Source organism: Nuphar pumila, chromosome 4, assembly GCF_984573655.1.
Source record: "Nuphar pumila chromosome 4, dmNupPumi1.hap1.1, whole genome shotgun sequence".
In the NCBI taxonomy this organism is placed as follows: Eukaryota; Viridiplantae; Streptophyta; class Magnoliopsida; order Nymphaeales; family Nymphaeaceae; genus Nuphar; species Nuphar pumila.
In genome coordinates, this window is record NC_143252.1 from 126,615,743 (window position 1) to 126,676,690 (window position 60,948).

The 60,948-nt window shown below is 37.4% G+C and overlaps 2 protein-coding genes across 2 annotated transcripts; one reads left to right on the top strand and one right to left on the bottom strand.

Annotated features, from left to right (window-relative positions):
* The first annotated feature begins 8,876 nt into the window (after positions 1-8,876).
* Positions 8,877-44,686, top strand: LOC149840966 (selenoprotein family protein). Its single transcript, XM_090003502.1, has 4 exons — positions 8,877-9,086; positions 9,777-9,835; positions 12,442-12,623; positions 44,329-44,686. Exons 1-4 carry the CDS (start codon positions 8,918-8,920, stop codon positions 44,402-44,404), a joined length of 486 nt encoding a protein of 161 aa, XP_089859628.1. The 5' UTR covers positions 8,877-8,917; the 3' UTR covers positions 44,405-44,686.
* Positions 44,687-45,677: 991 nt separating this feature from the next.
* On the bottom strand, positions 45,678-58,909 carry LOC149840967 (uncharacterized). The gene is made up of 6 exons (XM_090005166.1): positions 58,725-58,909; positions 55,724-55,838; positions 55,302-55,376; positions 52,178-52,852; positions 50,864-51,817; positions 45,678-45,755 (listed from the first exon to the last, which is right to left on the bottom strand). The coding sequence occupies exons 1-6, from the start codon at positions 58,907-58,909 to the stop codon at positions 45,678-45,680; spliced, it is 2,082 nt and encodes a 693-aa protein (XP_089861292.1).
* Between the last annotated feature and the right edge of the window lie 2,039 nt (positions 58,910-60,948).

The following is a 60,948-nucleotide window of genomic DNA, read 5'->3' on the forward strand; positions in this document are numbered from 1 at the left end:
TTGGTAAAACGAATTAGTATAGGAAATCAATCACGAGCTTCACACAATTAGAAAGAGAGAAGTTTCATTAAATATGGGATATACTCAAGGGCCTCTTGAGAAGATGCCCCCACCACCAAGTACTAAAATGACAATTAGTGCAATATTTTTATGATGGTCTTACTAAAAAAAAATATCAAATGGTGGATGTTGCTTGTGGGGGCATATTCATGCTAAAAAATAAAGATGAAGCATGGTCGCTATTTGAAGCATTAAGTAAAAATTCCATACACCATGTCTCGTCTTCAAGGTTTTATAGGACTACCTTAGATCCTAGCGGTCCTAAAAAGAAAGGAATTCTTGAAGTTGGGTCTAATCAAGAACTGTAGATTAAAGTGGATCAGTTGACTAAGAGAGTAGACCAACTGCTAGCCAACCCAACTTCAATGAATCAGGTGAGTAGAGTGTGCGAGCTATGTGCTAGCCCTACACACTATGTTTCTGATTGTTCTGCAACACCACTCTATCCTGAATTTGTTCAGGAACAGGTGACTGTTGCTCAAGGTTTCATTAGACCCACCCATGACCCTTATGCCCCTACCTATAACTCATGTTGGCAAAACCACCCTAACTTTTTGTGAAAGAATTCACAAGACCCACCGCATCTAACTTCCCACCCACAGGTCAGACTAGGTAACTTTCAGCAGAGTTACCAGCTCATATTTCAGCAGACTCCTCAGCTAAGCCTACCTTCTGCTCAAGAACCCACTACAAGCAAATCTTTTGAGGAGAAACTCCTCGAGGCTTTCTCTGATATTAAAGCCAACCTCAACTCTCACACACAATCAATAACCAAATTTAAAACTCGGATGTGACAATGGTTGACGCCTTGAGTAGGCATAGCAAGGGGAGTCTACCAAGTCAACTCATTGTCAATCCGAGGGGTAAGAAACCCATGCACCATGGCCTACACATGACATAGTCTCATCAAGAGCAAACCAATGTTGTTATGACCCTTCGGAGTGGCAAGGAATTTCACCCCATTCAGGAGAGGACTGAAGAAACCAAGGAAAAGAATAAAGATCAGTTGACTTCTCCTTCTAGGCTTAAGGAAAGTGGTCAGAGCCCACGACCTGAGCCTTCTTCTTCCTATATTCCTAAAGCTTCATTTCTTGAGGCTTTACAAAAACCTAGTATTTATACTAAGTAGGGTACCAGAATGCAAGAAATGCTTGAAATCTTCAAACATATTCATATAAACCTCCCCTTGCTTGATGACATCCAACAGGTGCCAGCATATGAAAAGTTTCTTAAAGAACTTTGCACACAGAAAAGAAAATCTAGATCTCTACCCAAGAAGATTTTCCTTACTGAACAAGTGAGTTCAGTGCTTCAGCACAAAGCACCACCTAAACTTAAAGATCCTGTGGCACCGATCATATCATGTGTTATTGGGAACAAGAACATCGAGTGTGTTTTGCTCGATCTCAAAGCTACTGTGAATATATTATCAAGTTTCCTTTATGACATCTTTGACATTGGAGATTTAAAACCCACCACGACCATCCTTCAGTTGGCCGATAGGTCCACCAAGCTTCCTTGAGGAATCTTAAAAGACATTTTAATCAAGGTCAAGGATTTTTATTTCCCCGTAGATTTTTTCATTTTAGATATGAAGGGCACCAACATCACTCAACAGACCCCTATCATTCTGGGCAGACCATTCTCAGCCACTGTCAATACTTGTATTAACTGTCGAACGGGGGACATGGATCTTTCCTTTGGTAATAAGAAATTGAGAATAAACATCTTTGACATTGTCATGGGAACCATAGAAAATAATGAATGCTTCTATGTTGAGCATTATGATCCACAATTGGCAAAGGGCATACTGAAATGCTCAATTTGTGGCTCTTCAGCACATCCACACACACTTCACAATGAATTACAATTAGGTGTGGATGCTAATAGTGTTCAAAGCAAGAAAAAGAGCTATCATAAGGTGAAAAAGGGTTAAGTAAGAGGCAATATAGTGGACAGGGCAAAAGATGAAACCATTTACCTTAGACCTTTTGATTGAGCATAACTTTGAGTCAATTGATCTCATGGACGATGAAGGATAACCAGATATCCATCTGGCTAATGACGTAAAACTTAAAGCGTGTTGGGAGGCAACCCATCTTAGTGTTGTAATTTTAGCAGTTTTTCTGCTTATTTGTTTTTTTCATTATTTTTTCTTGAGCATAAATGACAGATCATGCATACATGTCATAATGAGTTACAAGAATAGGACAGCCTGAAGCTTCACAACATGACACATCTTATTAAGGGAACTCCAATATTTATATTTAGTTGTATCTTTCCTTTGCTCATTGCCCTATGTTCTTTAAGTGCATTTATGCATCCATATAGTTTCATTCAAGCATGGGGGAGTGTTACAGAGGATAGTGACATTCAAGCATGGGGGAAGGTATGATATATCTAAAAATTTATGTTCATGTATATAATGTTTGAAAAACTCATAAAAATTGGGCATTTTTAAAGCAAAAATTTAACAATATATGATGATTTTTGCATATCTTTGACATTTTGAGATGAGTTTTAAGCCTCATGTAGAAATTTTTCCAAATCAATTTGGATGAAAATGTTACTTATGTGGTATTTAAAAAAAATATTTGTTTATAATTGTTAAAGTCTATTATGATTTACATAAATACAAATGCATTGAATTTTTTAAAAATAAGCAAATGTTAGCAAAGAAAAATAAAAGAAAAAGATCATACAAATAGTATTTTGACACTTCTAGCTGTAGCGCATTTAAAAGCAAGGTTCAGGCACAAGTTGAAGTGCTTGCACTCATGTGATTAAATTCCAAATCATTAGAACCAGACACGAGTTGAAGTGTTTGTACTCAAGCGAATAAAGCAGCTAGAAATATCAAAACTCTCTGTGTAATTATCACACGAGGCCTTTTGGATTCGAGTAAGTAAGCCTAAGGGGTGTTCTACACCTGGTGCCCTAAAGCCATCCGGTTTGGGAGCCATCGGCTCAAAGCTTGCTACAAGGATCCATTAGAAAGCCCAGTTAGTAGAGACATTGCTAAAAGCAGAGAAAAAAAACTATATGTAACTATAAAAATTTAAGATGTAGTGACCCGAGTGATTAAGTTTGAGGGACACTCTGTGTCTAGTGCCCTAAGGTTGTCTAGCCTAGGAGTCACTGGCCTAAAACTTGTTACATGACATAGTGCTCAATGAAAGAAAAAGAAAAATAAAAGAGCTTAAAGAAAAAAAAAACATTGCTTTGAAATTTTTTACAAAATATTGCAAAAGCATTTGTGTAAGGATAAATAAAGGATGACATGAGTAAACAAATTTTTTTCTAAAAATAAAACATACATAATTTAAAAGTCTAAAGAGATAGAAAGAAAATTTTCTATTGTGGAGGCATGGATGATTCAATAAATGAAAAATAATGTGAATATTTGAAATATATTTGTTAAAAATAGCTTTTACTTGCCTGATAATTTTGGAAATCGTAAAATTATGCCTGACAGAGATGTTTGTGGGTATCATCACTGGAAACCCTCATGAGACTTTACTTGTCCATTGGGATAACCTAGGGGTTTAAAGGGCTTGTTGCATATGCTAAATCCAACCATGATTTCTATGAAAGTGAGTTAGACATTGTATTTTAATTTTTCATTAATTAAAATAGAGCTTTCATTTCTTGTAGTCTGGGAGTAGTGTTTGCTCGAGGACTAACAAACAGTAAGCATAGGGGAATTTGATAATGCATTCATGATTAGTACACAACTCATGCATTTATGTGTTTTTTATTGGTTTACATTCCATGCTTATGATGTTTCGAGAATAAAAGAGCTATGGTTCGAATCCTACGCAATTTGGAGTTAAAACAAGAAATTTATGGTCATTTTATGGCATTAGAGCGGATTTCAAGGTGATTCAGATCTTGATCCAGTCCAAAACACATTGATTGGATCTTGGATCCAATGCAAATGTGATAATCAAACACTTTTACCCAAATCCAATTTTTAAAATTCATGAAACCCCTTTCTCGAATGGCGCCACCTTGTTTTTATAAATTTTATTTTAGCTAGGTCGTGTTTTGAAATTTCAAAGAATATTTAAACTTAATTTATAAAATCTCTTAAGTAGTTATAAATACTCCACGTGGGGGGGGGGGGCATGAAAGGGGTCTTGAACCCCATTCACATCAGCCCCTTCTCTTTTTTCCCTCTTAATTCCCTCCATGCTCTCTTTCTCTCTTTTTCAAATTTTAGAATTCCTTCTCTTCTCTTCTTCTTCTTCTTCTCTTGCAATTTCTTCTCTAAGGATCTGCATGAAGATCCAATCTGGAGGTGTGCTGCATATTACAAGAAGGTGAAGACCATTCTCTTCTCAACAAAGGTGCCAAATTGACAATTCGGTAAATTCTTCACTCTTCTTCGCTATTTCACGCATTTGCGTGTCCTTTTCTCTTTCCTTTTTTCATTTTGTTTTGTTTCGATTGATTCAATTGCTGAAATTTTCTGTAAATTTTTTGTTTTTGAATTAGTTCTTTTTTCAATTTCAAATTCAAATCAAAATTAAAAAGAATAAGATAGATTGGATTTCGGAATTGGCACAAATTCAATTCCAATCGTCCGATCAATCTTCTCATTAGATCTAGATTTCAATTTCAATTCAAATTTCAGTATTGTTTTCATTTTCATTTTCATTTTCATTTTCTTTTAGATCAGATTAGATCTGATCAAATCAATTGATTCGTATTTGATCTGATTTTTCTTTTCAATTTTAGCAAAAACACAAAAAGTGAATGATGATCCATGCTCAATTGGTGTAAATCCAATTATAGATGTGATCAATCCATTCCACAAATCATAGATCTAATTTTTGTAGTTTAATTCTTGTTTCATTGTTTGATTTCTATAATTAGTTAGATTAAATTTTAGATTTCTTTATTTAAATTTTGATTTATTTATTCTTTGATCCAATCAAATGAATCAAAGTGTGAAAATCGATAATTCTAAAATTCTGTTTTGTTGATTTTCTGTCTGAATTTGATTTTAGTATAGATTGAGTTTTTGGAATCCAAATTGAGTTCCGTTAATTGAATCAGATTTTTGAATGTGTTTAATTTTATTCTAAAAAATTTAAGCAAGATTTGATCCTTTTTCACGAACTGTTATAGAATTTTCCAGTGATCTGTCCAGAAAACTCAGTTTCAGTTGCTCTATCTCATTTTAGAATTTTGCTGCATTTTGTTTTTATGATATCTGAATCTTTTGAACTCTGAATTCAAATTTGTAAATTGGATTAGGTTTCTAGATGAGTCTAGTTTCAATATAAAAATTTTAATCCATTTTCAATTCGTTTTGCTATGCTGACACAACCAGATACGAGAAGCTGTCAAAAAAAGTGCTGATAACAGTAGCATAGCCGGAGTTTCACATAAAAAATTTCAACTCCGCAAATTGGATATGGTTCGTGTATGTGTTAGGAAGTTCTCTACAAAATTTCAACAAGAACTGAATCTGATTCATACACTGTTCTGCTAAATTATAGAAACCTATTTTGATAGGAAATTCTGTAATTGAATAGGACAAAATTATAATTTCGTATGCTAACTTTTTATTGTAGAATTTTGCATTTTTATAGTTTTTTTAGTGTTTTGTAGGTGGACACCATCCGTTGATTATAGTGTGCTAACTTGAAGAAGATTTGGATCTCTAGTGAAGGAGCAAAAGCAAAAGCCTCATTTTACATTTTCTTTTGTTTTTCAATTTCTAGTTAATCAGGGCCTTTGTAGCCACATTCAAGTTTGTAATTAATTTTATTTCAGCTCATTTAGGTTGTAATAAGCCTTTAAACATTTACTTTGTGAAATTTTAATTACTTTTAATATTTCTTTTAAGGCAATAAAGAAATTGCATTGTTTGAAATACGAAGTTTATCAAAACCATTCCTTGAGTTCAACATGGTTCTTATACTAGTGAGAGTTGGTTTTTATGATTTGGTGGTTGACTTTCATAACTAATTTTTATCAAAATACATTTTTAAAATGTATTTCATAAAGAGACCATCACTTAGATTGAGTCAATACAACTTGCACCTATGATTTATAGCTCATTAGTTCCTTACCTTCATTAGTAGCAAATATTTTCTCATATATGGCCATCTAATGTGGGTCGAATGCACCTAACACATCCACGTCTCTCTTTTTTTACTTTTTCGCGACCACCGTTAAGGCATTTTTTTAATGAAAAAAATGTTTTTCCACCGTTGATCTTGCAAACTGATTTTCATGTATTTTTTGTTCATTTTTCTTAAAGCTAAAAATATGGTTGTGATCCACATGCTTGATTTTACAAGGACAAACTCTTGAATCATTAGATTATGACTCATAAACAAGATATTTTAATGCTTTAAAATCATAGGCTCATAATCTTCATAATATTCAAGCATCCAAAAATCAGATTTTTTATTGAAAATTATACAATACAACAGACAATTCTTAGCAAATTCATTATGCCGAGCACATCTGCATGATAGGATTTGCAAAAAAATGTTGAAAATGCTCAGGTTACATGCTAGTTCTAATATTTTAGTGAGATTCTCTCTATATATATGTGTGTGTGTGCGCTGATACTGTATCCGGTAAAAAAAGATAAAAAACAAAGTTTTTGTATGTAAAATGTTCAGGTTAGATCAGAATCCAAATATAGCTCTGGTATCTGAATCTAGAAATGATCTAAATGTGAAAATCTGTATCTAATTTGAATACCATTTTGGATCCTACTTTTAATGATTTGTATCCAGATATAAAGTATTGGATTCGTGTATTTACAGTCGTTGATTTTTTAATCACCCAAAAATCCTGTACACACACCAGATTTTGGTGATTCAAAAGTTGATGTCCACTAAACAGACCATGTAATGTTAGATTCACTTAAAAAACCCAAACAAAAAGAAATTGTGCATTGAACTTATTGATATCGTATGCACATCCGTAGCAGACACGCACGCACACATATATGTATGTGTGCGTGTGTATAGGGATGGTAAACGAACTGAGCAGCTCGTGACTCAGCTTGGTTTTGCTTGTCACGAACTCGTTCAGATCGGTTCGTATAGTTGGCAAGCTGAGACAAGAGCAGCTTGTTTAGCTTAAACGAGTTGAGCCTGAACACGGTGTCCGGCTCGGCTCGGCTCAGCTAAACACAAACACAAGCCGACCCACGAGCTGAATCCTCTGGTAAATGAGCCCAGCTCGAACATGCTCTGTTGGGTTCGTAGTTTACCAGCCCAATGCATGTGTGTGTTCTTGTGCTGTTTTAAAATTTATGCATAGCAAGATTTTTATGAGAAAATGCATTTTTTAATTTGTCACCACATTTTCCTTTGTAAGTAAATTCTGATAATGACCAACTGAGGCTCCACTTGTCTGGCAGGAGCAGTTAGTGCAGGTCACCTTGTGTTGGGACTTTGCAAATTCAAACACCAAATGGTATGGTTGTATAACTGGTAGGGGTCCGCCTAACCCCAGCTTTCTCTGTCGAAAAAAAATCCGGATAATGAGGTTTGTAGCTATGATAAGAACCAAAAAGAGGTTGAGACCCAAGGGGTTTGGCGTAGTGGGATGGGGCCTAGACCGTTTGACGGAAAGTCTAAGTTCAAATCCTATAGGCATCATCCCCCGCATAAGCTGAAGCTTGACCACTCCCAAGGGTAAGCCCTCAGAGTTTTTACGCTGACATGGACAGAGACCGTAAGTATTGCAGGCTGAGCCAGCACGGCTAGGTCTATGCGCCTGAAGCGGTTTCTTCGAGTGAAAACCAAAAAAGAAAAGAAAAGAAAAGAAAAGGTCTCCAACTCCAAACTTAATTGCATGAATGCTCATTTTAATCAGTCCATTGGTTATTCAACCGGGACCTCATTTCCTTGGCAGATGCTCATAAATATTTTAACAAGGAAAATGCTTAAATAACTATCAGATTATGCCAGAAACACAAAAAAAAAAAGAAAAAAAGTTGACATCCTTTCTAGATGGCTTATCAAATTTCCTTTTTTATTTTTCTAGATGACACCTGCACAATGTTTTTTGACATAGCTGCAACAAAGTTGCTTGTTTGGCTTTTTAGCCATGATTGGAGATCAGCTCGTAACTGCTAATTACAATTATAACGAGAAAAATGGCTGCAAAATTGACATAGTTTTTCTTTCCAAAATCTTGTTCACCTTTTCTGTTTTGTTTCAAAGGTATGGTAGGTCAACCTATCAATACTAATGTGTGTCACAGTGATACGGGTACGACTCAACACAGGACTCGAGTTCAATTTCTTTTTGAAAAATTAGGACGCTAGGGCATGGAATTCTTGTAATCAATAAAAAAAATTATTTTTTCATATTTTAATAAATGAAAAACTTCTTACTATAATATTCAAAGTAACCGAAAAATATGAAAATATTATATTAATATCAAGATCCATACGCGTCAATATCCAAAATCAGTGTGTTCAGTCATGTCATCAAGAACACATGGCCCAAATGGCATATACCCCTTTGATACGGATACTAATAATAAGGACATTTTTGTCCAGTTCTGCATCGGGTAAAACCGATCCATTGATAGCTGCCCAATAGCAGCAACATAAGCATAATTAAGGCTGTCAAGGGGTAAGACCGGAGCCTTTGGTCTGCACCTAGGTCCGACCAGGCCTAGCTTAGGTCCTGGTTGGGGTTTGGATAGCAAGAGCATGTAGATTTTTGGATTAAACGAATCTTGAATCAGGTACGGTTTTTAAACTTTCATAGCAGATCGGGTTCCACATACCCATTAAAAGGCCTGGGAAGTGACAATTGAAATTTTTTTGCTTGCATTGAGAGAGAGAGAGAGAGAGAGAGAGAGAGAGAGAATGAAGGTGGCCCTGGTGCTGGTCCTCCTCCAGATTTCCTTTTCTTTCTGTATGATCCACGCAGAGGAACATGGAAAATTGAGCCCCAAAATCTGCGAGGAATTAGGGTTTACAGGCCTCGCCCTCTGTTCTGATTGCAATACCTTGGCCGAATACGTCAAAGACGATGGCAAGTTTCTTCTTCTCTTTGATCCCTTCCTTTTTGCTCGCTCTAATTCCTTATAAATTCTTTGTTGCTGGGTGAGATACTCTAGGGATTTCAATGGATTCTTAGAGAAATTCTATGATTTTTCTTCCTTCCTCTCCTTTCTTTCGATATTTTGATATGGTGATGGTGAAAGTTGGGGGTTTTTCCTGATTTTAGGTATTTTATCGTCTTTTGGTTGTAAAAGTTGCTAGATTTAGTTTTTCTTTTGTTGGTAGATTGATAATTTCTTCAGCGAGGTGGGAAGAGAATATATATATATATATATATATATATATATTAGTTTTTGTCTTGTCAGGGTGTCGCATTTAGTTACAGGAGGTTCTTGGTGGAGTGGGGTGTTGTGGACGGGGAAGGGAAATGGCAGAAATTCTCGAAATTTTAGAAATCAATGTAAATGGTTTCATTAGATTGCAATGGCACAATTTGAAGGAACTCTGATAGATTGTAGTTTTTAAGACACGCTGGTATAAGTTTTGGCGAATTGTTGCTCAACCATGTACTTGGTTTTATTTCGATTCACGTACATATGAGCTTCAAGGGATTTAGTTTGCGTATTTATGTATGTAGAGGCTTGTGCCGTTCTGGGGAATACCTCATTTGTTAGACTGATGATGTAATTGACACTTTCCTTTGTTTGTTTGTTTGTTTCAGCATTGGTATCTGAATGTAAGAAGTGTTGCACAGAGGATTCCGATGATTCAATGAGTAAGGTGTGATCCTTTGTGTATGAAATAACTGACGTTAATCATGTTATTTAGTTGCTCATGGTTTTCATTTTTCACTTGATTTATAGTTTCTGAATTTTGTGAGTTTTGAGCATGCTTTTAGTGCTTTGATGTTATTGTACTTGCTGGTAATATCCCTCTTTGCTTATTAATTGAAGTGGTACTGCGACACTTTTTCCTTCTAGTATTGGAATGACATATTTTCTATATTGTGCTTTCTTATGTGAAGCATGTTACTATCTCCAATCCATCCTTGTCCGATGTGGTATGGAGTGTTATGGACAGGTTAAAATGGTGTGAAAATGACAAAGTTTAGGGGTCTGAAGGTGATTGGAATATAAGCTTTGACCTGGTTCTCATTGCTGGGCATAAATCCAACCACAGTGGGTTGTTAATTGTGGTTTTTGTTGATGGTCAGAATGTTGTGGAGGGCATGAGAAGTGTCGTTGATTAGCATCAGAAGGGACTTCTCGTTGTTCATTGTTTTTGCCATTGATTTGAGTTACGAGGCTACTTATGAGGCCCACCAACTCCATAATTGCATCAAACAGTGGTGTTTATTTCCATCTGTGGATTTTCTTATGCTCACAACTTAATTACAGACCAGATACACTTATTTGAAGTGGGTGGATGTGGTCTTTTGGGGGATCTCAAAATCAGAAGATTTAACCACATGATGAGATCCTTGGGCATTTTTGTAATCTGTGTCAACTCTCCTCAAAAGATTCTTACTGATGGATTGTAGTTTAAGAACTGGCTTAAAGAACTTCAAGTATCTCTAAAAGCCTTGTGTTAAGTGGCAGATCTTAAGGGTATTGCTCCCTCTAGTAGCAGAATAATACGTTGTCTTTTTTTTTAAACCTTCATCTTTTTGAGGCAACGGAAAGTGCATTAGATTAGTGTTTCTTGATAATGAAGTTCTCTGCATGATCGTCAATTTACTGTATTTGATACTGAGGAAGGGGTGCCGAAGTTGTAGTTAATGGTTTTGAATTAGAATACTGTAGGATATCTGGATGTATGATGTCTATGATCTTTGAACCCAGCTCAAATTTTTGGGAAAAACATTCATCTGTGAACTTACAAAACCTACATTTGAAAACTAAACTGAAATGTTGATGAGGTAGTTAAATAATGATTTTTTTATAATACTGTGTATTATGATTTAAAATTGGTGACTACCTGCTAAAATATGTAAATATATACATATGTATGAATGTATGTATGCATATATATGGAGAGAGAGAGAGCTTGTATTTAGGTTTTTTTATATAATTTTTTTTTTATTTTTTACTTTTGGTTTTTGCTTTTTGTAATTTAGTCTGCCCGTTAGGGGCAGTTTGGTTATTAGGCCCAAACTAGCCGTTAGGAGCTCCTAACGGTTAGTAGAATTCTTCCCTTTTGTATATGTATGGGACTTATGTCCCTCTTGAGATAATGTGCTTTCTTAGTGCATTTTGATATTATTAAAGCTATATTTTTTATCTTGACTGTGTGCCTTGGTGCATTTGTATTGTTGCCCTTAGTGGCTTGTGGATTGCCCCTTAGTGGGTTTGTATTCTTTACTCTCTTGAGGTCTACATCATTACACTACCCCAATGAAATAAAATGTAGTAGCAAAAAGGTTTGTCATCTCAAAGAACCCTGAAGTAGGCTTGATAAATATGTTTTTGGCATTTCTTGTTCCAGCATGATATTTTGCAAATCATGCATGCTAGTTCCAACCAGAGGCCTGCCAATGTTCGGTCGTTGGTGGTTTTTTTTTTTCCCTTGGTCTAGCTAAATAATAATAATAATAATAATGATAATAATAATAATAGTAGTAGTAGTACTAATAATCTAAGTTATTGATGCATGCTTTCTTCTTGCTATGTGCACATGCGCAAGCACACACACTTGCAGTGGCCACAAATTTTAATCTGAGATTTGTGGAGGTACCTCTCGTTTATCACTCATACAAATATATTACCATCAGTTGTGGGTATTTTTTGTCTTCTTTCAAGCTGCTTTATCATAAACATTAAAAATCAGCACACCTTTTGTGGCAGAAATTTTCGAATTCAGATATCCCATTCTGCTGATGAAGCTGGAAAACATAAATTTGACATAGGGTTTCAATTGAGGCCTTTTTGTAGTTGGTGCCATGCGCACCCAGCCGTGGACAGGCAGACTTCTAGACTGGTCATGTTTGCTACTTCATTTACTGACCAATCTTCCAACCTTCAAAGGGAAAGAGTTCAAATTCATACTTGCATTTCTTGACGTACGTATATACAAGCATGGAAGCATGTTTTGGAAACTTCAAGTGAAAAGAAAATGTTTGAAGTCCATATGCTCCATTTAGATGATACTTATAATTGCATCTCAGTTTCATAATCTACTCCTCGAGAAAAGTCTGTCGTCACTTTAGATGTTTCAAAACTTGAATTTTTGGACAAGCATTTGAGTCAAAATGCAATGGTGGATTTACCTTGCTATGTATTATCTTGACTTGCTCAGAATTTCTGAACATGGTATTCTTATTATAAATGTTAATCTTGTTGTACCAACTGAAGTTGAATCTAACTCCCTTAATTTTATTTTCTGTTCAGGTTACATACTCTGGTGCGATATTAGAGGTGTGCATGAGGAAACTTGTGTTTTACCCTGAAATTGTTACATTCATTGAGGAAGACAAAGATCAGTTCCCTTTTGTGAAAGTTCAATATCCTTATGCTTCTCCTCCAAAACTCGTTATGCTTGATGAGGATGGTCAGCACAGGGAAACAATAAGGTTAGTTTAGTATCCAAGTAATGTCAATATTTAATGTACTTTCGTTAGATACATATGTATATATATACCTATGTCACATGGGTGCGGGTGTGGGTGCGGGGATGCGGCACTTCCAAAAAACCCGGGTGCGGGGGTGCGGCAAAAATAAATAAAAAAAAAAAAAAATATATATATATATATATATATATATATAATCCAAAAGTTGGACATAAATGACCCTGGGTGCGTTGACTGCACCCAGGGTCAGGTTGACCGCATCGGGTGCGGCACCTAGTTGGAGAATCCCTGTGACATATATTAAAAAAAAATTCTTGGCAATTTTTTTTTAAGTCCAAAAAATTGGACCAAAATGACCCTGGGTGCACTGACCGCACCCAGGGTCGGGTTGACCGCACCTGGTGCTGCACCCGCACTCACACCAGCACCCGCACCCGCGTCGCATCGCGTCGACGGGGGTGCGGCACCCTGCTAGCCGAATCCCTGTGACATAGATATATACTTATTTGTATGCATGGACATATAAGTATATGTATGTATATACATATGTATGTATAGATGTATACATATATGTGTATTTGTATGTATATGTGTATATGTAAAGTCTTTGTAATATATTATATAATATATGTAATGTATATTATATGATATATATTAAACCTTTTTGTAGTTTTTTATTTGTTTGAACCAAGGTTTTAAAACCCAGTGACTCGGGACTTGACTCGTTCTTTATTGACTGGTGACTCAGACTGGGTTTTGTTAACTTTTGATTTTAAAAGAAAAACAATATATAAATTGTCATTTAAACATATAAAGGTTTGTAGAATGACTTAATTACTAGTTTAATTGATTAATAAGTAAAATAACATCAAGTAAAACTATATCTAACTTATAATTACTCATCTAATAGCAAAAAATCGAACAACCAAGCAAAACAATAATTCAATATTTCAATAGAAACAAGCCCTAAAGTAAAGTTAAATTAAAAACTTACAAGAGTAAGAGTAAAAACTAAAGTAAAGATAACCATACTTGAGCAATCTGCAATGCATTTCAATAATCAACTTTTGCTTTTCAGTTTTCACTTCAATTTGTACTCGTATTGTATCATATGTAATCTGCAAATTTAATGAGTGACAATAATTCTAATTTTTTATGTATCAACTCTTAATATTATTGAAAATTTAGAAATCATTACATGATAAGCTAAAGATGTTGAGTAAAGTTGTAAACCATTCAACACAATCTAGTACAACTGTACAAGTAAGAAATATAAAGTATAAAGCATAAGACTCATGGCCATATAACACAATTACAAAGTTCATAAGTATAAAGTTAATAATCATAACACAATGACAAAGTCTATCACCAAATTGATACCCAAAAAATCAAATTTCAAACATTCACAATTCATCCACTTTTGCAAAATATGATGTCAAGAGTAAAATCTCAAATAGAGGCAAAGTGCTATTATTTGGAACTTCATTTGAATCAATTCTTGAGTTGAAAGTAAAAATTAATGGCTGAAGTGGAGTACTAATGGTTGCATTTTTCTTTGCATCTTCATCTTCAACTCCATCACCACCTTCATCATCAATAAGATTAACTTCTTCAATGTTGTTTCATTGATGGAGACCCTGCCTTCACTTAAACAAAAGCATCAAGATTATGCTTTTGGGCATCATTCATCAAGCCCAGAACTCGCCCGAGTCCGGCCGAGTCGCAGCCGAGTCTTCGAAAACCGAGTTTACCTTGCCGGGTTGACTCGCTGGAGGTCCGAGCCGAGCCGAGCCAGCCGAGTCACCGAGTTGACTCGGTGAGTTTTAAAACCTTGGTTTGAACTAGTTGTTGGCTACTAGCCGTTATGCATGCTTAACGGCTAGTCTAACAGTTAGTTTGACTCAGAGTTACCAGTCGAGGAAGCGGGAGCGGGAAGCGAGGCACTTTAAAAAATTTAGGAAGCGGGGAAGCGTGGGACCACTTGGAAGAAAATTCCGAACCGTCTCGAAAGCGACTTAGGAAGCGAACCGGAAGTGAGGGGGAAGCAAAAAAAAAAAGAAAGCGAGGGGGAAGCGAGGGGGAAGCGTGGGGGAAGCGTGGGAGAAGCGCGCTTCCCATAAAAGGGAAACACGCTTCCCAAAAAAGGGGGACACTGCCCCTCACACTTCGGAAGCGCGACGTTTCGCGCTTCCGGTAACTCTGGTTTGACTAGCTGTTGTGCATGTCCAACAACTAGTTTGACTTGTCCTTTGTCCTCTTCTTTATATATATATATATATATATATATATATATATAGGTTTCTTCCCATTGTAAAGTATGCTTTTCTTAAGCATTTTAAGGTGAATAAAATTTATATATATATTTATATTATGTGCTTTCCCATTAGTGGCTATTGCGAGTGTTTTTTGGACTCTTGTATTTGCCCTTAAGTGGCTTGTTTATTGCCCTTTAGTGGGTTAGTGCTTGTGCACATTGTTTTGTCTCTTGATTTCCCTTAGTGGCTGTGTTATTGTATTCTTCTTTGTTTCATTACATGGTATTAGAGTTATAGGCTTTTGCGATCCTATTGTATTTATTCGAGTGCTTGTGGTTGTAGTAAGAGGAGGAGATCTTCAAGTGTAGATAGGGCTTCCATCTCTAAATATGGCCAAAATGGAACCCGTGACGGTGATCTCATTCAAGCTTAATGACTCAAACTACCTTATATGGGCCACCACTATGGAGAATCATCTTAAAATGAAGAAACTTTGGGGGCATGTGAGTGGTACCACTAGAGAGGCACAACTCATATTCACAAAAAAAAGATGGTAATCAAATTAAAACACTTGATGGTGATGAACGAAAGGAAGCTCTTCAAGAATTTCAAATCAAGATGGAGGATTGGGAAGCCAAAAATGCCCAAATCTTGTCTTGGTTTTTAAATAGCATGAAACTTAAGATCGTTGTAATATAGTCAAATTCAAAAAGGCATGTGTTGCTTGGGTGTTTCCCAAAAGTATGTTTGTGCAAAAATATTTAGCACGACAATACTTCATCTAAGACAATGTTCGAACCACGAGATAAGGCGACAAGAGTGTTAGAGATTATGATGGGATCCTCTCTCCCCTATGGGATGACTTAGTTTTGCTCGAACCCAAGTAAAAAGCTTCGTCCATTAAAATGAGGCAAAGACAATTAGAGAAAGAGCCTCTATTCACCTTTCTTTTTTAACTAAGACCCGAATTTGAGCAAGTTTTGTCCCCTATATTACATAGGACCACCACTCCCGCTCTTGATGAAGCTCTAGCCGAGGTGTACCAAGCGGAAACTCAACTTGGCACGACCAAAGGAGGAGAGAAAGTTATTTCCATGTCGACACCCGACAACAATGTTAGAACATATAAACCTCCTCACTATGGAAGAAACAACAATGGTCGAGGGAGAAAAGTTATGTCACTTTTGCAATGAACCGGGGCATATAAAACTAGAATGCCCTAAGCTCAAGAAGAAGGTGGCTACAATTGAAGATCCATCCAAGAAGGGAGATGAGAGTCTGAGACAAACAAAAAAAGAGATCTTAAGGACATGTCCATTAACTAACTTGCAGAGGCTCTTCAGCAATTTCTTAAGTCATCTTCAATATTTACTTCTGATGCCGCGGTGTCCACATCTTCTCTCCTCAGTATGTGTTCTTAGATACTTGATTCTGGCGTTTTCTTTCAGATAACTCCTATTGAGTCTCTTCTATCCGAATGTACTAACATCTCTTATAACTCTTTTGTTTCAACCACGGATGTTACTACTTTAGAAATTAAAAGCATTGGTATTTTAAAAATGTTTCAAAAGAATTTCAAATTCTAAAAGTTAGAGTTGTACCTAAGCTTAATCTAAACTTGTTATTTGTTTTTCAGATTTCGATCTTGGGTATGAGGTCTCCTTCTCATCTAAAAATGTTTGGTGCAGGATCGCCAGTCAAGGAAGCTTATTGTGGAATGCTGTAGGAAGGGAGATATCTACTACATTAGTTTTTTTTCACATTCTCAAGGTGTCTTTTTATAATTTTGCAAAGAAAAAAATATTGATTTATGGCACAAAAGTTTAGGCCATCCGAATGTATCTAAATTGTCTCTTTTTTCCATTTTTGAATGATTCTTGTATTAAAAAAGAATTTGTTTGTAATTATTGTATACTTGAAAAAATAAAATCAATTCCTTTTAGTTATAGAACCAGTCTCCCAAAAACCTTTTGAATTAGTGCATTCGGATGTACGAGGACCCCGTGCCCGTTATATCGAAAGGAGACTTTTCTTATTTTGTTGTGTTTATTGATGACTATACTCGATATATTTGGATTTATTTTCTTAGGCTTAAATTTGAAGTGTCCTCTTGTTTAAAAGAATTCCGTAAGCTTGTCAAAAAACAATTTGAAACCAATATTATTATTTTTCAATTGGACTCGGGAGGAGAATATTTGTCCAATGACATAAAAAATTATTTGAAAGAAAATGGAATTACCCATCAAAGATCTTGTTAAAAAACTCCACAGTAAAATGGCTTGGCTAAAAGAAAACACTGACATATCATTGAAACCACAAACTTTGATAATTTTCAAAGGTGTTCCAAAGCGTTTTTGTTCTGAATAATGTAATTTTTATCTCATGCATAATATGCAAACATGCACGTGATCATGTTAGTGCAACAACAATGTAATTTCAAAATTCATGTAATAAAGTATGCAGAAATGTATTACAAGAATGCTAATGCATTCACAATGTCCAATAATGGACAAGCACAAAGGCACAAGAGAGAGATAAGAGAGAAGTCCACTATAGGACAATACAAAAAGCCTTTAAAAAGGCTACACATAAAAAAAAGTAAAGAACTTTATCGAAGAGGAGCTCACAAGCTTAAGAATACAAGAGGGAAGCCCCTATTTATACACAATGAAAAAAGGAGAAAAAGGGGAACCATTGGGGGCTTCCACATGGTGTCGTTGGGAGCCCCCAATAGTCATATTTATTATCGTTGGGGGTCCCAACGACTCTATGTGGGACCCCCAATGCATATAAAAAAATCATTTAAATAAAAAGAAAAGAAAAAAGTACAAAAGTAAAAATAAACTACCTATTAAAATAGTTGTTTCTAGAAACAACTATGTAAAATAATCAAAATTCCCCTATTGGGTATTGTGTTTATATATATATACACACACACACACACGTGTCAACCACCCTATCCTCCCTCTTCTTACATGTTTGTCGCCGGCAGACCGGACCTCGCTGGGAGGGAGGGTGCCAATCACCCTCCCCTCCACTCCCCCTTTTTTTCCTTCCTCAGCTCTGGCTCGCCAGGAGGGAGGGTGTCGAGCACCCTCCCCTCTTCTTTTCCTCCTTTTCGATTCCAGCAGCAGCCATAGGCTACTGCTGCTGCTATGGTAGGTACAACCGACAAAGGTCACTCCCCTGTCGCCCTTCTGTCAGCCCCCCCCTCCCCCTTGTTGAAGGAGCATGCAAGGCTCAATCCTGTCACAAGGTTGGGACCAGGTCAGGCTCGGCTTGACTACCGAGCCCACCCATCGTCCCATTGCCTTACCCGAGCTGTCTCAAGTCAGGCCATACCAAGCTAGCTTGATTCGGTCCCGCTCACTCGAGTTGAGTCTTACTCGGTTCCTCCAAGCCCAGCTCGATCCGGTCTGTTCGAATTGGGTTCAAGTTCGACCGCTGCGATGCAATCGTCGCCGCTTTCATCAAAATCTAAGAACTTAACACAATGTAATCAATTGCAGCATACCATTTCAGTATAATGGATGAAACACATTTATCGAGGCACGATCCCTTAAGAACCTACGCTCGGAATCGTCTGCGAGTCGGTAATGTGCACAGGCTCTTGCTTACGCAATATATTTAGCCGATGTACGGTTTCGTACATCGTGCATTGCTTACGCAATTTATTTAGCCCGATGTATGGTTTCGTACACCAGATATCGCTTACGCAATATATTTAGCTCGATGTGTGGTTTTGCACATCGGGCTTTGCCTTATGTCATTTACTTTGCCGTCACGCTGCAATGTGCACAGGCTTATGCCTTACTATATATGTATTCTATATACATATATATAACTTTATAAGGTATGCAGTTTCGTGTACTCCTACCTATTTTAGATTACGCGTGCATGTATTTAAAGATGCAGATTTGCGCATCCTCGCCAAGTCTATTTTTTGAAAGGATTTCACATGCAAGATTTGAAGCTCGTATTATTCGCTGGCTCGAAAAGTAAAACAAGTATTTGGCGTTTGCATTTTTGCAACTGAGTTTTTCCCTCAATCTTGCGTAACGGGAAGGCTTCTCTTTGGTATCTGAAATGACTCGGATATTCTCCTGTTTAAAGCATGAAACATTGAAATTTCTAAATAAATGTTGGGGTTTCTTTCTGAGAAACTGATATCTTTCTCATCGTAGTGGTATTATTAGACATGCACGGCATGTTAGTACTACGATGATTGGAATGGAGGTTTATAGTAACTTTGTAGCATGAATATGCACGATGATTAAAAGACAATCACATAAATGATGATTGCCTTCACAGGCAAGATGCTCGATTTGGTTTAAAAGACCAGAGCATGTAAAATGGGTCGTCAGTTAAAATATAACCTGACATACCCATTCGTCTCTTTGGTTCCGTCAAGAGAGAGGATGAGATGGTACAAAAATTTTGATGGACAAGTTGTTAACAACTACGCTCTTCGAGTAGTAATGACTCAGTGTCTCTAGTCATCAGAGTTAAGGGACTGGGCTACCAAAAATTATCCTAGGTGGTAGATCTCAATGACTTCTATAAAAGTTTGGATGCATTCTATTGAACAAGTGGCTTTTGGGGAATTCTTTCTCGGTCATTAGCCATCCCTTTAGGAGCGAACTCAGCTAGTTGTTCGGGGTATCAAAATACATATAATAACAAACCCTCAAGCAGTCTCAGTTGTTTCTACGTTCTTCCTGTGCGTAACCTCAGGATAGGTAATTATCGAAACAAGATTATCATGCTCATTTTACTTATTCGGAACTGCACAACACGAAAGGAACAACACATATGTTAGTCTTGTTCTGAATTTTGATATCTATGCACTTACCAGATTTTTATAAGTCTGACCCATTTTATGACAAGTTGGATACCAAAGAGTGCGAGAATGATATTTATAGGCTTGCAAAGATGAGAGATAGGAAATCGAGGGATCTGGGTATGGTTAGATGCATCAAAGATTAAACACAAAGGGTTTTAGTCAAAGATGAGGAGATTAAGGAGAGATGGAAAGATTATTTTGATAAGCTATTTAATGAAAGTCATGCTCAAGATCTTGGAGACTTCTCCATTCCTTTTCATGAGATGAATCGTGACTTCATGCGCAAGATTCAAAAGAAAGAAATTGCAGAGGCTTTGAAGAAAATGAAATCAAGAAGGGCAGTTGGCCCAGATGGTATACCTATCGAGGCTTGGAAATGCTTGGGAGAGAAAGGTTTAGAATGGTTGACAAATATTTTTAACAAGATTTGACGGATAAATGAGATGCCTAATGAGTGGAGGAAGAGTACTTTGGTGCCTCTATATAAGAATAAGGGTGATATACAAGATTGCATAAACTATCGTGGTATAAAACTCATGAGTCATACTATGAAACTTTGGGAGAGGGTGATTGAGTCTAGGTTGAGGAAGGTTGTCATGATATCGGAGAATCAATTTGGTTTTATGCCTGAAAGATCAACTATGGAAGCTATACATCTTCTTAGACAACTTATTGAGAGAAATAGAGAGATGTACAAAGATTTGCATATGGTTTTTATTGATTTGGAGAAGGCATACGATAGAGTACCTAGGGACGTTATCTGGTGGACAATGATGAAGGAAGGTGTTTCTCTCAAGTACATTAGTATAATTAAGGATATGTATGAAGGAGTAGTAACCAATGTCCGCACTTGTGGAGGGGTGACAACCAATTTTTCTATAACGGTTGGGTTACATCAAGGATCTGCTTTAAGCCCTTTCCTATTTGCTATAGTGATGGATGAGCTCATGAGATCGATTCAAGAAAATGTGTTGTGGTGTATGTTGTTTGTTGATGATATTGTTTTGATTGATGAGTCTAGAGCTGGGGTTAATGCTAAGTTAGAATTATGGAGACAGACATTGGAAGTGTAATGAAGTGCCCAATGAAAAGGGCAAAGTCTTCAAGCGAAAGCACGAAAGCACGCACATACACAAGAGGCCGCAAAGGGGAAAAAATAAACCACAAAAAGTGGTCAAGCACAAGAAGAGGTAAAAAATATTCTTCACTTCATAGAATGCTTCACAAGAAGCTTGGAAAATACATGGGGCTGTGCCCCTTATTTATACACAGCAAGGGACCCAAGGAGGGGCTCCCATAGAGTCGTTGGAGCCCCTCCAACGGTCATATTTATGACCGTTGGAGGGGTCCAACGACTCTATGTGGACCCCTCTCAAATGGTTAAAAAAGAAAAACTGAAAAAGCAAAAAAGGAAAAAGAATAAAGGACAAAGAAAGAAAAAAAAGCATATCAATGATATGCGTGTACAGGTGAAATGACAGAAATACCCCTATCAGGTTTTACAAAAATAAATATATATATATTTATATATATAGATAGACACATAGACATATATATATTATATATATTTATATGAGTCGTAATCTATATATATAGATATGTATATATAAAATATACATCATATTTTAACACCTCCCCTCAAACACATGGTGAGATCACCGAGAGTTTGCTAAGGAGGAAGTAAAAGCGAGGCGAGGGCAAGGCTTTGGTGAAGAAGTCCGCCAACTGATATTCGGTAGGAACATATGGGAGTTGAATGGTGCCGCGTAGGAACTCATCTCGAACATAATGACAGTCCATCTCAATATGCTTCGTTCGTTCATGAAAAGTGTGATTGCTAGCAATATAGATGGAGCTCTTGTTGTAGCTTTGAAGGAGTTGAGAAGGAGACACCCATATCTTTAAGTAAACTTCTTAACCATATAATCTCAGTTGTGGTAGTGGCCATCGCACGATATTCTGCTTCGGTAGACGAGAGAGAAACTTTACGCTGCTTCTTACACCTCCAGGAGATAAGTGACTCCCCAAGGAACACACAATAACCTGTGGTAGAAATACGATCATCGGGGTTACCCCCCAATCAGAGTCAGTATACGCAAGTAAAGTGAGAGGTGAAGAAGAGGAGAAGAATACTCCCTTAGTTATGGAATTTTTTAAGTATCTGATAATCCTCATTACAGCTGCCATGTGAGTAGTAGTAGGAGCAGTCTAAAATTGGCTTGAACTGCATGAGAAATGTCAGGCCTGGTGATAGATAAATATGTTAAGGATCCAATTAATTGACGATAAGGCGTGGGATCTGCTAAAGGAGTGCCATCATTGGCTCTCATCTTAGCATTGATCACTTCTGGAGTCTCCACCCTTTTGTCATCTGTCAACCCAAACTTAGCAATAATGTCAGAGGCAAGCTTCATTTGAGATAGGACATATCCCTTGGGAGAGTATGCAACTTCAATTCCTAAGAAATACCTTAGAAAACCCAGATCAGACATATCAAAATTTTTCTTAAGAATGTTTTTAATAAGATCAATACCTTTCTTATCATTACCTGTGATAATCATGTCATCAACATACAGTAACAAAATTGTTATATATTCATTAGAAGATTTAACAAACAAAGCAGTATCTGTGTAACATGAGGAAAAACCATTATCAAGAACTACTTTGCTAAAAAGATCATACCAAGCTTTTGGTGCTTGTTTTAAACCATAGAGTGTTTTGTTTAATTTTAGAATATTACCTTTCCCAATTTCAAGACCCGGCGGAAGGTCCATAAGAACTTCTTCACACAGAGTTTCATTTAAAAACGCATTTTTAACATCAAGTTGATGTATCGGGCGTTGTTTGATGGATGTTAAAGCAATTAGGGTTCGAACACTAGTCATCCTGGCTACAGGAGCAAAGGTTTCTTCATAATCAATCCCATATTCTTGGGCATAGCCTTTTGCAACCAAACGAGCTTTGTATCGTTCAAGAAAACCATCACATTTGGTTTTGACCTTATATACCCATCTACACCCAATTGCTTTTTTTCCTAAAGGTTGAGGAATAATGCTCCAGGTTTGGGCCTTGTTAAGAGCCTCTAACTCGATTTTCATAGCTTCAATCAAATGTGGGTAATCTTTAGCTTCCTTGAATGAGGTAGGCTCATAATACGAATGTATTAACATGAGACATGCCCTATAATTTGGCGAAAAAGATTCATAAGACACAAATTTTTGTGGTGGCCTACTAGTACGAGAAGATCTCCTAGGTGGATTGTTATCAATAGATTCTTCTAAAGAGAGGTCTTGAGAGTATTTGTCGATAGCAGGTTGATGTTCATTTCCGATCCGCCGGGTATATACATTTATATCATTTTGGGAAGTATTTTCATGTTGTGATATATTATAATGTAATATTCCATCACAACTAGTATCACAAGTAATTGCCTCAGGCGACTCAATCCTAGGAGCTAAGTCGAATAGAAAAGAATAATCGATGTCTTCTTTAGATGTGTGGATATCGAAACCATTTTGATCTTCAATAAAGTTTACATTTCTTGACACATATAATTTATTGTTTCGAATATCATAGCATCTATAGCCTTTTTTATTCTCACCATAGCCAATGAACACACATTCAATAGCTTTAGGTGACAACTTATCTTGTCCTAGATTAAGTACAAAACATTTGCATCCAAAGATTCTTAGTCTATTAAAATCAGGAGTAATTTTAAACAGTTTTTCAAATGGTGAAACATTTTTTAAAGAAGAAGAGGGCATACGATTCACAAGATATGTTGCGGTAAGAAGAGCTTCGGCCCAAAAGTTTTTAGGAATATTTTTAGACACAAGAAGAGTTCTTGTGGTTTCGATTAAATGTCTATGTTTCCTTTCCGCAAGACCATTTTGTTGCGGAGTTTTAGGACAAGATCGTTGGTGCAAAATTCCATTTGTTTTAAAATAATTTTGAAAATCTTTAGACATGTACTCTCCTCCTGAGTCGGACCTAAAAGTGGCTATATTGTGTTGGATTTGATTTTGAACAAGAGCGTGAAACTTTTTAAAATTAATGAAGACATCAGATGTATTCTTGATAATGTAAACCCATGTATATCTAGTAAAATCATCAATAAAAGAAACATAGTAAGAGAAGCCCCCCTTGGACATAACGGGTGCCGGCCCCCATACATCGGAATGCACAAGTTCAAAAGGCCTTTTTGACACAAAATTGCTATGAGAATATGGAAGAGAGTGAATTTTTCCAAGAATACAATCATTGCATGTAAATGTATTTGTATTACAAAATTTTTCCAAAAACGGAAAAAGGTACAACTTGGAAATACTAGGGTGTCCAAGTCTCTTATGCCAAGTCTCAATATCTTTGGATTGAACGTGATTACAAAATGATTTGGATGGCAAAGACAAAAAATCCATATAGTAAAGGTCCCCTCTTCTATGGCCTTGCCCAATCCGCTTCCCGGACAGGAGATCCTGCACATAGCAATGGGTTGGTGAAAACGAGACATTACATTCAAAATCGGTAATTTGAAAGACGGAAAAAAGATTTAGATTAAGTTTTGGAATAATTCGGATTTTGGGGAAAAAAAATTCTTTGTTTTGGTCATAAGTTTTCTCAAGGTTTCCAATACCTTCAACATTTAAAGATGTTCCATTGGCGGTGGATACATATGATTTAAATTTATTGAGACTTGGTTTTGATAAAAGTGATGCATTTGGAGTCATATGGAAAGAGACACCCGAGTCAAGAATCCAAGAGGTCATACTTGGAAAAGAGGAGATGGCGGCACCGGAAGTGGAAGGTGAGGAGGATGATGTAGAGGCGTTCATCTTTATAAATTGTTGAAGAGTTTCGGTTAGATGAGCGATGGACTCCTTTATGTCACCATCCTTCTTTGAATCTTCATTGATGATTGGTGGAGTTTCCCCCACGGAAGCCACCTTCTTCTTAAATCTAGGGCAATCGGGACAAATATGGCCCGGTTTATTACAATTATGACAAATAATTTTTCTTCCCCCACCACCATTATTCTTCCAAAAATGTGGTGGTTTATATTTTCTTACATTGTTGTCGGGTCTAGACACGACATGTACTTCATCAACATCTCTTTTCAAGGCCAAACGGGTTTCTTCTTGACATAAATCGGCCAAAATATCACTTAGAGGGGTAGAGGCCCTATGAAGTAGAGATCCTCTAAGTTGTTCAAATTCGGGACGAAGCCCATGAATAAATTGAAAGAACCTCTCTTTTTCCATTTGCTCTTGCCTCATAGCAATAGCACTTCCTTCCCATTGTGGTTCGAGAAGGACAAGTTCATCCCATAAAGAGGATAGGGCACTATAGTAGTCCCTAATGCTCATATCACCTTGCTTGGTAGCTCTTACCTTTTCTTGTAGAAAAAAATGCCTAGCAAGGTCTCTTTGGGTGTACATGCCTTTCATAAAAAACCATGCTTCATTAGCCTTTTTGAATTTTGCAAGGTTTGCACAAATCTTCAACTCGACATTATTCATGAACCATGCTAAGATTTTAGCATGTTCACTTTCCCAATCTTCCATTTTAGAAGAATAATCAAGAATAGCCTTTTCCTTTTCTTCTTCATTCAAAGCTTTTTCCTCATTTCCTTCAAATTTAGTTAACTTCAATTGTGGTTCCGAAATGGTTCCACATACGTAACCCCAAAGCTTTTTACCTTTGAGATTATTCTCCATAACGGCGGCCCACATGCGGTAATTGGTTCCATCCAATTTGAATGAGAGATCGATTTTTGCATCTTTGTTGGCCATTTAGAAAAGCAAATTAGTAAGACAAGAGAGAGGAGAGGTATTACTTGTCAAGGTAGAATCCGATGAAGCCTTCTTAACCAAGCTCTGATACCATGTAATGAAGTGCCCAATGAAAAGGGCAAAGTCTTCAAGCGAAAGCACGGAAGCACGCACATACACAAGAGGCCACAAAGGGGAAAAAATAAACCACAAAAAGTGGTCAAGCACAAGAAGAGGTAAAAAATATTCTTCACTTCATAGAATGCTTCACAAGAAGCTTGGAAAATACATGGGGCTGTGCCCCTTATTTATACACAGCAAGGGACCCAAGGAGGGGCTCCCATAGAGTCGTTGGAGCCCCTCCAACGGTCATATTTATGACCGTTGGAGGGGTCCAACGACTCTATGTGGATCCCTCTCAAATGATTAAAAAAGAAAAACTGAAAAAGCAAAAAAGGAAAAAGAAAGAAAAGAAAAAGCATATCAATGATATGCGTGTACAGGTGAAATGACAGAAATACCCCTATCGGGTTTTACAAAAATAAATATATATATATATATTTATATATATAGATAGACACATAGACATATATATATTATATATATGTATATGTGTCGTAATCTATATATATAGATATGTATATATAAAATATACATCATATTTTAACAGGAAGCAAGAGGTTTTAAGTTGAGTAAGACAGAATACATGGAATGTCGGTTTAGTAAGCAACGAAGTAGTGATGGGAATGTAGTGAAGCTTGGTGAACAAGAAATACAGGTGGATGATTGTTTCAAATATTTGGGATCTATCATTCAAAAGTATGGAGAAATTGATGGAGATGTAAATCATAGGATAAAGATTAGGTGGATGAAATGAAAAAGTGCAACTGGAGTGTTGTGCGATCGTAGAATGCCATTGCGGTTGAAGGGAAAGTTTTATAGGACGACTATTAGGCCCACTTTACTATATGGTACGGAATGTTGGGCTGCCAAGAGACATCATATTCAAAAAATGAGTGTAACTGAGATGCGTATGCTGAGATGGATGTGTGGAAATACAATAAAAGATAAGATTCGGAATGAGGAGATACGTAAGAAGGTAGGCGTTGCACCCATTGAAAATAAGATGAGAAAGAATCGTTTACAGTGGTTTGGACATATTCGGCGAAGGCCTAATGATGCTCCAGTTAGAAGGATGGAGAAATGGGAAAATATATTAGTTAAAAGAGGTCGGGGTAGGCCTAGGAAGACATGGATGGAGGTGATAGGAAAGGATATGAATGCTTTGAACCTCACCGAGGACATGGCATTTGATAGAAATGATTAGAGGAGAAGGATTCATGTGGAAGACCCAGAATGATTTTCTTTTTTGGTTCATATCGCCGACCCTAATTGTTTTGGGATGAAGGCGTAGTTGTTGTTGTTGTTGACCCATTTTATAGGGTACAAGTGATGATTATGTCGATACAGCGGGCGATGACGCGATATCGTTCTTGAGGACGTTTTGTAACTTTGTATAAGGGTTTCTTTTGAAATTTTTTTGTATAAACTTTAATTATCAATGATTTTGTTTTGAATCTATGTGGTTTTCAATGCTTATAGAGATACAAATCTATTGTGTAAAGGAAAGTTTGCTTGTAATCCGCCCAAGGTCTATTGACTTGTTATTTCAAACACCATTTTTCGCTGAACTGCCATTTTAAACTCTGAAAAACGATTGATTGCAAAACATTTAAATTTTTTCTAAAAGATTACTACTTCAGGATTTTGGGGCATTACACTGAGAATCATCTACATGAACATAGCAAACGCAGCCCCATACTTTCAAATCTTGGAAACAAGGATCTCGCTGAAAAAAACTGAGTATGGTGTCATGTTATTCAAACTTTTCATTGGCAACCTATTTATGATGTGGACAACTGTATGAAAAGCTTCGGTCTATAACCCCAAACAAGCATGGTTCGCGTGAATCATGGTTATAGCACTCTCAACTATATCTTGATGCTTCCTTTCATCTATATCATTCTATTCAGGTGTACGAGGGCATGATTTTTCTTGTATTATGCCATGACTTTGTAAATATTTTTTAAAGGCGTTGGAACTATATTTACCACCACCATCACTATGAAGACGGATGATATTTCGCTTAAACTGGTTTTTCACAAAGGCATGAAAACAACAAAACAAGTCAAACACTTTATATTTTTGTTTCATGAAAAAGATCCACGTATATTGACTATAATCATCTATTAATATCACATAATACTTAGTTGATTAATAAGAGGAAAAGGGAGTTGGACCCTAAACATCATAGTAAACAATTTCTAAAGGAAAAAAAGCCCGTTTATTGATAACTTGAAAAGGGTGTTGATGACTTTTACACACTTGACAACTACGACAAAGACTCTTTGTCACCAACTCTTTATTACAAAAAGAACCAAACACTAGACCAACACTAACTAAAGATTGCAAAAAAGGTTGCCCACAATGGGCGAGACAACAATGCCAATGATCAACCGATGGTGTCGAAGCTGACCGAGACTCAGAAAGGAGCAATGAAAACTTTCAGGCTTCTTTTATCACATATAGGTTCACGTCTCTTTCCCCTTCATCGTATGTTTCCTTCGAATCTAGTCTCTTCACATAAATCAAAGTAAAAATAATAGTGAGAAACTGACACAAGATTATGTTTGAGGCCCGAGACAAGAAATGTGTTAGATAGGATTAGAGGTTTTGGGGTACTAGAGAGAGGGGCTTTTCCTACGAGTGATGGGATGAATAGTTTCGTCACCTGTAATAATTTTACTATGTCCAGTTTATATCTTGGGTTTAGATATCTTACGCTCGTCACCTGGAACATGATTGTTGGCTCCTGAATCCAAGATCCATGCTTTATCCCGAGATCCTTTTTCTGTTTGGTCCACCTGTATTCCCTGAAATGCTATAGCTAAGGCTTCATGACTTTGTTGTTGTTCATTGCCTTGCTGAATTTGAGCATAATTAGTGTTATATTCGACCTTTTTCGTTCCAGCTACCACTCCATAACTAGGCAGATCCCAGCAGTCAGCTGCACTGTGCCCTCTTTTCTTGCATAGCTGACAAGACTCCCACGATTCTTATTTGAATCCTGCCAAAAATTTTGTTGTTGTTGCTGCGGTAAGGGAAGGAATCTTCTTCCCCCTTGTCCATAGTTCTTGCTACGTTCCCGTGATCTGAAATTATTTTGTTGCCATTGACCTCTATTCGGCCTCACATTAATATTGAAAACTTCATGTTTGTTGTGTTGATCACCACCTCCCTTTTTAACATGTGAAGCCTCATGTTGCAACAATATGGGTTGCAAATTCTCATAAGGAAGATGCTCCAGGCACTCCATAGATATGACAAGCATAGAATACTCTGGTCCAAGTCCAGCAAGTATTTGCTGCACCTTCTCCTTGTCGGAAACGGGCTGCCCAATCAAGGCCAACTCATCGCTAACAGTCTTCACCTTGTTCATGTATTCCATAATAGATGATGAATTCCACTTCAAATTAAGAAACTGAGATTTCAGTTGCATTGCTCTAGATTCATAAAACCTGAGAATGAACCTTACGAAGTTTATCTTAGAGTTCCTTTGCACTCGTCCCATCATCTATGCTGATAAGAACATCCTGTGAGAGAGTAGACAAGAGACATGCCACCAAAAAGGACGGGGAAACAGAGGGGTGGGTGTCGGGTGTAGCTGGCTCGGTCCCTCCACCCGGCCAACCCAGCGAGAGGGGGAGAGGCAGACGGGGGGTTTGCCTAACCCTGCCTGTCTTTCCAGAAAAAAGAGGCAGGCGCAAGAGGTGTTAGAAAGTATGCGAAAATGAATTACAAGAATGCATAATGCATTCATAAGGTCCAACATTGGACAAACACAACCCCATAATGGGGAATAACACAATGGTCCACTAAGGGACACCACAAGAAGCCTACGAAGAGACATAAGTTACATAAACTTTATTGAATGAGGGCCTAAAAGGCCTTACCTTACATGGCGGAATACCCTTCTATTTATACACAAAGGAGTGAGAGAAAGAGTGAGAAAGAGAGAACATTGGGAGGCCCAAAAGGGGACTCGTTGGGCCCCCAACGATCATATTTGCGACCGTTGGGGGTCCAACGACTCCTTTGGTTGGGACCCCCAATGCAATGCATTAAATGCATTTTACAATAAATGAAAAATAAAAAGGAAAAAGAAAATGTAAAATAAAATACATGTAAAAGATGTAAAAAAGACTAAAATGCCCCTAATGGGCAGAATTACAAAAATACTCTTTATCGGGTATGATGAGATAAATACATATATATGTATATATGATTACATATATTTTAACCCCCCCCTCAAACTTTGCGTGGGGATAACGAGAAGTTTGAAGATACAAAATGAGGGTTCCAGTCTTCAAAAAAATCTTCAATGAAAGTCACCAACATTATAGTACATGAATGAACTTTGCATCTGTCAGCCTTTAACTGTTTTTAATGATCATCCCCAAGCTCCTTTCACGATGTATCATAGATGCTTCATTCATCCCATCTTGAAGATCCTGTGGAACAAGCCAAAAGAACTCCAAGTAAAAAGTACCTTTGTATCTTAATCAAATAAGAGATATAAAAAATGCATAATAGACCATAACATTGATTAAGAAGGACAATGATTCAAAAGATAATTTATGCATTTTGATTGAGTATTTATGCAAAACACGGATTAACCTTAAACATTGATAAAACACACTAAGTTCTTGAAGAAAGATAAGTGCACAAAGGCCACACTAAGAGCATTTGACCAAAAATATCCCTAAGAACCATGTAAAAATGCCTTTAAATATGTGCACTTCAAGCACCAATCACCACAAAGGAATACGTGTGCAAAGACACACCAAGAACACTTGAATAAAAGTACCCAAAGGTACAAAGGGGACACCCACAAATGCAAAAGATTGAACTTCTTAGAATATGTGAGCACTAAGGCTCCCAAAATCATTCTTACAAACAGTTTTATCAATATTTGAAAGAAAGGAGTGTGTGCACGGAGAACACTCAGAAGTGCACAAAGACACAAAATATGAGATTTGTATTAAGATCAAGTAAAAAATTTCATGTATTAGAAATATATCTAAGAAGACAATGTTCACATAAGAACAAATTGCTCCAAAGGGAAGTGTACAAGATCATATGAAAGAAAACATGTTTAACACACATAAATCACCAATAGGGAGACTTTTTATCCACAAAAGATGAGTTAATGATTTCTCACATCTTAGAGAGAAGAAATTCTATGTCAAACAAATGCCATATGTGAACTTGCAAGGACATGATCTAAAAAAACATCCACTCAAGAGTCAAGATAATGAGTGTTATTTTAGTAGAGAACCTTACACATTTAGGAACATCTCACTCAAATGATTGCAATTACAAAAACTCATTTTGCATATCAAATACAAAGGTGGCCAAAACCATAAGCACTTAATATGTATATTAAATGCCAAACAATCAATTTGATTTTAAAATATGCATATTAATGATATGATTCACTTGTATCTTTAAAAAGAAAAATATGAATGAAATTTCACAAATTTCAACAATAGTTCATCCACTACAAGCAACTACCTCATTAATCCTCCAAAACCCATAAATCATGTGTATAAGCTAGATCAAGAACATAAATATAATGCCATTAAAGGCCAAAGACACACACAAATGTGTGTAAAAATACCTCTTGTGTACATGTAATAATACTTGAAATGAGTGTATCAACGACAAGAACAGGAGAATACATGCCAACATGGACCCAAAACATCTCTTGTCTACGTAAAAATACACTCAACATCAAGTATGTTCAGCTACTAGAACGAGAAAATCAAGCGCACTATGGGCTAAAATACAATACATCTCTTGTCTACATAAAATGACACTTGAAATGAGTGAAAGAAGCCAACCATGGACATACATCTCAGCGACTAGAACAAGGACACAAATGCCAACATGGACTAAAATCACACACCATGGTGTGAATCAACGTGCCTTGTCTACATATAATAACACTCAAGACAAGTGTGTTCAGCTACCAGACCAAGAGAACAAAGCCAACAAAGGGCTACCAACACACAAAAGTATAATAAAAATCTTGTCTACATATGATGACACTTAGATAAGAGTTATAAAAAGAGAAGACTTTTGAGGCAATAAGACTTGTAATGACAAACATTTAACAAATTATCAATTTCAATATATCTTAAAACACTTATGGTTTCAAACTTTAGACATCCATCACATGTATACATAATTAAGAGTATCAATGGCCAAAATAAACGAGTAACACAATCATAATTAGAGATCACATAACAAGTCATTTTAGAGTCAAACTACAAGTTGACAATCTAAAATGACATAACACGAGGTGCACATAATTCGCCTCAACAAACATCTCTAATATAACAATAATAAGGCCAAACAAATGATGCATTAAATAACATGTGATGGACAAATATAAATGCCATAAAAATGCAACAAACACTTAAGGGAATCATTTTCCAAATAGAAGTTTTTACAAAGAGGACCGATTAAAAATCGAATCAAAGGTCCAATATAATCAATCACAACAATATGCCTCATAACAACAATTTTGCATAAACACGAATTATGCTTAATCATGATCAATTATTTAATTTATACTAAAAAAGACTTATCATGAAACATCAAACAAATAATGCATATGAAATTTCTATATCATGTAAGAAGAGGAAGCTCATGAAAGCTCTCATAATACAACATGCTCAAAAAGAACACTTGTGCACAATACAAACTCGCAAATGTGAACCCAAAAGTCATAAGTTTCACTAACAGAGCTTGGGCTATAATCCCACAAGCTTTAACCATGATAGATATAAAGTACAATTATATGCACACCAAATGATAATAGATGCAATTTTTATGTAATATAAGATGTCGAATGACAATATAACAAATTTAGTTTAATATGGGCATTCTTTAATGGATGCGGTAAAATTTGGAAAAACTCATGCGGAAAAATTCACAAAAAGAACAAGTTTGTAAAACTTGCAATATTAGTAGAAAATCAAAAACTAAAGGACCAAGCTTGTAGAAAGAATTGGACTTCTACAATTAGACCTTCAAATGCCCACAACAAAACTTTCCAAAAGAATAATCCTTTTAAGATCGAAACTTTGAAGGATTTTCACAAGAACAAACACTCTTCTTACAAGAACTGTGAAAGTCTCACACATAGTATTCACCAATAAGAAGCACACAACACTAAAAAACGAGTATGTAAAGCAAAGAAGAAAAAACTTAACTCCAAATGGAAGAAAACCATACTTCAAGAGTTACTAGAGGTATTCATACATCACTACATGAGGAATCTTTAATTACAAAAAAATGCACTAAGACACATGATTTGAAATCATTTTTGAGATTCTTAAAAAATATCACTACATGAGAAATCTCTAATAAACATCACTACTCATAATATATGATAGCAAGTGTGTAAAAAAGAATGTGAATTATCACAAGCTTTTATATGTTAAAGAATTTCAATCTCAACTCAACTTTTCTTTAAAAAACTTCCCACACATATATAATTCATGCTTTTAAGCAAACATGCAAGAGATAACTTCAAAGTACCAGAGTTATTTGATAAAAATTTAAATTCAAGGAGTCAAAGATGTCCATCAATAAAAAGCTTTTAAATCATATGTAGGATTTGAAAAACAACAATAAGATCACAAAAACTCCTAATACCATACACACGAGTTCAAGATTGACATCAACTTATGCTTGAAAGATAAGCACGATTAATGACCCTATTAAAGGAAGTTTTAAGCAATGACAAACAAGTTCACCGATTTAACTAATTATCTTTTAAGAGATTTTCAAAAATGTGATATACACAAAAGCAAAGGCTCAATGAAGAACCGAATAACACAAGTACTAAAAAACAAAAAACAAAAAACACATACATATAGATTATTAAGGAAGTAGATATTTCTTTATAATGCATGATACTAAACGAAAAGGAATACATACCAAATAACTTTAAGAAAGAAAAGAGAGAGAACAAGAAAACTTCACCATTTTTCTTAATATTTCTTGAATAACACGTTTTCCGATGCACCAAAGAGCAACTCGGTCACAACCTTGCTCTGATACCATGTTAGAAAGTATGCAAAAATGAATTACAAGAATGCATAATGCATTCATAAGGTCCAACATTGGACAAACACAACCCCATAATGGGGAATAACACAATGGTCCACTAAGGGACACCACAAGAAGCCTACGAAGAGGCATAAGTTACATAAACTTTATTGAATGATGGCCTAAAAGGCCATACCTTACATGGGGGAATACCTTTCTATTTATACACAAAGGAGTGAGAGAAAGAGTGGGAAAAGAGAGAGAGAGAACATTGGGAGGCCCAAAAGGGGACTCGTTGGGCCCCCAACGGTCATATGTGACCGTTGGGGGTCCAACGACTCCTTTGGTTGGAACCCCCAATGCAATGCATTAAATGCATTTTACAATAAATGAAAAATAAAAAGGAAAAAGAAAATGTAAAATAAAATACATGTAAAAGATGTAAAAAAGACTAAAATGCCCTAATAGGCAGAATTACAAAAATACCCTTTATCGGGTATGATGAGATAAATACATATATATATATGTATATATATACATATATATGTATATATGATTACATATATTTTAACAGGAGGCGCCTGCCCTCCATTCGGTCAGAGGGGCATGAGGGAGAGGCATCTCCCTCTGGCTACCCCTTCTCGGAAAAAATGGCAGCAGCCAGAGGCCTCTTCTGGTTTCTCCAGAGAGGAGGAAGGAGAGGGTGCTCGACACCCTCTCTCCTGGCGAGCCAGAGCTACCGCCGCTGGTGGCTCTGGGCTGCTGGCAAGGGAAATACAACCAGGGGGTGTGTGGGGGTTGCGGCTTCTCCACCTGGTCGGCAGGGAAAGAAGGAGAAGAGAGGGTTCTCGACACCCTCCCTCCTAGCGAGCCAGAGCCACCACTGCTGGTGGCTTTGGTTTGCCGGCGAAAAAATAGGGAAGAGAATGGAGGTGGTGGCTCTGGTTTGCCGGCGAAAAAATAGGGAAGAGAATGGAGGGCGACACCCAAGTGGTGCCACCACCCCAGCGATGCAGCCGCCACCGAGAGAAGGAGGGAAAGGTCGGAGAGAGAGAGGCTCAGACGAGGTGTAGGGAGGGTCGGGGTGTGCTGGCGTGCGAGAGAGGGAGAGAGAGAGAGAGAGATGAAGGGTCGGGGTGTGCCTGTTAGAATGGCCCACTCGATCTTGCTGGAACGTGAGAATGAGGCGTGAGAGAGAGAGAGAGAGAGAGCTGCGGCAGCAAAAGGGGACTTCAATAATGAAGTCGTGCCCTACTTTATGTTTATATATACATATACAAAACAGTAACTGGGTTGGACCAAGTATTTGGATCCATACCCAGACATAAACTTACAAGTTACATTGGAGAACCCGACCCATACTGGAAAACCCGATCCAGTTTATGATACAGTCTTAATACCCTCCCTCAAGTTGTGCATGGTCCTGTACCATGGACAACTTGCCTTTGAGATACCAAAACCGCGCACTCGTAAGTCCTTTGGTAAGTAGATCAGCAACTTGATCTTCTGTTGGTACATAGACTGGAATAACTTCTTTGTCCTCTACCTTCTGTCGGACAAAGTGTTGATCGATCTCTATGTGTTTCATTCGACCATGATGGATAGGATTGAAAGCAATTTGAATGGCACTTTGATTATCGCAAAACAGATTCGCAACCTTCACTTTTTCTCCTATCTCTGTTAATAAATGTCTTAACCATGTAACTTCGGCAGTGGCAGAGGCCATGGATCGGTACTCAGCTTCTGTACTTGAACGCGCAACAGCACGTTGCTTCCGACTACTCCATGCTATTAAGTTTTCATCAACATACACACAATACCCAGAGACTGACTTTCTATCGTCTGGATCTCCTGCCCAATCTGCATCTGCATACACTTCTAGTGGTCTATGTTCTCCTTTTGCCTTTGATTGACGATAAACAAGCCCATCTCCAAGAGTACCCTTCAAGTACCGAAGAATTCTTTTAACTGCATTCATGTGTTCTGTACGTGGATCGTGCATGAACTGAGAGACTTGATTCACTGCATATACAATATCCGGCCTCGTAAAAGTAAGATATTGAAGCATCCCAACTAAGCGACGATAATATTTCGGGTCCTCATAGATCTCCCCATCTTGAGCACTGAGTTTATGGTTTAACACGCTAGGAGTATTCAATGGCTTGCAGTTCTTCATTCTTGACTTTTCCAGAAGATCCAGAGCGTACTTGTGTTGGGTCAACAAGAGGCTAGTATTTTGTCGATCCACTTCAACCCCCAAGAAATATCGTAGGACACCCAGGTCCTTCATCTTGAACTTCTGATTCAATAGGATCTTTGTAGCCTCTATATGCTTGCAAGAACTTCCTGTAATAATAATGTCATCTACATATATGAGAAGTAAGGTGTTGACCTGATGTTCTCGAAAAATGAACAATGAATGATCAAGTTGAGAACGGACAAATCCAAATCGCTGTACTTCAATGGAGAAACTGTCAAACCATGACCGAGATGCTTGTTTTAGTCCATAAATGGCTCGTCGCAATCTGCAAACATGTGTCTCAAGATTGTTTTCTGCATAACCAAGAGGCTGCTCCATGTAAACTTCCTCCTTCAGATCGCCATGTAAGAATGCATTTTTAACATCAAGTTGACTTAGAGACCATCCATGCTGAACCGCCAAGGATAACACAAGTCGAATGGTTCCCATTTTTACAACTGGACTAAAGGTCTCGTCATAGTCTTTTCCATATGCTTGTGTGAAGCCTTTAGCGACTAGTCTTGCCTTATATCTTTCAATGGATCCGTCAGGTTTGTACTTAATTTTATATACCCACTTAGACCCTACAACATTCTTATCCGGAGGCCTAGGAACTATTTCCCAGGTCCTGCATTCATGCAAGGCTCCCATTTCTTCATTCATAGCATCTGCCCATTTTGATGACAAGGAGGCTTGGGAGAAATCGATGGGTTCTTCTTGTTTTTCAACCTGTGCAACGAATAACTGCATTTCTGTGGAAAAATTCTCATAGCTTACCCATCTTTCAATAGGGTGTCTGATCCTTTCCGAACGTCTGACATGCTCAGTTATGTGGGGTGTGTCCCTTCTTCTGACATACACTGCCCCTTTGAATCTTCTGCCATCTGGACGAGCAATACCTGATGTCAAGGTTTCTTCTGCGATGGGAGGCACAGTAGATCCCTGAGCAACTGTCAACACGTTCCCACTAGGTTGTGCATTGGTTTCCATGGGCTCACACTCATCTATTACTGTGTGACATGGAGCAGAGTTATCCATTTCTAGCTGATCAAATAATTCATTCGCTAGCCACGGCTGATAGCTTTCTTCCTCCTTAGTAACCCTTGCTTCTTTGTTCGAGATCTGAACATTGTTCTCATCAAAGACAACGTTTCGTGAGATTTTAATGCGTCGAGTGTCTGGATCATAGCATCGATATCCTTTATACTCTTCAGCGTACCCAACAAACCTGCATCTACAAGCTTTATCCTGAAATTTATTACGTTGGGAACTGTCAATGTGAACATAGCATACACATCCAAACACTCGTAGTTGACTGTATTGAGGTTGGGTACCAAACAACACGAAATAAGGAGTCAAATTATTCAACATTTTCATCGGTAAACGATTTATTACATAAACCGCAGAGTGGAAAGCTTCTGTCCAAAGACTTAAAGGAATATGAGTGTCATGCAGCATACTTAGGGCACTTTCAACAATATGACGATGTTTTCTTTCCGCGACCCCATTTTGTTGTGGTGTGTGTGGGCAAGATATTCTACGCCTTATCCCGTTGTTTTGAAGAAATTCAGTAAATTCCTTTGATAGATACTCTCTCCCTCCGTCACACTGGAATTGTTGAATACTTGTCGAGAATTGATTGACAACAAGAGCATGAAATAAACGAAAGAATTTGAATACCTCAGACTTGTATTTCATAAAATAAATCCAAGTATATCTGGAAAAACTATCAATGAATGTGACATAGTAGCGACTACCAGACAAAGAGGGTTGTGGAGCAGGTCCCCAAACATCAGAATGAATAAGTTCAAAAGGAAAGGAAGCTCTTTCATTTATTGAATTGAAGGGAAGTACATGACTCTTACACTACTGACAACTAGAACAAAGAAAACCATCAACCTTATTATGCGGACTTGATCTTGAAATAAGTCCACTTGACACAAGTTTCTCAAGAGAAGAATTATTACAATGACCCAAACGACAATGCCAAATATTTGGCTTATTGTACGAAGACAAACTCAAACAATCCTTAGATGAATCTAATTTGAATGGTTGACCAATTGACGATTTCGATCCAGCTCTGCGAACAAGTGAAGAAGTCTCTTTGAGGATATACATATTTCCCTTTCGCTCTCCCTCAACGAGCGTCTTCTTCGTGAGTGGATCCTTGACACAGACAGAAGAAGGAGTAAATTCGACGCAAGAATGAATGTCATCAACCAATTTAGAAACAGAAATGATATTTTTGACAATATTAGGGGAATGAAAACATTGGACAATTTTAGGGAACCATCGGAAAGAGGAATATTCACATTTCCAGTGTAAGTTATTGGATGGAGAGCTCCATCTCCAGTTTTAATACTTGCATTTCCATGATAAGGGATAGGTTTCAAAATCTTACCAATATCACCTGTCACGTGGGCTGCAGCTCCAGAATCAATATACCAAGTTCCCCGATCACCCTGTTTGAAATTCAATCCTGACAAAGCTGATATTAAAAGACTCTTGACATTGTCTTCATCCCATTGAGTTCCTCCAGCTTTTCCCTTGCTTGACGATCCTGTGCCATTCATTTTCCCTTTGTTTTGTGGGTTGTGCCAACAATTTGCTTTGATATGTCCCTTTTTGTTGCACAACTAGCAAGTTGGAACATTTTTGAAATTGTGATTTCCCGAAAAACTACCTGACGGCATGCTAGGCGTGGGCAACAATCCACGCCCCCCTTGATTATTTCTTATCTGTCCATGTCCTCCTCGAAAGTGGCCACGTCCTCTTCCTGAATTTGTTCCTGTAAACAATACTTCTTGGCTTCTTGAATTGTTGCCTACATCTTCTCCTTTAATGGAAATTTCATATTGTAGTAATTTTGCCCGAAGATCCTCAAAGTTAGGAAGTGAAGGAAGACACAAGAGAGATGTTACCAACATATGATAATCTGATCCAAGCCCGTTTAGCGCTTGTTGAACTTTGTCCTTATCAGAAATCACACAGCCCACCATAGCCAATTGATCTGTGATGATCTTCACCTTGTTCATATACTCTGTAACAGTCATGCTTTCTTTCTTTAGGAGTTGAAACTCCCTCTTCAAGTGCATAATTCTTGCCTCTGAGATTTGAGAATAGGTCTTCGCAAGTTGTTCCCACAACTCCATTGCTGAGCACTCATCTGGAATACCTACAAGAACCTCTCGCGAAAGAGTAGAGGTAATGTAGGCTACAACAGCTTGATCTCGTTTTCTCCAAGTGGTGAATTCAAGATTTCGAATCAACTTTTTAGAAGTCTCTCCCTTATCGTCCACAATTTCCTGCACAATAAATTCTGATGGTGCAGAGATCGTTCCATCTAGGTGTCCATAGAGATCGAGGCTCTTAATGAAAGGCAGTATTTGCCTCTTCCAGGTTAAATAGTTATTGTTATTCAGTTTGTCTGAGATAAGTTGTCCTAGAAAACTAGATGGCAGGGTAACAGAATCCATGAAAACTGAACTATAAAGTTGCTGACTGCTGACAAACACTTAAGGAATGACTTTAGATCTGAAATAAATTCAGACCAGATTAAATCAAGAATAAAGAATAAATGAATAGGTATTTTAGACCTTGAAGGAATAACCAGAAATCAAGAATAAAGGAGTGAAATTGGATCGAGAAGAAATAAAAATCAGATTCGCTTCAGATCTGGAGTGAACTCAGATCTAACCGTGACAGATGAAGGAACAGCAGCAACTAAGAAAACAGATCTGATCTTTGGATTAGATCTGATCTTGATTTCAGACTGGAATGAAACAGATGCAACAATCAAAACACAATATATGAACCTAAACAGTTGATGGCTGTTTTCAACTTAATACCAAATCTGATATCAGAACCCACGTTTGGGCAGATTCGGATTTCAGATAGCCTTTGGGTTCGACAGTCTGATCCAAATCAGACGTGATAAACAAAAGGAAGAAAAGATAGATAAAAAAAGGACAGCAGTCACGCAGGGTCCAATCTATCGATAGATTGGAAGAAAACAAACAAAAAGAGGAACGACGACTAAACAGAAGGGAAAAGCTGGATGAAGGCAGAAAGAGGATGCAGACAGAAATAGAAAATAGAAAAGGAGGTAGATTGAAGAATCTGGAAGAAGAAACACCTGGGACGTTGATCTCGCTGGATAGCCCTAGACGGAACAGCACCTGCAGTGTCGATCTTGCTAGACACGCCCTTCGGAGTCGATTCACTGTGCAAAAGCCTGCTCGGATACCATGTTAGAATGGCCCACTCGATCTTGCTGGAACGTGAGAATGAGGCGTGAGAGAGAGAGAGAGAGAGAGAGCTGCGGCAGCAAAAGGGGACTTCAATAATGAAGTCGTGCCCTACTTTATGTTTATATATACATATACAAAACAGTAACTGGGTTGGACCAAGTATTTGGATCCATACCCAGACATAAACTTACAAGTTACATTGGAGAACCCGACCCATACTGGAAAACCCGATCCAGTTTATGATACAGTCTTAATAGTGCCGACGTGAAAGAGATATGGGAGAGAGAGACACGGGGTTGGGGAACTCTGGCGAGGAGAGATCCCGACGGGGGTTCGAAGTGAGAGAAAGTCGATGAGAGGGATGAGAGGCGGGAGGGTTCGGGTTTGGGGTCCGGGTTGCATTTAAAAAGAAATCCTCCCTCGTGGAGGGTTTAAATAGGCTAATCCGGGGGGGGGGAGGGGGGGCACCCGGATCCAAACACATTTTTTTTTACACTAGTCTTACAATTGGACTTGTAAGTGTTTTACACTTTGTTATTTATAATTTCGCTTACTTCATTACAACATATATATATATTAACAGATTTGGCTCAGCTTTAGAAACATTGGGACTTTTTTCAGGGAGGTCCTCCTCCTCTTGGACATGCAAGTCAATAAAAGACTAGGTAGGAGCATATGAAGTCTTTCTACTATAGGTTATCATTCTATTCTCCTTTTCACTTCAATGTTTACTAGGAATGACATCAAGAAAGAGAAGTTATGTTTGCTCTCGTCTAACTGTACTGGCTTATAATAGGGCATATGCTAAAAAAACGCAATGCATCTAGATATCCAAATTGTCTTGACAAGATGATCATGACAACATAACCTTTTTTGCCCTTCAAGGTATCCTATAAAGCAAAACTTTACTGCTCTAGGAGACAATCTATCTCTCTATTGAGAAAGTACCAAGACAAAACAGGTACTCCCAAATGCCCTCTATAATTCTTAGTTATGTTCCCTATCAAATAACTTCTTAAATATGGAAACATTGCCAAGAACACTTGAAGGCATCCAATTGATTACATATACTGCAACATGAGCAGCCTCAACCCAAAAATCTTTGGGCATACCAGTATTGAACAATACTAGCGGACAGGCACGTGCATCTGCATGTTTTATATATATATATATATATATATATATATATATATAAGAGAGAGAGAGAGAGTGGCTGGTAACTTCTAAATTATTGAAATAAGAACGAAAGTGTATGATTATCAATGTAAAATCTAGTTTTAAAAATATCATTAGAACCTCATCCACATGAAATTAGTAAATGTTGTAATGAGATTGTGATTTGGGTTGTCAGTGGATCGGGTTTGTGTCGGATAAATGATCTGACTAGAAACCAAATAGCTGGGTGTGGACATGAAAAGTTTGATCCCGTATATTTTTCTGGTTGATGCGAATCCATCCAGAGTAACATGTGGGTTGAATTTGGGATATAGTTTTTCCTGGATATCCAATCCGATGCGGCTGACCCAAATATTATATTTGTATTTTTAATGAAACTATACCTTGTCCTACAAGTTTTTGGGTTCAGATCCTTAAAGTGGGATCCAAATCTGTATTTGGATCCAATTTAGGTTTGCTATGTTGGATTATTTTTCAAATTCAAATATGGTTGACTCAAGTTTCAATTAAAAGAGTATGCTAGACCAGTCTCAAAGTTCCATAACAAATAAGACATATAACACATAAAAAGTTGGATACGTTAGATAGCAAGAGAGAGAGAGTCAGCTTAGGTGTATTGAGAGTTGTGGGTTAGCTAAGGATCATGCTCTCCCATTTGGATATAGCGAGGTTTATTGAGATTCAAGAATTAAGGCAATATTAGGGCACACACCGAGAGAAGAATAGGAGAGAAAGCAAATTAACTTCATTAGCACAACCAAAGAGAAGTTACAACAATATATTGGATGACCTCCCTATCTCACTAAAAGACAAAATCTATTGACCCTACAACTTATTACAGTAAAAGTACAAAAATACCCCTATAAATAATGATATATATATATATATATATATATATATATATATATATATATATATATATATATATATATATATATATATATATATATATATATATATATATATACAAGGAGGGGTAGAACAATAATAAAAGTAAAATACGTATTACTTCTCAACACCCCTCCTCAAACTCGAGATGATGTTAACGAAATCATTCCAATTTTTTAGAGAAATGTTTGAAAGTGACATGGTGGAAGACTTTTTGTCAACACATTGTTAACTCTAACCATTATGTGTAATTGGTCTCATCAAGCTTCACAGAGATAAAGCTGAGCGTGTTCCCCTTCATACCTTCAATAACCTACAACTACAATCCCAATATGCTGCACAAGACAACAGTAACAGAAAACCAAGGCCAAAAACAGTGTATATAACAGTAACTCAAAGAAAATATCCAAACTAATGTGCGGCCACTGGATTTCCAAAAGAAATGAACCAAAATTAGGTAGCCGATACCTAGTTTCAGAAGAAACTTGAACAAAACTCACCAAAACATGTGAGTATCTTATCCAAGAGCACAAATCCTATGCATCAATAGCAAAACCGAGGGATATCTCACGATATTGGGTATCCTGGTACCCAATTTGTAGCCAACCAAGTCATAATATGGGTTACGGCTTACTATAAACAACCCAAAACTTCTATAGAACTCACCAATAATCCAAGAGTTCACTACAAAACTGATCCTAACATGCTCTAGAGACAAAAATGACCTGAACAAAGGTGATTCAGCCCAACAAAAACTGAAAATCTGATCAAATTGGGAAATTTCTCCATAAAACACAGCAAATATGAGAAAATTTGCTGAAAATTCAGTATTCCACCAAATCGAAATAAGCTTGATTCGTAGAACTTCTAAAATCAATATCTAAACCTGTCAGACCACTCGTTCTCCCTCTTGCTGATTTCAGCAATGGCACAAATCACGATGCAGGAATCAATACCGATTCCCCCTTCAACATAGTTAGATGCCTCTTCTAAAAGACAATCTAGCTCTGATTCCACATGGAGGATGCATAGAAGAAGCAAGAAGGAAGAGAAGTAAATTAGAAACCTCATTATTTCTATTAGTGTGACAATGCAGTGCATATAAGGGCGGACCATTAGGTTAACAATTTTTATGACCGAAATACCCTGGGCATATAACAATTGACTTTTACACGTTTATTGGGTGAACAATTGCCAGACTGTTCCTACTACTCTAATGAATAACTAAATACACATCACAAATCCATTATGCATGCAACAATATATATGTGCATGACCTCATTAAAGCATTGAAGTAGAATTAGATATATGTTAACTTCCTAGGCCAACATTTTGAAGATATTTTTTGAAGTTCAAATGATATTGCTCTAAATTCATGTGACCACCAAGTTGAGTGAAGTGCTTGTGAACTTCCTAAGACATGCACTTTTGAAGACATTTTCGAAGTTCAAATGATCTTTTGAAACTACAACCATCTTCCTTCACTGTTTATTTCCAGTTTTAGCAGTAGTTAGTCATGCTAAGGCATGACGCAGTAATTGCTTCTGGTGAAGGTGCAAGAAGTGAAATCTTAAACTGAGGGCTGCGAGTGATGTTCAAGCTTTTCCTAGAAATATGTCATTAATTTTCTCAACTTGTAAATTAGCGTCAGTTTCATCTGCATATAACCCAAATTTTCTGAGGAAGGAATTGACTGATTGATTCTTTCTTGAAATGTCGGGTGATTCTTTGATATTCTTGTAATGCTGTGAACATTGATTTCTATCCTTCAGCAACAGAATTATTGTGATTCTTTTTTCAGAAACATTAACTGTCCCACCTGTTTTTGGATATTTTTGCAATATGAAGATCAAGGCAAAGTTCTACAGAATGATTCTTTGTTTCAATATTCAGTTTTCTCTTTCCTGTTCTCATTACTTTGTTGACAGTTTATCAGTTTTCTTTGAAAAAAGTTATAATGGTGTCACCTGTAGTATCCCATAGATGAAATGATACTAGGGCCTATTTATTGTTACTATACTGGTAGGTATCCACAGGCAAATGCTGGGACAGACCTTTTATTGCTTCGTGGTATCTCTGTGACTGAATTTGTAATGTCATTATTGCAGAATTGATAACTGGAAGCGTGAACACGTGCAGCAGTTTTTGAGAGAGAAGGTTAAGCCAATCACGGTAGCAAGTTAGAAGTGAGCCCCTAGTTTCTCAATTTTGTCTACTGTGTAACCCACTATATCGGCTAGCACAACATGGACTTGTAAAATTGGGAATTTGTGATTAAATTTGGGATTTTTTTGTGCCCCCCAGTACCTGTCACAATCGTGTTCAGTTGAACTATATAAATTTGTTCCTCGTGGAAGAAAGAAGATTTTGTGGTTAGAAAGATGTTGACGTTGTTAAGGAAGCTGGAACCTAATAACAGTGTAAGCATTGAAGTCTATTGTGGATCAGGCTAGGTCCGATGTTGTCAGAATAACCACTGTATTTAATGTGGCATGAATCTCTGTTATGACTGGCATATTGGGTGAAAAGATCAGGTGCAATATGATTGCACAAATATTTGTGCATTAAGCACCTGATCACCCTCCATCTTGGGGACAGGGCCTGTCAGGTGTGGGACCCAAGACCTGATGGAGGGTGAAGGGGTGCTTAATGCACAAATTTTTGTGCAATCATATTGCACCCTGTCCGGACTCGGCATATTGGTCCGGTCTAGTTCTTTTGCTCCTTGAGATGTTTAAGCGTGGTACAAATTTTCACTGCCTTCATTGTCATTGGACGGCAGCATCTCTGAGGAAACCTAAAGATGCTCCTTTCTTCAAGTTTCAGACATGATGTGTTAATTCCCACTCTTTCACAAGTTGATAGTCAAAGAAGTGAATTTTGGGTACGTTTGGATGTGGGGATGCGGGGGAAATGGAATCTTTGCAGCTGTTTTCAAATGTAGCAAAAATTTCTTACATTTGTTCTCTTGTTTTGTACTGGAATTTTTTTTCTGAGGTGAACTTTTTTCATCCTTATTTTCTCTCAGCTTAACCTCTCGGATTTTTCATATGAAAATTCTTCTTTACTTGTGTGTGTGTGTGTGTGTGTGTGTGAGAGAGAGAGAGAGAGAGAGAGAGAGAGAGAGAGAGAGAGAGAGAGAGAGAGAGAGGTTGTGTGTGGGGTCCCTTCTCAGACGTTTGTAAGGCAACCTGAGGTTATCCATGTAAACAAAATAGCCATATTGTACATATATCATGGAATTTTCAATCGGGTATGATGAGATAAATACATATATATGTATATATATACATATATATGTATATATGATTACATATATTTTAACCCCCCTCTCAAACTTTGCGTGGGGATAACGAGAAGTTTGAAGATACAAAATGAGGGTTCCAGTCTTCAAAAAAATCTTCAATGAAAGTCACCAACATTATAGTACATGAAAGAACTTTGCATCTGTCAGCCTTTAACTGTTTTTAATGATCATCCCCAAGCTCCTTTCACGATGTATCATAGATGCTTCATTCATCCCATCTTGAAGATCCTGTGGAACAAGCCAAAAGAACTCCAAGTAAAAAGTACCTTTGTATCTTAATCAAATAAGAGATATAAAAAGTGCATAATAGACCATAACATTGATTAAGAAGGACAATGATTCAAAAGATAATTTATGCATTTTGATTGAGTATTTATGCAAAACACGGATTAACCTTAAACATTGATAAAACACACTAAGTTCTTGAAGAAAGATAAGTGCACAAAGGCCACACTAAGAGCATTTGACCAAAAATATCCCTAAGAACCATGTAAAAATGCCTTTAAATATGTGCACTTCAAGCACCAATCACCACAAAGGAATACGTGTGCAAAGACACACCAAGAACACTTGAATAAAAGTACCCAAAGGTACAAAGGGGACACCCACAAATGCAAAAGATTGAACTTCTTAGAATATGTGAGCACTAAGGCTCCCAAAATCATTCTTACAAACAGTTTTATCAATATTTGAAAGAAAGGAGTGTGTGCACGGAGAACACTCAGAAGTGCACAAAGACACAAAATATGAGATTTGTATTAAGATCAAGTAAAAAATTTCATGTATTAGAAATATATCTAAGAAGACAATGTTCACATAAGAACAAATTGCTCCAAAGGGAAGTGTACAAGATCATATGAAAGAAAACATGTTTAACACACATAAATCACCAATAGGGAGACTTTTTATCCACAAAAGATGAGTTAATGATTTCTCACATCTTAGAGAGAAGAAATTCTATGTCAAACAAATGCCATATGTGAACTTGCAAGGACATGATCTAAAAAAACATCCACTCAAGAGTCAAGATAATGAGTGTTATTTTAGTAGAGAACCTTACACATTTAGGAACATCTCACTCAAATGATTGCAATTACAAAAACTCATTTTGCATATCAAATACAAAGGTGGCCAAAACCATAAGCACTTAATATGTATATTAAATGCCAAACAATCAATTTGATTTTAAAATATGCATATTAATGATATGATTCACTTGTATCTTTAAAAAGAAAAATATGAATGAAATTTCACAAATTTCAACAATAGTTCATCCACTACAAGCAACTACCTCATTAATCCTCCAAAACCCATAAATCATGTGTATAAGCTAGATCAAGAACATAAATATAATGCCATTAAAGGCCAAAGACACACACAAATGTGTGTAAAAATACCTCTTGTGTACATGTAATAATACTTGAAATGAGTGTATCAACGACAAGAACAGGAGAATACATGCCAACATGGACCCAAAACATCTCTTGTCTACGTAAAAATACACTCAACATCAAGTATGTTCAGCTACTAGAACGAGAAAATCAAGCGCACTATGGGCTAAAATACAATACATCTCTTGTCTACATAAAATGACACTTGAAATGAGTGAAAGAAGCCAACCATGGACATACATCTCAGCGACTAGAACAAGGACACAAATGCCAACATGGACTAAAATCACACACCATGGTGTGAATCAACGTGCCTTGTCTACATATAATAACACTCAAGACAAGTGTGTTCAGCTACCAGACCAAGAGAACAAAGCCAACAAAGGGCTACCAACACACAAAAGTATAATAAAAATCTTGTCTACATATGATGACACTTAGATAAGAGTTATAAAAAGAGAAGACTTTTGAGGCAATAAGACTTGTAATGACAAACATTTAACAAATTATCAATTTCAATATATCTTAAAACACTTATGGTTTCAAACTTTAGACATCCATCACATGTATACATAATTAAGAGTATCAATGGCCAAAATAAACGAGTAACACAATCATAATTAGAGATCACATAACAAGTCATTTTAGAGTCAAACTACAAGTTGACAATCTAAAATGACATAACACGAGGTGCACATAATTCGCCTCAACAAACATCTCTAATATAACAATAATAAGGCCAAACAAATGATGCATTAAATAACATGTGATGGACAAATATAAATGCCATAAAAATGCAACAAACACTTAAGGGAATCATTTTCCAAATAGAAGTTTTTACAAAGAGGACCGATTAAAAATCGAATCAAAGGTCCAATATAATCAATCACAACAATATGCCTCATAACAACAATTTTGCATAAACACGAATTATGCTTAATCATGATCAATTATTTAATTTATACTAAAAAAGACTTATCATGAAACATCAAACAAATAATGCATATGAAATTTCTATATCATGTAAGAAGAGGAAGCTCATGAAAGCTCTCATAATACAACATGCTCAAAAAGAACACTTGTGCACAATACAAACTCGCAAATGTGAACCCAAAAGTCATAAGTTTCACTAACAGAGCTTGGGCTATAATCCCACAAGCTTTAACCATGATAGATATAAAGTACAATTATATGCACACCAAATGATAATAGATGCAATTTTTATGTAATATAAGATGTCGAATGACAATATAACAAATTTAGTTTAATATGGGCATTCTTTAATGGATGCGGTAAAATTTGGAAAAACTCATGCGGAAAAATTCACAAAAAGAACAAGTTTGTAAAACTTGCAATATTAGTAGAAAATCAAAAACTAAAGGACCAAGCTTGTAGAAAGAATTGGACTTCTACAATTAGACCTTCAAATGCCCACAACAAAACTTTCCAAAAGAATAATCCTTTTAAGATCGAAACTTTGAAGGATTTTCACAAGAACAAACACTCTTCTTACAAGAACTGTGAAAGTCTCACACATAGTATTCACCAATAAGAAGCACACAACACTAAAAAACGAGTATGTAAAGCAAAGAAGAAAAAACTTAACTCCAAATGGAAGAAAACCATACTTCAAGAGTTACTAGAGGTATTCATACATCACTACATGAGGAATCTTTAATTACAAAAAAATGCACTAAGACACATGATTTGAAATCATTTTTGAGATTCTTAAAAAATATCACTACATGAGAAATCTCTAATAAACATCACTACTCATAATATATGATAGCAAGTGTGTAAAAAAGAATGTGAATTATCACAAGCTTTTATATGTTAAAGAATTTCAATCTCAACTCAACTTTTCTTTAAAAAACTTCCCACACATATATAATTCATGCTTTTAAGCAAACATGCAAGAGATAACTTCAAAGTACCAGAGTTATTTGATAAAAATTTAAATTCAAGGAGTCAAAGATGTCCATCAATAAAAAGCTTTTAAATCATATGTAGGATTTGAAAAACAACAATAAGATCACAAAAACTCCTAATACCATACACACGAGTTCAAGATTGACATCAACTTATGCTTGAAAGATAAGCACGATTAATGACCCTATTAAAGGAAGTTTTAAGCAATGACAAACAAGTTCACCGATTTAACTAATTATCTTTTAAGAGATTTTCAAAAATGTGATATACACAAAAGCAAAGGCTCAATGAAGAACCGAATAACACAAGTACTAAAAAACAAAAAACAAAAAACACATACATATAGATTATTAAGGAAGTAGATATTTCTTTATAATGCATGATACTAAACGAAAAGGAATACATACCAAATAACTTTAAGAAAGAAAAGAGAGAGAACAAGAAAACTTCACCATTTTTCTTAATATTTCTTGAATAACACGTTTTCCGATGCACCAAAGAGCAACTCGGTCACAACCTTGCTCTGATACCATGTTAGAAAGTATGCAAAAATGAATTACAAGAATGCATAATGCATTCATAAGGTCCAACATTGGACAAACACAACCCCATAATGGGGAATAACACAATGGTCCACTAAGGGACACCACAAGAAGCCTACGAAGAGGCATAAGTTACATAAACTTTATTGAATGATGGCCTAAAAGGCCATACCTTACATGGGGGAATACCTTTCTATTTATACACAAAGGAGTGAGAGAAAGAGTGGGAAAAGAGAGAGAGAGAACATTGGGAGGCCCAAAAGGGGACTCGTTGGGCCCCCAACGGTCATATGTGACCGTTGGGGGTCCAACGACTCCTTTGGTTGGAACCCCCAATGCAATGCATTAAATGCATTTTACAATAAATGAAAAATAAAAAGGAAAAAGAAAATGTAAAATAAAATACATGTAAAAGATGTAAAAAAGACTAAAATGCCCTAATAGGCAGAATTACAAAAATACCCTTTATCGGGTATGATGAGATAAATACATATATATATATGTATATATATACATATATATGTATATATGATTACATATATTTTAACAGGAGGCGCCTGCCCTCCATTCGGTCAGAGGGGCATGAGGGAGAGGCATCTCCCTCTGGCTACCCCTTCTCGGAAAAAATGGCAGCAGCCAGAGGCCTCTTCTGGTTTCTCCAGAGAGGAGGAAGGAGAGGGTGCTCGACACCCTCTCTCCTGGCGAGCCAGAGCTACCGCCGCTGGTGGCTCTGGGCTGCTGGCAAGGGAAATACAACCAGGGGGTGTGTGGGGGTTGCGGCTTCTCCACCTGGTCGGCAGGGAAAGAAGGAGAAGAGAGGGTTCTCGACACCCTCCCTCCTAGCGAGCCAGAGCCACCACTGCTGGTGGCTTTGGTTTGCCGGCGAAAAAATAGGGAAGAGAATGGAGGTGGTGGCTCTGGTTTGCCGGCGAAAAAATAGGGAAGAGAATGGAGGGCGACACCCAAGTGGTGCCACCACCCCAGCGATGCAGCCGCCACCGAGAGAAGGAGGGAAAGGTCGGAGAGAGAGAGGCTCAGACGAGGTGTAGGGAGGGTCGGGGTGTGCTGGCGTGCGAGAGAGGGAGAGAGAGAGAGAGAGATGAAGGGTCGGGGTGTGCCTGTTAGAATGGCCCACTCGATCTTGCTGGAACGTGAGAATGAGGCGTGAGAGAGAGAGAGAGAGAGAGCTGCGGCAGCAAAAGGGGACTTCAATAATGAAGTCGTGCCCTACTTTATGTTTATATATACATATACAAAACAGTAACTGGGTTGGACCAAGTATTTGGATCCATACCCAGACATAAACTTACAAGTTACATTGGAGAACCCGACCCATACTGGAAAACCCGATCCAGTTTATGATACAGTCTTAATACCCTCCCTCAAGTTGTGCATGGTCCTGTACCATGGACAACTTGCCTTTGAGATACCAAAACCGCGCACTCGTAAGTCCTTTGGTAAGTAGATCAGCAACTTGATCTTCTGTTGGTACATAGACTGGAATAACTTCTTTGTCCTCTACCTTCTGTCGGACAAAGTGTTGATCGATCTCTATGTGTTTCATTCGACCATGATGGATAGGATTGAAAGCAATTTGAATGGCACTTTGATTATCGCAAAACAGATTCGCAACCTTCACTTTTTCTCCTATCTCTGTTAATAAATGTCTTAACCATGTAACTTCGGCAGTGGCAGAGGCCATGGATCGGTACTCAGCTTCTGTACTTGAACGCGCAACAGCACGTTGCTTCCGACTACTCCATGCTATTAAGTTTTCATCAACATACACACAATACCCAGAGACTGACTTTCTATCGTCTGGATCTCCTGCCCAATCTGCATCTGCATACACTTCTAGTGGTCTATGTTCTCCTTTTGCCTTTGATTGACGATAAACAAGCCCATCTCCAAGAGTACCCTTCAAGTACCGAAGAATTCTTTTAACTGCATTCATGTGTTCTGTACGTGGATCGTGCATGAACTGAGAGACTTGATTCACTGCATATACAATATCCGGCCTCGTAAAAGTAAGATATTGAAGCATCCCAACTAAGCGACGATAATATTTCGGGTCCTCATAGATCTCCCCATCTTGAGCACTGAGTTTATGGTTTAACACGCTAGGAGTATTCAATGGCTTGCAGTTCTTCATTCTTGACTTTTCCAGAAGATCCAGAGCGTACTTGTGTTGGGTCAACAAGAGGCTAGTATTTTGTCGATCCACTTCAACCCCCAAGAAATATCGTAGGACACCCAGGTCCTTCATCTTGAACTTCTGATTCAATAGGATCTTTGTAGCCTCTATATGCTTGCAAGAACTTCCTGTAATAATAATGTCATCTACATATATGAGAAGTAAGGTGTTGACCTGATGTTCTCGAAAAATGAACAATGAATGATCAAGTTGAGAACGGACAAATCCAAATCGCTGTACTTCAATGGAGAAACTGTCAAACCATGACCGAGATGCTTGTTTTAGTCCATAAATGGCTCGTCGCAATCTGCAAACATGTGTCTCAAGATTGTTTTCTGCATAACCAAGAGGCTGCTCCATGTAAACTTCCTCCTTCAGATCGCCATGTAAGAATGCATTTTTAACATCAAGTTGACTTAGAGACCATCCATGCTGAACCGCCAAGGATAACACAAGTCGAATGGTTCCCATTTTTACAACTGGACTAAAGGTCTCGTCATAGTCTTTTCCATATGCTTGTGTGAAGCCTTTAGCGACTAGTCTTGCCTTATATCTTTCAATGGATCCGTCAGGTTTGTACTTAATTTTATATACCCACTTAGACCCTACAACATTCTTATCCGGAGGCCTAGGAACTATTTCCCAGGTCCTGCATTCATGCAAGGCTCCCATTTCTTCATTCATAGCATCTGCCCATTTTGATGACAAGGAGGCTTGGGAGAAATCGATGGGTTCTTCTTGTTTTTCAACCTGTGCAACGAATAACTGCATTTCTGTGGAAAAATTCTCATAGCTTACCCATCTTTCAATAGGGTGTCTGATCCTTTCCGAACGTCTGACATGCTCAGTTATGTGGGGTGTGTCCCTTCTTCTGACATACACTGCCCCTTTGAATCTTCTGCCATCTGGACGAGCAATACCTGATGTCAAGGTTTCTTCTGCGATGGGAGGCACAGTAGATCCCTGAGCAACTGTCAACACGTTCCCACTAGGTTGTGCATTGGTTTCCATGGGCTCACACTCATCTATTACTGTGTGACATGGAGCAGAGTTATCCATTTCTAGCTGATCAAATAATTCATTCGCTAGCCACGGCTGATAGCTTTCTTCCTCCTTAGTAACCCTTGCTTCTTTGTTCGAGATCTGAACATTGTTCTCATCAAAGACAACGTTTCGTGAGATTTTAATGCGTCGAGTGTCTGGATCATAGCATCGATATCCTTTATACTCTTCAGCGTACCCAACAAACCTGCATCTACAAGCTTTATCCTGAAATTTATTACGTTGGGAACTGTCAATGTGAACATAGCATACACATCCAAACACTCGTAGTTGACTGTATTGAGGTTGGGTACCAAACAACACGAAATAAGGAGTCAAATTATTCAACATTTTCATCGGTAAACGATTTATTACATAAACCGCAGAGTGGAAAGCTTCTGTCCAAAGACTTAAAGGAATATGAGTGTCATGCAGCATACTTAGGGCACTTTCAACAATATGACGATGTTTTCTTTCCGCGACCCCATTTTGTTGTGGTGTGTGTGGGCAAGATATTCTACGCCTTATCCCGTTGTTTTGAAGAAATTCAGTAAATTCCTTTGATAGATACTCTCTCCCTCCGTCACACTGGAATTGTTGAATACTTGTCGAGAATTGATTGACAACAAGAGCATGAAATAAACGAAAGAATTTGAATACCTCAGACTTGTATTTCATAAAATAAATCCAAGTATATCTGGAAAAACTATCAATGAATGTGACATAGTAGCGACTACCAGACAAAGAGGGTTGTGGAGCAGGTCCCCAAACATCAGAATGAATAAGTTCAAAAGGAAAGGAAGCTCTTTCATTTATTGAATTGAAGGGAAGTACATGACTCTTACACTACTGACAACTAGAACAAAGAAAACCATCAACCTTATTATGCGGACTTGATCTTGAAATAAGTCCACTTGACACAAGTTTCTCAAGAGAAGAATTATTACAATGACCCAAACGACAATGCCAAATATTTGGCTTATTGTACGAAGACAAACTCAAACAATCCTTAGATGAATCTAATTTGAATGGTTGACCAATTGACGATTTCGATCCAGCTCTGCGAACAAGTGAAGAAGTCTCTTTGAGGATATACATATTTCCCTTACGCTCTCCCTCAACGAGCGTCTTCTTCGTGAGTGGATCCTTGACACAGACAGAAGAAGGAGTAAATTCGACGCAAGAATGAATGTCATCAACCAATTTAGAAACAGAAATGATATTTTTGACAATATTAGGGGAATGAAAACATTGGACAATTTTAGGGAACCATCGGAAAGAGGAATATTCACATTTCCAGTGTAAGTTATTGGATGGAGAGCTCCATCTCCAGTTTTAATACTTGCATTTCCATGATAAGGGATAGGTTTCAAAATCTTACCAATATCACCTGTCACGTGGGCTGCAGCTCCAGAATCAATATACCAAGTTCCCTGATCACCCTGTTTGAAATTCAATCCTGACAAAGCTGATATTAAAAGACTCTTGACATTGTCTTCATCCCATTGAGTTCCTCCAGCTTTTCCCTTGCTTGACGATCCTGTGCCATTCATTTTCCCTTTGTTTTGCGGGTTGTGCCAACAATTTGCTTTGATATGTCCCTTTTTGTTGCACAAATAGCAAGTTGGAACATTTTTGAAATTGTGATTTCCCGAAAAACTACCTGACGGCATGCTAGGCGTGGGCAACAATCCACGCCCCCCTTGATTATTTCTTATCTGTCCATGTCCTCCTCGAAAGTGGCCACGTCCTCTTCCTGAATTTGTTCCTGTAAACAATACTTCTTGGCTTCTTGAATTGTTGCCTACATCTTCTCCTTTAATGGAAATTTCATATTGTAGTAATTTTGCCCGAAGATCCTCAAAGTTAGGAAGTGAAGGAAGACACAAGAGAGATGTTACCAACATATGATAATCTGATCCAAGCCCGTTTAGCGCTTGTTGAACTTTGTCCTTATCAGAAATCACACAGCCCACCATAGCCAATTGATCTGTGATGATCTTCACCTTGTTCATATACTCTGTAACAGTCATGCTTTCTTTCTTTAGGAGTTGAAACTCCCTCTTCAAGTGCATAATTCTTGCCTCTGAGATTTGAGAATAGGTCTTCGCAAGTTGTTCCCACAACTCCATTGCTGAGCACTCATCTGGAATACCTACAAGAACCTCTCGCGAAAGAGTAGAGGTAATGTAGGCTACAACAGCTTGATCTCGTTTTCTCCAAGTGGTGAATTCAAGATTTCGAATCAACTTGTTAGAAGTCTCTCCCTTATCGTCCACAATTTCCTGCACAATAAATTCTGATGGTGCAGAGATCGTTCCATCTAGGTGTCCATAGAGATCCAGGCTCTTAATGAAAGGCAGTATTTGCCTCTTCCAGGTTAAATAGTTATTGTTATTCAGTTTGTCTGAGATAAGTTGTCCTAGAAAACTAGATGGCAGGGTAACAGAATCCATGAAAACTGAACTATAAAGTTGCTGACTGCTGACAAACACTTAAGGAATGACTTTAGATCTGAAATAAATTCAGACCAGATTAAATCAAGAATAAAGAATAAATGAATAGGTATTTTAGACCTTGAAGGAATAACCAGAAATCAAGAATAAAGGAGTGAAATTGGATCGAGAAGAAATAAAAATCAGATTCGCTTCAGATCTGGAGTGAACTCAGATCTAACCATGACAGATGAAGGAACAACAGCAACTAAGAAAACAGATCTGATCTTTGGATTAGATCTGATCTTGATTTCAGACTGGAATGAAACAGATGCAACAATCAAAACACAATATATGAACCTAAACAGTTGATGGCTGTTTTCAACTTAATACCAAATCTGATATCAGAACCCACGTTTGGGCAGATTCGGATTTCAGATAGCCTTTGGGTTCGACAGTCTGATCCAAATCAGACGTGATAAACAAAAGGAAGAAAAGATAGATAAAAAAAGGACAGCAGTCACGCAGGGTCCAATCTATCGATAGATTGGAAGAAAACAAACAAAAAGAGGAACGACGACTAAACAGAAGGGAAAAGCTGGATGAAGGCAGAAAGAGGATGCAGACAGAAATAGAAAATAGAAAAGGAGGTAGATTGAAGAACCTGGAAGAAGAAACACCTGGGACGTTGATCTTGCTGGATAGCCCTAGACGGAACAGCACCTGCAGTGTCGATCTTGCTAGACACGCCCTTCGGAGTCGATTCACTGTGCAAAAGCCTGCTCGGATACCATGTTAGAATGGCCCACTCGATCTTGCTGGAACGTGAGAATGAGGCGTGAGAGAGAGAGAGAGAGAGAGCTGCAGCAGCAAAAGGGGACTTCAATAATGAAGTCGTGCCCTACTTTATGTTTATATATACATATACAAAACAGTAACTGGGTTGGACCAAGTATTTGGATCCATACCCAGACATAAACTTACAAGTTACATTGGAGAACCCGACCCATACTGGAAAACCCGATCTAGTTTATGATACAGTCTTAATAGTGCCGACGTGAAAGAGATATGGGAGAGAGAGACACGGGGTTGGGGAACTCTGGCGAGGAGAGATCCCGACGGGGGTTCGAAGTGAGAGAAAGTCGATGAGAGGGATGAGAGGCGGGAGGGTTCGGGTTTGGGGTCCGGGTTGCATTTAAAAAGAAATCCTCCCTCGTGGAGGGTTTAAATAGGCTAATCCGGGGGGGGGGAGGGGGGGCACCCGGATCCAAACACATTTTTTTTTACACTAGTCTTACAATTGGACTTGTAAGTGTTTTACACTTTGTTATTTATAATTTCGCTTACTTCATTACAACATATATATATATTAACAGATTTGGCTCAGCTTTAGAAACATTGGGACTTTTTTCAGGGAGGTCCTCCTCCTCTTGGACATGCAAGTCAATAAAAGACTAGGTAGGAGCATATGAAGTCTTTCTACTATAGGTTATCATTCTATTCTCCTTTTCACTTCAATGTTTACTAGGAATGACATCAAGAAAGAGAAGTTATGTTTGCTCTCGTCTAACTGTACTGGCTTATAATAGGGCATATGCTAAAAAAACGCAATGCATCTAGATATCCAAATTGTCTTGACAAGATGATCATGACAACATAACCTTTTTTGCCCTTCAAGGTATCCTATAAAGCAAAACTTTACTGCTCTAGGAGACAATCTATCTCTCTATTGAGAAAGTACCAAGACAAAACAGGTACTCCCAAATGCCCTCTATAATTCTTAGTTATGTTCCCTATCAAATAACTTCTTAAATATGGAAACATTGCCAAGAACACTTGAAGGCATCCAATTGATTACATATACTGCAACATGAGCAGCCTCAACCCAAAAATCTTTGGGCATACCAGTATTGAACAATACTAGCGGACAGGCACGTGCATCTGCATGTTTTATATATATATATATATATATATATATATATAAGAGAGAGAGAGAGAGTGGCTGGTAACTTCTAAATTATTGAAATAAGAACGAAAGTGTATGATTATCAATGTAAAATCTAGTTTTAAAAATATCATTAGAACCTCATCCACATGAAATTAGTAAATGTTGTAATGAGATTGTGATTTGGGTTGTCAGTGGATCGGGTTTGTGTCGGATAAATGATCTGACTAGAAACCAAATAGCTGGGTGTGGACATGAAAAGTTTGATCCCGTATATTTTTCTGGTTGATGCGAATCCATCCAGAGTAACATGTGGGTTGAATTTGGGATATAGTTTTTCCTGGATATCCAATCCGATGCGGCTGACCCAAATATTATATTTGTATTTTTAATGAAACTATACCTTGTCCTACAAGTTTTTGGGTTCAGATCCTTAAAGTGGGATCCAAATCTGTATTTGGATCCAATTTAGGTTTGCTATGTTGGATTATTTTTCAAATTCAAATATGGTTGACTCAAGTTTCAATTAAAAGAGTATGCTAGACCAGTCTCAAAGTTCCATAACAAATAAGACATATAACACATAAAAAGTTGGATACGTTAGATAGCAAGAGAGAGAGAGTCAGCTTAGGTGTATTGAGAGTTGTGGGTTAGCTAAGGATCATGCTCTCCCATTTGGATATAGCGAGGTTTATTGAGATTCAAGAATTAAGGCAATATTAGGGCACACACCGAGAGAAGAATAGGAGAGAAAGCAAATTAACTTCATTAGCACAACCAAAGAGAAGTTACAACAATATATTGGATGACCTCCCTATCTCACTAAAAGACAAAATCTATTGACCCTACAACTTATTACAGTAAAAGTACAAAAATACCCCTATAAATAATGATATATATATATATATATATACAAGGAGGGGTAGAACAATAATAAAAGTAAAATACGTATTACTTCTCAACACCCCTCCTCAAACTCGAGATGATGTTAACGAAATCATTCCAATTTTTTAGAGAAATGTTTGAAAGTGACATGGTGGAAGACTTTTTGTCAACACATTGTTAACTCTAACCATTATGTGTAATTGGTCTCATCAAGCTTCACAGAGATAAAGCTGAGCGTGTTCCCCTTCATACCTTCAATAACCTACAACTACAATCCCAATATGCTGCACAAGACAACAGTAACAGAAAACCAAGGCCAAAAACAGTGTATATAACAGTAACTCAAAGAAAATATCCAAACTAATGTGCGGCCACTGGATTTCCAAAAGAAATGAACCAAAACTAGGTAGCCGATACCTAGTTTCAGAAGAAACTTGAACAAAACTCACCAAAACATGTGAGTATCTTATCCAAGAGCACAAATCCTATGCATCAATAGCAAAACCGAGGGATATCTCACGATATTGGGTATCCTGGTACCCAATTTGTAGCCAACCAAGTCATAATATGGGTTACGGCTTACTATAAACAACCCAAAACTTCTATAGAACTCACCAATAATCCAAGAGTTCACTACAAAACTGATCCTAACATGCTCTAGAGACAAAAATGACCTGAACAAAGGTGATTCAGCCCAACAAAAACTGAAAATCTGATCAAATTGGGAAATTTCTCCATAAAACACAGCAAATATGAGAAAATTTGCTGAAAATTCAGTATTCCACCAAATCGAAATAAGCTTGATTCGTAGAACTTCTAAAATCAATATCTAAACCTGTCAGACCACTCGTTCTCCCTCTTGCTGATTTCAGCAATGGCACAAATCACGATGCAGGAATCAATACCGATTCCCCCTTCAACATAGTTAGATGCCTCTTCTAAAAGACAATCTAGCTCTGATTCCACATGGAGGATGCATAGAAGAAGCAAGAAGGAAGAGAAGTAAATTAGAAACCTCATTATTTCTATTAGTGTGACAATGCAGTGCATATAAGGGCGGACCATTAGGTTAACAATTTTTATGACCGAAATACCCTGGGCATATAACAATTGACTTTTACACGTTTATTGGGTGAACAATTGCCAGACTGTTCCTACTACTCTAATGAATAACTAAATACACATCACAAATCCATTATGCATGCAACAATATATATGTGCATGACCTCATTAAAGCATTGAAGTAGAATTAGATATATGTTAACTTCCTAGGCCAACATTTTGAAGATATTTTTTGAAGTTCAAATGATATTGCTCTAAATTCATGTGACCACCAAGTTGAGTGAAGTGCTTGTGAACTTCCTAAGACATGCACTTTTGAAGACATTTTCGAAGTTCAAATGATCTTTTGAAACTACAACCATCTTCCTTCACTGTTTATTTCCAGTTTTAGCAGTAGTTAGTCATGCTAAGGCATGACGCAGTAATTGCTTCTGGTGAAGGTGCAAGAAGTGAAATCTTAAACTGAGGGCTGCGAGTGATGTTCAAGCTTTTCCTAGAAATATGTCATTAATTTTCTCAACTTGTAAATTAGCGTCAGTTTCATCTGCATATAACCCAAATTTTCTGAGGAAGGAATTGACTGATTGATTCTTTCTTGAAATGTCGGGTGATTCTTTGATATTCTTGTAATGATGTGAACATTGATTTCTATCCTTCAGCAACAGAATTATTGTGATTCTTTTTTCAGAAACATTAACTGTCCCACCTGTTTTTGGATATTTTTGCAATATGAAGATCAAGGCAAAGTTCTACAGAATGATTCTTTGTTTCAATATTCAGTTTTCTCTTTCCTGTTCTCATTACTTTGTTGACAGTTTATCAGTTTTCTTTGAAAAAAGTTATAATGGTGTCACCTGTAGTATCCCATAGATGAAATGATACTAGGGCCTATTTATTGTTACTATACTGGTAGGTATCCACAGGCAAATGCTGGGACAGACCTTTTATTGCTTCGTGGTATCTCTGTGACTGAATTTGTAATGTCATTATTGCAGAATTGATAACTGGAAGCGTGAACACGTGCAGCAGTTTTTGAGAGAGAAGGTTAAGCCAATCACGGTAGCAAGTTAGAAGTGAGCCCCTAGTTTCTCAATTTTGTCTACTGTGTAACCCACTATATCGGCTAGCACAACATGGACTTGTAAAATTGGGAATTTGTGATTAAATTTGGGATTTTTTTGTGCCCCCCAGTACCTGTCACAATCGTGTTCAGTTGAACTATATAAATTTGTTCCTCGTGGAAGAAAGAAGATTTTGTGGTTAGAAAGATGTTGACGTTGTTAAGGAAGCTGGAACCTAATAACAGTGTAAGCATTGAAGTCTATTGTGGATCAGGCTAGGTCCGATGTTGTCAGAATAACCACTGTATTTAATGTGGCATGAATCTCTGTTATGACTGGCATATTGGGTGAAAAGATCAGGTGCAATATGATTGCACAAATATTTGTGCATTAAGCACCTGATCACCCTCCATCTTGGGGACAGGGCCTGTCAGGTGTGGGACCCAAGACCTGATGGAGGGTGAAGGGGTGCTTAATGCACAAATTTTTGTGCAATCATATTGCACCCTGTCCGGACTCGGCATATTGGTCCGGTCTAGTTCTTTTGCTCCTTGAGATGTTTAAGCGTGGTACAAATTTTCACTGCCTTCATTGTCATTGGACGGCAGCATCTCTGAGGAAACCTAAAGATGCTCCTTTCTTCAAGTTTCAGACATGATGTGTTAATTCCCACTCTTTCACAAGTTGATAGTCAAAGAAGTGAATTTTGGGTACGTTTGGATGTGGGGATGCGGGGGAAATGGAATCTTTGCAGCTGTTTTCAAATGTAGCAAAAATTTCTTACATTTGTTCTCTTGTTTTGTACTGGAATTTTTTTTCTGAGGTGAACTTTTTTCATCCTTATTTTCTCTCAGCTTAACCTCTCGGATTTTTCATATGAAAATTCTTCTTTACTTGTGTGTGTGTGTGTGTGTGTGAGAGAGAGAGAGAGAGAGA

Excerpts from the sequence above, each read along its gene's own strand:
- LOC149840966 (XM_090003502.1), top strand. The coding sequence starts at position 8,918 with ATGAAGGTGGCCCTGGTGCTGGTCCTCCTCCAGATTTCCTTTTCTTTC. Across the intron at positions 9,836-12,441 it reads CCGATGATTCAATGAGTAAG|GTTACATACTCTGGTGCGAT; the intron begins GTGTGATCCTTT and ends TTTTCTGTTCAG. Across the intron at positions 12,624-44,328 it reads CAGCACAGGGAAACAATAAG|AATTGATAACTGGAAGCGTG; the intron begins GTTAGTTTAGTA and ends TCATTATTGCAG.
- LOC149840967 (XM_090005166.1), bottom strand. The coding sequence starts at position 58,909 with ATGAGGTTTCTAATTTACTTCTCTTCCTTCTTGCTTCTTCTATGCATC. Across the intron at positions 55,377-55,723 it reads CCAGGTGTTTCTTCTTCCAG|TCTGAAATCAAGATCAGATC; the intron begins GTTCTTCAATCT and ends GTTTCATTCCAG. Across the intron at positions 45,756-50,863 it reads ATGTACCAACAGAAGATCAA|GATCTTCAAGATGGGATGAA; the intron begins GTTGCTGATCTA and ends CTTGTTCCACAG.